At 48.5% G+C, this 72,089-nt stretch overlaps 1 protein-coding gene across 1 annotated transcript; it reads right to left on the reverse strand.

The window, feature by feature from the left end:
- Window positions 1–24,265: 24,265 nt before the first annotated feature.
- On the reverse strand, window positions 24,266–48,592 carry LOC147113275 (fibroblast growth factor 8-like). The gene is made up of 5 exons (XM_085994004.1): window positions 48,561–48,592; window positions 48,377–48,413; window positions 47,142–47,319; window positions 28,413–28,519; window positions 24,266–24,547 (listed from the first exon to the last, which is right to left on the reverse strand). Exons 1-5 carry the CDS (start codon window positions 48,590–48,592, stop codon window positions 24,266–24,268), a joined length of 636 nt encoding a protein of 211 aa, XP_085850130.1.
- Window positions 48,593–72,089: the final 23,497 nt, after the last annotated feature.

The following is a 72,089-nucleotide window of genomic DNA, read 5'->3' on the forward strand; positions in this document are numbered from 1 at the left end:
ATCCCCCGCTTGCTCCTCCTGTCGCTCTTTGCCTGGGATTATCCTGCCCATTGGCAGTCCATGTAAAACGGTTTTGGGTGCTCAGTATAACTCGGGAGAGCAGCGAGCGCACCAGAGCCTTGATGTGAGACACCTTCCGTCCCTCTGCCCAGTTCAGGGGGGCACGGGGCAGCAGTTTGAGTTCCCGAGGGGCTGCCTGCTGCTGTTGGGGTGCCAACCCGCAGATCCCACCGAGCCTGGGGCAACACCCAAGAAAGCCTGCCGCATTTGCGAAGGCCGATGGCGAGGGAGACCCCGGGCGCTGACAGTCCAGCAAATCTCCGTGGGTTGATGGTCAGTGGCACCAACACGGCTCGAAACCAATATAACAGGTGCTGGGACAGTGCAGTCCAAAGCCAGCCTGCACCTTCCCACTCTCAGCCCATCAATTCTCCAGCTTGTCTCTCCCCTTTTGCTTGATTATTTCGCTTTCTACTTTCCGTATTTGTCTTTTTCTCTCTATAAATGTATTTCTTTTCCTCTGGTTGTCTCTTCTCTATTCCTTTCTCTAACTATATTCCAGAGTTCTTTGCATTTTCTTTTTCGTTCTTTTATTCTCCGTTTCTCTCTTATTCCTTCCCTCTCTCTCATTCCTTCTCTCTCTCATTCCCTCTCTCATTCTCTCCCTCATTCCCTCTCTCGTTCTCTCTCCCTCATTCCCTCTCTCTCTCAATACTCTCTCTCTCCAGTATTATTTTCCTTTCTTTCATCTCTTTCCCCGACTCATCCTCCCACCCAGCCGCCCGTTCTTTCATGATGTGACAAGTTGCAGATCTCCCGTTTTTAATGCTCGCCGCGCTCTGTGTTATTGTCCCCAGGCACATTGTATAACACGGTTTATATTAGTGCTACAAAAGGAGCGTTTGATCACGCCGTATGCTGGCTGAATGGGGAGAAAATGCCGCTCGCTGGTGGCACGGATTGTCCTGGGAGCGAGGCTTTGACCTCACTCCATTCAGGAGAGCACTCAAAGTGGTCTCACTGACAACATGGTCACACCCTCTTCATAACTCACTGAGCACACACAGCTGCCCCGTGTGTCACTCACACACACACAGTTCAGGCCTGTTAAAAGGACATCTCTTCCCCCCTATCTCCTTTCATCTACTTTCCCAATCTCTACATCTCACTGCAGCACGGCAATATAAGAATATAAGAATTAGGAGCAGGAGTCGGCCATTCGGCCCCTCGAGCCTGCTCCGCCATTCAATAAGATCATGGCTGTTCATCTACCTCAATTCCACTTTCCTGCCCGATCCCCATATTCCTTGATTCCCCGAGAGTCCAAAAATCTATCGATCTCAGCCTTGAATATACTCAACGACTGAGCGTCCACAGCCCTCTGGGGCAGAGAATTCCAAAGATTCACCGCCCTCTGAGGCAACCTCATATTTAAGTGCCCCGCCCATGGGTGCAGCAGGGCACTGAACCTGGCAGACCTGGAAAGTCACGGGGTTTGTGGCCTGGTCTCTGCCCAGCGAGCTGATGCCAGCCAGGGCGGCTGTAAGGACACAATCATTGGCCTCAGCGCCCGCGGACTAAGGCGAGGAGGAAAAAGTCAGCTTGGGTTTCCCGCTATGTTCTATATGATTCTACTCTGTGGGGCTCTGGAGAAAGAGCAGGGGGAGTGGGACTAATTGGAGAGCCAGTACAGGCACAATGGACTGAATGGCCTCCTTCTGTGCTGTATCATTCTACGATACTGACCGCTATCCAGTGACCCCGGCCAGGAAGTGGGACCGGGACTGGCCAGTGGTCAGAAACATGACCCTCACACCCTCCCCACACCCGGCTGATGTTTCCTCGCCCTTACCCAGGGGAGGCTATTTGTCTTTCCCCTGTTGTGAGATCAGCTCACTTAACACAAAGCGGGGATCAGAATAACAGCCCGGATGGCTCCCCAGCACACCAGTGGAGCCTTCAGTTTTCAGACAGTTGCAGTGTAATTCCAGTAGTTTCCTCTTTTTATTTTAAAAGTTATCTGTTGGGAAATGGTAAGATGAGGATTTGACAATGTTCACTGCGCTCAATATCACCTTTCGTATTGGGATTATTCATCTAGCCTGGATCAGGAGTCCTATAGGATAGGAAATGTAAAGGCTCGGTACCTGAGAACCACATCAATAGATGGGAATTGCGTCCATCACCAGCGTCAGCTTGGCTCAGTAGATCCCCCGACACCTCCATCTCCCCTACCCAGAGAGAATCGCAGTACCCGGTAGGCATCTATCGACAGAAAACAAGATTAATTAAATAATCAATACATGGAGGGGGTCCAATGCCGAATAGCGCCGACCTGTATGGCTGCTGTTTTACGAGCTCCTCCCCAACTGGTATTTTAATGTTCTATTTAATGTATTTAATGTTGTATAATGAATAATTTATTATTATTTATTACTGTTGTTTTATTTATTATTACTGTACTTCTATTATTATTTTTATTGTTGTTATGCCATATTTATTCCAATGTTGGGAGGACTCGTAAAAATCAACATTTCATTGTGCAGTACACACATCTGCTGCATATATGACAAATAAAATTGAATTGAATTGAATTGAATGTAGGTAGCCCTCTTGCATTTGAGACAGAAGGTTGTGGGTTCAAAGCCCCAGTTCTGTCCTTGAGCCCATAATCTTGGCTGACACTCCAGTACAGTACTGAAGGAGCGCTGGATTGTCGGAGATGCCGTCCCTCAAATGAAAAGAAAAAGAAAGACTTGCCTTTATACAGCTCATCTTCGAAATAGTGCCATGGGATCTTTTACATCCACCTGAGAGGGCAGACGGGGCCTCGGTTTAACATCCCATCTGAAAGACGGCACCTCCGACAGTGCAGCACTCCCTCAGTACCGCACTGGGAGCGTCAGCCTGGATTTTGTGCTCAAGTCTCTGGAGTGGGACTTGAACCCACAACCTTCTGACTCAGAGGCGAGAGAGCTACTTGCTGAGCACGAGACATTAAACCGAGACCCCACCTGTTTGTTCTAGTGGTTCCAATGGGCATTGCAGATCCAATGGCTATTCAAAGAAGAGCAAGGGATTCTCCTGCTTTCCTGAGCATAATCCCTCCCTCAAACTCCACCACCTGTTGTGCATCTTATTGCTGTTTGAGGGATTTTGGTGTGTGCAAAATGGCCACGTCATTTGCCTACATAACAGCGCCAATACAGCTCAAAGTAATTCATTGTATATGAAGCGCTTTGAAACATTTCTGAGAGACATGAACAGGTGCTATATAAATGCAGGGCTTTCTTTCATACATCTTGTTTATCCAGATACAGGGAGCAACTGCATATTGTTAGCAGGCACATACTGGAGGTAAAAGCAAAAACGACTTGCCTTTCACCACCTCAGGACATCCCAAAGCACTTTACAGCCAATGAAATACTTCGTGAAGTGTAGTCACTGTTGTAGGAAACGTGGCAGCCAATTTGTGCACAGCAAGCTCCCACAGACAGCAACAGACCAGATCATATGTTTTAGGTGTTGGATGAGGGATAAATGTTCCAAAGCATTTACAACACAGAAGCAGGCCGTTCGGCCCAACTGGTGTTTATGCTCCACCCGAGCCTCCTCCCGTCCTACTTCATCTCACCCCATCACCATATCCTTCTATTCCTTTCTCCCTCATGTGTTTATCCAGCTTCCCCTTAAATACATCTATACTATTCGCCTCAACCACTCCCTGTGGTAGCGAGTTCCACATTCTCACCACTCTCTGGGTAAAGAAGTTTCTCCTGAATTCTCTATTGGATTTATTAGTGACTCTCTTATAATGATGGCCCCTAGTTCTGGTGTCACCATCAAACCCTTTCATAATCTTGAAGACTTCTATCAGGTCACCTCTCAGTCTTCTCTTTTCTACAGAAAAGAGCCCCAGCCTGTTCAATCTTTCCTGATAGGTATAACCTCTCAATTCTGGTATCATTCTAGTAAATCTTTTTTGCACCTTCACCGGTGCCTCTATTTCTTTTTTAGCCAGGACAATGGGGGAGAACTCCCTGCTCTTCTTTGAATAGCAGCGTAGGATCTTTTACATCCACCTGGGAGAGCAGATGGGGCCTTGGTTTAACATCTCATCCAAAGACGACACACTGCGACAGTGCGGCGCTCCCTCAGCACTGCACTGGGAGTGTCAGCCTGGATTTTGTGCTCAACTCTCTGGAGTGGGACTATGAACGCACAACTATCCTTGCCCACAGAGGCGAGAGCGCTGCCCACTGCGCCACCGCCGACAGTCTAACTAACACCAGGCAGCGAACCAGACTGCAGCTCACGAGCCTCACAAAAAACAGGAGTCAAGTGGTCAGGTCCTTTACTTCAATGATTCTGTTGACGACAGCCATGCTGTGTGCTTGATCTCCGCAGTACTCCCCCATTGTAAAAGTGTCTGTAGTGTACACTCAATCCACATCGGAGGTGCAATCAATTAAAGGCAACAGGAGCAAAGCTGGAATCCATGCTAAAAGTGGGAAGCTGAACATTAAGGCCACTAATTAAGGCCAGCGTGGCATTAACCGTGAAAATGATTTAGCAAATAAATCCTAAAGACGTGTCGTCCCACAAAGGGATTGTCATTAAACTTGTGACGAAGTTGTGATCTGGTTTGCTGATGAAAGGTTTTTTTTTCCGCTGATTTGTTTCACTTCCCTCCTGAAGACGCGAACTCACTCTGGGTCTGGATTCTGCGGCACAAGCTGACAGAGCTGGATAAGAATGCACCCGCACCTCGATCCATTAAAACACAAATGTGTATTAAAATGCATGAAGAAACAGGCCTGTAGAATGTTTACACACTGCATTCATAATAAAGCAAATCATATCACAATATATTGCGCTTAAATGAAACGGATCCCCCGACTGTCTGCCATTTTTCTGTGTTGTGGTGAATTTTACCAGGGATGGGGACGTTGTATTTGTCTGTGGCCCCTGGGCATGGGCCAAATACCCCCCACCCCACCCCCCACGTTGCTCCGTCACTGCCTGCTGCCTGAGGAGCTGTGTTTGAGTCCATACAGTGAGCTACTTGGCCACTGGAAGGATGTTCTTGCCATGGAGGGAGTGCAGTGAAGATTCACCAGGCTGATACCTGGGATGGCAGGAATGACGTATGAGGAGAGATTGGGTCGATTGGGCTTATACTTGCTGGAGTTTAGAAGAATGAGAGGGGATCTCATTGAAACTTATAAAATTCTAACAGGACTAGACAGACTAGACGCAGGAAGGATGTTCCCGATGGCGGGGGAGTCCAGAACCAGGGGGTCACAGTCTAAAGATAAGGGGTAAGCCATTTAGGACAGAGATGAGGAGGAATTTCTTCACCCAGAGAGTGGTGAACCTGTGGAATTCTCTACTGCAGAAGGCAGTTGAGGCCAATTTATTAAATATATTCAAGAAGGAGTTACATATATTTCTTAAGTATAAAGGGATCAAGGGATATGGGGAGAAGGCAGGGACAGGGTACTGAGTTTGGATGATCAGCTATGATCTCATTAATTGGTGGAGCAGGCTCGAGGGGCCGAATGGCCTACTCCTGCTCCTATCTTCTATGTATCTATGTATCTATGTACATCGTAGGTGAGCCTGATCCTGTCTGCACCCAAAGCTCCATGCAGGCACAGTTCAGCAAGAGGCACTGAATAACAATCAGGAGCCTTGACTGAGATTTCCCCGCCCCCTAGCGAAGAATCACTGAAATCCAAAGGTAGCCCCCTCCTCCCCCCGAAGTAGCCCCAGCTAAGAACAGGTAACTCAGCACAGAGCACGGATCGAATCTGGGATTTTCTGCCCCTGTGCCACACTCTTCGCAGGATATTTTAACATTGTCATGCTTGTTTTCAAACCCCTCCATGGCCTCACCCCTCCCTATCTCTGTAACCTCCTGCAGCCCTACAACCCTCTGAGATCTCTGCGCTCCTCCAACTCTGGCCTTTTGCACATCCCGATTTTAATCGCTCCACCATTGGCGGCCATGCCTTCAGCTGCCTGGGCCCTAAGTCTGGAATTCTCGCTACCTCTCTCTTTTCCTTTAAGACGCTCCTTAATACCTACCTCTTTGACCAAGCTTTTGGTCACCTTCCTTAGTATCTCCTTATGTGACTTGGTGTCAAATTTTGTCTGATAACGTTCCTGTGAAGTGCCTTGGTATGTAAAAGGTGCTATATAAATGTGGGTTGTTGTTATTGTAGTAATGCCACTGGCTCCTGATGCACGGGGACATGTGCAGCAGGCAGATATACCAGGAGGTCCTTTTCTTACTGGGTAATCCTCTCGGCGCTGGTCATCGAGGCAGCAGTAACAACCCAGATCCAGATCTGGTGAGCAGATCCGTAACATTATAACACATTGGCTACAGGCATGAAAGGAGAAAGAGCTTTACATTTATATAGCGTCTTTCGTGACTTCAGGATGTGCTAAAGCCCTTCACAGTCAATGAAGGACGTTTGAGGTGGAGTCACTGACTACACTTCCAAATGTACTTCATTGGCTGTAAAGCGCTTTGGTACGTCCGGTGGTTGTGAAAGGTGCTATATAAATGCAAGTTTTTCTTTATTTCTTAATGTAGAGTAAATATAAATGTAGGAGGAATTGCTGGGTGACTTGGCAGTCAGGCCATCACTTGTTGCTGACATCATGGCGCTGCTACTTCACATATGCCCCCTGGAGAAACAGTCCTAGTTGGGTCTGTGCGCGGACCAAATGCCAGGATTAAGTTCTCAGCCACATGTCTCTGTGGAGACTCGTTGCATTGTTTAGGCTTAAAAAGTAGCACACTTATGTCGCTTTTCCATTACATGAATGACAAAAGGTTAACTCATTTTACTTTGCAGCTTGTCTGAGGCCGTTGATGATGTGGAGTATATACCATTTACACGGGAGGGCAGGTTCTGGAGCACCGGAGGCAACTACATATGCACAGAATTTGAGCACATAATCTAGGCCAACACTCAGAGAGCAGAACTGAGGGAGTGCTGCTCTGTCGGAGCTGCCCTCTTTCAGATGAGACGTTAAACCGAGGCCTCATCTTTCTGTTCTGTTGATGTTACAGACCCCACAGCACTATTGTAAGAAGAGCAGAGGAGTTCTCCCAGTGTCCTGGCCAACATTCCTCCCTCAACCAACATCATCAAGAATGCCCAGTAACACGGTATGTTATTATATAATATATACAGGAGCGCTATACCCAGTAACGCACGGTGTGTTATTATATAATATATATACAGGAGCGCTTTACCCAGTAACGCACGGTGTGTTATTATATAATATATATACAGGAGCGCTATACCCAGTAACACACGGCATGTTATTATATAATATATATACAGGAGCGTTATACCCAGTAACGCACGGTGTGTTATTATATAATATATACAGGAGCGCTATACCCAGTAACGCACGGTGTGTTATTATATAATATATATACAGGAGCGTTATACCCAGTAACGCATGGTGTGTTATTATATAATATATATACAGGAGCATTATACCCAGTAACGCATGGTGTGTTATTATATAATATATATACAGGAGCGTTATACCCAGTAACGCGCGGTGTGTTATTATATAATATATACAGGAGCGCTATACCCAGTAACACGGTGTGTTATTATATAATATATATACAGGAGCGTTATACCCAGTAACGCACGGTGTGTTATTATATAATATATATACAGGAGCGTTATACCCAGTAACGCATGGTGTGTTATTATATAACATATATACAGGAGCGTTATACCCAGTAACACATGGTGTGTTATTATATAATATATATACAGGAGCGTTATACCCAGTAACAACCGCTCGGCCCGAGACACAGAGTGGGCGGGGCGCATCAGCGGCTGTCCATAAACTGCGCTACCCGCGGCGCGGCGGCCGGGCGCACCGGGTAATCAGCTGGGGTCCGTCTCGGCCCTAGAGCCCGGCCGGGCCTCAAGCGCTAGGCCCCGCACAGCCACTGCGGCCGGGCTCAATTTTGAAAGCCCTTCCCCGGGTCCCAAATTATCACAACGGCACCGGGCCTGAGGCGCTAGGGAGGGAGAGGGGAGGGAGGGACAGAGAGGAAAGCAGGGAGAGACAGGGGGAGGGAGAGAGAGAGGGGGAGGGAGGGGAGGGAGGGAGGGAGAGGAGAGGGGGAGAGGGAGAGAGAGAGGGGACAGACATGGGCAGGGAGGGGGAGAGAGAGAGAGGACAGAGAGAGGGGCAGGGAGAGAGAGGGGGAGGGAGAGAGAGAGGGTCAGGGAGGGAAAGAGTGACACAGAGCGCGGGAGCAGCAGCGCCCGGCCGTAAACCACGTGGCCCAAAAAAGCCCTGGCAATGCCGGGCCCCCCCAGCTAGTATAATATATACAGGAACGTTATACCCAGTAATGCGCGGTGTGTTATTATATAATATATACAGGAGCGTTATACCCAGTAACGCGCGGTGTGTTATTATATAATATATACAGGAGCGTTATACCCAGTAACGCGCGGTGTGTTATTATATAATATATACAGGAGCGTTATACCCAGTAACGCGCGGTGTGTTATTATATAATATATACAGGAGCGTTATACCCAGTAACGCGCGGTGTGTTATTATATAATATATACAGGAGCGTTATACCCAGTAACGCGCGGTGTGTTATTATATAATATATACAGGAGCGTTATACCCAGTAACGCGCGGTGTGTTATTATATAATATATACAGGAGCGTTATACCCAGTAACGCGCGGTGTGTTATTATATAATATATACAGGAGCGTTATACCCAGTAACGCGCGGTGTGTTATTATATAATATATACAGGAGCGTTATACCCAGTAACACACGGTGTGTTATTATATAATATATACAGGAGCGTTATACCCAGTAACACACTGTGTGTTATTATATAATATATACAAAAGTGATTGTGGGACATAGATGGTGCAGAATGGCTGCCAAGTTTAATTCATTACTTTAAGTACTGTGAGAAATGAGTGCAAGTATTATCATATTATTTTTGCAATATTTTTAACTTTATTTTCTGACTACTAGTGACAGTGGACAGGTGTACGAGGGCACCTCACCCAACACTGCTGCCTGTTGGGTGAGTTGAGCCATTCAGCCCGCCAGCATTCAGGAAAGGTGGGACCTCTGATTCCAGTGGAGACACTGGCAAATGCCCACCTCTGGGTGAGTTACGAAGCACATTTATATGAACTGCTGTTGTTTCAGGTCCCACGAATGCAACCCGCATGGGCTGCTCTCACCCATTTATCTATTGCTCTTAGCACCCTTGCCTTGTCGGGATGTCCTGAGATTGTGAAAGAAGCCATATAAATGCAAGTTCAAAAAAGGTGGTAGAGAAAAAGCGGGGAATTATAGACCGGTAAGCCTGACATCGGTAGTGGGGAAAATGCTAGAATCTATTATAAAAGATGTAATAGCGGAGCACTTGGTAAGCAGTGACAGGATCGGACAAAGTCAACATGGATTTACAAAAGGTAAATCATGCTTGACTAATCTACTGGAATTTTTTGAGGATGTAACTGGTAAAATAGATAAGGGAGAACCAGTGGATGTGGTGTATTTGGACTTTCAGAAGGCTTTCGATAAGGTCCCACATAAGAGATTAGCGTGCAAAATTAAGGCACATGGGATTGGGGGCAAGGTATTGACTTGGATAGAGAACTGGTTGGCGGACAGAAAGCAAAGAGTTGGAATAAACGGGTCGTTTTCCGAGTGGCAGGCAGTGACTAGTGGGGTGCCGCAAGGATCGGTCCTAGGACCCCAGCTGTTCACAATATATATTAATGATCTGGACGAGGGAATTGGATGTAATATCTCCAAATTTGCAGACGACACAAAGCTGGGTGGGAGGGTAAGCTGTGAGGAGGATGTCGTGAAACACCAGTACGATTTGGACAGGTTGGGTGATTGGGCAGAAACATGGCAAATGCACTATAATGTAGATTAATGTGAGGTTATCCACTTTGGTGGCAAAAACAGGAAGGCAGATTATTATTTGAATGGCAATAGATTGGGAGAAGGGGAAGTGCAAAGAGACCTGGGTGTTCTTGTGCACCAGTCGCTGAAGGTAAGCATGCAGGTGCAGCAGGCGGTTAAGAAGGCAAATGGTATGTTGGCCTTCATAGCGAGAGGATTCGAGTACAGGAGCAAGGATGTCTTGCTGCAGTTGTACAGGGCCTTGGTGAGACCACACCTTGAGTATTGTGTGCAGTTTTGGTCGCCTTATCTGAGGAAGGATGTTCTTGCCATGGAGGGAGTGCAGCGAAGATTCACCAGACTGATACCTGGGATGGCAGGAATGACGTATGAGGAGAGATTGTGTCGATTAGGCTTATATTCGTTAGAGTTTAGAAGAATGAGAGGGGATCTCATCGAAACCTATAAAATTCTGTCAGGCCTGGACAGACTAGATGCAGGAAGGATGTTTATGATGGCCGGGGAGTCCAGAACCAGGGGTCATAGTCTAAGGATAAGGGGTAAGCCATTTAGGACTGAAATGAGGAGGAATTTCTTCACCCAGAGAGTGGTGAACCTGTGGAATTCTCTGCCACAGAGGGCAGTGGAGGCCAGTTCATTAAATATATTCAAAAAAGAGTTGGATATATTTCTTAAGGCTAAAGGGATCAAGGGATATGGGGAGAAGGCAGGGACAGGGTACTGAATTTGGATGATCAGCCATGATCTCATTGAATGGCGGAGCAGGCTCGAAGGGTTGAATGGCCTACTCCTGCTCCTATCTTCTATGTTTCTATTTCTTTCTTTTTATTGTCAGGTCCTGGTCTCTATGCAATGGCTGGGTTGTGCCGTGGAATATAGAGATCTGATTGCCGAGGATCGCATCCACATGGAAAGAGCTCCCCTTTTTTAGCTTGCGCGTGATCCGATGGTAGATTCGTTTACCCATAATTTCTTGGGTCCACGGCACAGGTCAGATCATTTAAAGCATAGGTGCCAGCCATGGCTCAGCGGGTAGCACTTTGACTCTAAAGGTCTTTGATTCAAGCCCCGCTCTAGAGACCTGAGCACACAATCCAGCCTGACACACCCAGTGCAGTACTGAGGGAGCGCTGCATAGAAACATAGAAACATAGAAGATAGGAGCAGGAGTAGGCCATTCAGCCCCTCGAGCCTGCTCCGCCATTCAATGAGATCATGGCTGATCATCCAAATTCAGTACCCTGTCCCTGCCTTCTCCCCATATCCCTTGATCCCTTTAGCCTCAAGAAATATATCCAACTCCTTCTTGAATATATTTAATAAACTGGCCTCCACTGCCCTCTGTGGCAGAGAATTCCACAGGTTCACCACTCTCTGGGTGAAGAAATTCCTCCTCATCTCAGTCCTAAATGGCTTACCCCTTATCCTTAGACTATGACCCCTGGTTCTGGACTCCCCAGCCATCGGGAACATCCTTCCTGCATCTAGTCTGTCTAGTCCTGTTAGAATTTTATAGGTTTCGATGAGATCCCCTCTCAATCTTCTAAACTCCAGTGAGTATAAGCCCAATCGACACAATCTCTCCTCATATGTCATTCCTGCCATCCCAGGTATCAGCCTGGTGAATCTTCGCTGCACTCCTTCCATGGCAAGAACATCCTTCCTCAGATAAGACGACCAAAACTGCACACAATACTCAAGGTGTGGTCTCACCAAGGCCCTGTACAACTGCAGCAAGACATCCTTGTTCCTGTACTCAAACCCTCTCGCTACGAAGGCCAACATACCATTTGCCTTCTTAACTGCCTGCTGCACCTGCATGCTTACCTTCAGCGACTGGTGCACAAGGACAGCCAGGTCTCGTTGCACTTCCCTTCTCCCAATCTATTGCCATTCAGATAATAATCTGCACTGTCGGAGGTGCCGTCTTTCAGATGGGACATTAAACCAAGGCCCTGTCGGCCCCTTGGGTGGACGTAAAAGATCCCACGGCCACTATTTGAAGAATAGCAGAGGAGTTCTCCCGGTGTCCTGGCCAATGTTTATCCCTCAACCAACATTTAAAACAGATGATCTGGTCATTTGTTTCATTGCTGTTTTTGGGAGCTTGCTGTGCACAAATTGACTGCCATGATTCTTAGATTACAGCAGTGACTGTCTTCAAAAATTAATTCATTGGTTATAAAGCACTTTGGGATTTCCTGAGGTTGTGAAAGGAAAAATAAAGACTTGCACTTATCAAGTGTTATATCACATCTCGCAGAAACACAACAGACATTTTTGCACAGAGCAAGATCCCACAAATGGCAATCCAATGGATAACCAGTTAATCATTTCATGGAAATAACAGCAGAAAATGCTGGAAAAACTCAGCAGGCCAGGCAACATCCGTGGAGAGAAAATAGAGTCAACGTTTCAGGTGAACCCTTTGTCAAGACTGAAACGTTGACTCTATTTTCTCTCCACGGATGTTGCCTGGCCTGCTGAGTTTTTCCAGCATTTTCTGTTGTTATTTCGGATTTCCAGCATCCGCAGTATTTTGCTATCTTAATCATTTCATGGTGTAGTTTGAGGGAGGAATGTTGGCCAGGGCTCTGCTCTGCTTTGAATAGTACAATGGGATCTTCTACATCCACCTGAACAGATGGGACTTTGGTTTAACGCCACATCCAAAAGACGGTGCTTCCAACACTGCCAGCACTCCCTCAGTACTGCACCGGGGCTGTCAGCCCAAGCCAGTTTTATTACATTGTGCAGCGGTGGCATGACATAAAAAGAGGCTTTCGATTATAGGCTCAGCCCTGGTGTGGGGCTCAAACTGCAAACCTTCTCACTTAGAGGCGAGTGCTACCAACTTAGTTGATGAGGTGGAAACCATGCAGCGGCTGTTGTTTGACCTCTGACATGAAAGCACCTCGGGACCCTCTGGAAACAGCTGCCCCATCTCATTTACTTTACAACGCCAGTGAATCTGGGGTGGTTCCCATCATACCAACAGACCAGGAGAGCAACATCAGTGAGTCTTCAGCTATCCCCCTTCGTGACACTTTGGGATGATGGGACAATTGGGATGAATACACTCCCCCTATTTAGTTCTGATTGTTAGGCTTTTGCTGAAACATCTAATAGAAGTTAAACATTTGCAGGAATCCTGGCCAGAACTTTACACCGTTCTGCAGACCCCCCACTAGCCCCTCAGGTGCGAAGAGGCGCAGTTTACTGCAGCCCTACTGTTTGCTTCTCACCCCAGCCCCAAGCTCCTTGCAGTAAAAAGGCTAATTGTTCACTTCGTGAGCCGACACTTGCTGCTCACACTGTCCTGAGATGAATTGCACACAATCAAATTAGACTGCGGTGTTTAATAGCAAAGCGACAGCGTTTTAGAGGCAGATGAAAGGGTCGGTGGGGGTGCTGAGATGCGGGTTGGTATTTAACAGCCATCATTTACATGATAGGAGAAGCTGGTGAGCGGGTGCAAGCTGTAGGTGTGACATTTCCCACAGGTGTCTGATATCTCCCATCTCACAGCTCCAAAGGGATTTTTTTTTTAACTGGAATTAATTAAGGTTTAAGAGGAGTGCTTATTGTCGTCTGCAGTGCGCTGGAATATACAAAAATAGCATTGACTTGGAGGGTGCAGTTTTGAAAGTGCTTTTGTGCCGCGTCAGTGCTGCCAACATTCAGGTCTCGCCTGGTCAGCGCCAGTACCGAGATAACCATAGCCAGCTTCACAAACCCACCGGCTGCACAGATTTGAGATTTGAGATTTGAGCTCCCGTTCTCTGGATTATTAGTCCGGGCCTCAGTTACTGCACCCACATGCACCAGCGGTCTGAGAACAGTAGATAAGTTCCTCCTTTGATCCCCCCCGCGACACCAACCCTGGTCTTTCCTTCTCCCCTCTTTCTCACCTGCTCAGTGTCCATGCTGAGTTGTAGTTCCCCACACGAGGGACACTATAGAAAAATAAATGATTGTGTTCTGACGAGGGGTTTACACTTCAAACGTTAACTCATCTGATGTCTCCACAGATTCGGACTGAGCTTCGATTGTTTCCAGCATTTTCTGTTTCCATTTGCTCTACTCCAAGGACTGCACAGTAACTGTGGAGTTCATATTCAGCACTACTGCATGCTGATATCATGACCCCACTAATACTTCTCAAAACCCTCTGATTGAATTGGATTTAATGATCGAGTGTCAGCCTTGGCTAAATGCTAAAGCAAAGAAAGAACTTTCATTTAAGTAGCGCCTTTCATGACCTCAGGACGTCCCGAAGCGCTTTATAGCCAATAAAGTACTTTTGAACTGTAGTCACTGTTGTAGGAAACGGGCCACCAATTTGCACACAGCAAGGTCCTGTAAACAACAATACAATAATGAACAGATCGTCTGGTAAAGCTCCCTCTACAATGTCCCATCAAACACTCCCAAGGCAGGTACAACACGGGTTAGATACAGTGTAAAGCTCCCTCTACACTGTCCCCATCAAACACTCCCAGGGCAGGTACAGCACGGGTTAGATACAGAGTAAAGCTCCCTATACACTGTCCCATCAAACACTCCCAGGGCAGGTACAGCATGGGTTAGATACAGAGTAAAGCTCCTTCTACACTGTCCCATCAAACACTCCCAGGGCAGGTACAGCATGGGTTAGATACAGAGTAAAGCTCCCTCTGCACTGTCCCCATTAAACACTCCCAGGGCAGGTACAGCACGGGTTAGATACAGAGTAAAGCTCCCTCGACACTGTCCCCATCAAACACTCCCAGGGCAGGTACAACATGGGTTAGATACAGTATAAAGCTCCCTCTACATTGTCCCCATCAAACACTCCCAGGGCAGGTACAGCACGGGTTAGATACAGAGAAAAGCTCTCTCTACACTGTCCCATCAAACACTCCCAGGGCAGGTACAGCACGGGTTAGATACAGAGTAAAGCTCCCTCGACACTGTCCCCATCAAACACTCCCAGGGCAGGTACAACATGGGTTAGATACAGTATAAAGCTCCCTCTACATTGTCCCCATCAAACACTCCCAGGGCAGGTACAGCACGGGTTAGATACAGAGTAAAGCTCCCTCTACACTGTCCCATCAAACACTCCCAGGGCAGGTACAGCACGGGTTAGATACAGAGTAAAGCTCCCTCTACACTGTCCCATCAAACACTCCCAGGGCAGGTACAGCACGGGTTAGATACAGAGTAAAGCTCCCTCTACACTGTCCCATCAAACACTCCCAGGGCAGGTACAGCACGGGTTAGATACAGAGTAAAGCTCCCTCTACACTGTCCCATCAAACACTCCCAGGGCAGGTACAGCACGGGTTAGATACAGAGTAAAGCTCCCTCTACACTGTCCCATCAAACACTTCCAGGGCAGGTACAGCACCGGTTAGATACAGAGTAAAGCTCCCTCTACACTGTCCCATCAAACACCCCCAGGGCAGGTACAGCACGAGTTAGATACAGAGTAAATCTCCCTCTACACTGTCCCATCAAACACTCCCAGGGCAGGTACAGCACGGGTTAGATACAGAGTAAAGCTCCCTCTGCACTGTCCCATCAAACACTCCCAGGGCAGGTACAACACGGGTTAGATACAGAGTAAAGCTCCCTCTGCACTGTCCCATCAAACACTCCCAGGGCAGGTACAGCACGGGTTAGATACAGAGTAAAGCTCCCTCTACACTGTCCCATCAAACACTCCCAGGGCAGGTACAGCATGGGTTAGATACAGAGTAAAGCGCCCTCTACACCGTCCCATCAAACACTCCCAGGGCAGGTACAGCACGGGTTAGATACAGAGTAAAGCTCCCTCTACACTGTCCCATCAAACACTCCCAGGGCAGGTACAGCACGGGTTAGATACAGAGTAAAGCTCCCTCTACACTGTCCCATCAAACACTCCCAGGGCAGGTACAGCACGGGTTTTTAAAAATTTATTTCTGGGATGTGGGTGTCGCTGGCAAGGCCAGCATTTATTGCCCATCCCCAATTGCCATTCAGAAGGTGGTGGTGAGCCGACTTCTTGAACCGCTGCAGTCCGTGTGGTGAAGGTATTCCCACAGTGCTGTTAGGGAGGGAGTTCCAGGATTTTGACCCAGCGACGATGAAGGAATGGTGATATACTTCCAAGTCAGGCAGGTTTGAAACAGGGAGGGGAACTTGGAGGTGATGGTGTTCCCATGCACCTGCTACCCTTGTCCTTCTAGGTGGTAGAGGTCGCGGGTTTGGGAGGTGCTTTTGAAGAAGCCTTGGCGAGTTGCTGTAGTGCATCTTGTAGACGGTGCACACTGCAGCCATGGTGCACCAGTGGTGGAGGGAGTGAATGTTTAAGGTGATGGCTGGGGTACCGATCAAGTGGGCTGCTTTGTCCTGGATGGTTTAGAGCTTCTTGAGTGTTGTTGGAGCTGTGCTCATCCAGGCAAGTGGAGGGTATTCCATCACACTCCTGACTTGTGCCTTGTAGATGGTGGAAAGGCTTTGGGGAGTCAGGAGGCGAGACACTCGCCACAGAATACCCAGCCTCTGACCTGCTCTTGTAGTCACTGTATTTATGTGGCTCGTCCAGTTAAGTTTCTGGTCAATAGTGACCCCCCGGATGTTGATGGTGGTTAGACTCTCTCTTGTTGGAGATAGTCATTGCCTGGCACTTGTGTGGCGTGAATGTTACTTGCCGCCTATCAGCCCAAGCCTGGATGTTGTCCAGGTCTTGTTGCATGTGGGCATGGACTGCTTCATTATCTGGGGCGTTGCGAACTGAACTAAACACTGTGCAATCATCAGCGAACATCCTCACTTCTGACCTTATGTTGGAGGGAAGGTCATTGATAAAGCAGCTGAAGGTGGTTGGGCCTAGGACACTGCCCTGAGGAACTCCTGCAGCGATGTCCTGGGGCTGAGATGATTGACCTCCAACAACCGCAACCATCTTCCTTTGTGCCAGGCATGACTCCAACCAGTGGAGAGTTTTCCCTCTGATTTCCATTGACTTCAATTTTACTAGGACTCCTTGATGCCAGACTCGGTCCAATGCTGCCTTGATATCAAGGGCAGTCACTCTCACCTCACCTCTGGAATTCTGCTCTTTTGACCATGTTTGGACCAAGGCTGTAATGAGGCCTGGAGCCGAATGGTCCTGGTGGGTTAGATAGAGTAAATCTCCCTCTACAGTGTCCCACGGTGCACTCTATTGTCAGCTACACCCTGAGTTAGATGCAGTATAAAACTACCTCCAACAATGTCTCACAGCCACAGCCTCAGAAGATTACCCTTACTGTGCAAGTGTGACATTTCTATTTCATGCATGAGGCGCCCCTATGGTCTCCCAGAGTAACCCGGATAATCTATATTAAATGTTGGTCAGTTTCCACTTGCATTTACTGGTGCTGATGAACCCTGTGGGACAGTCTGACAGTGGCTGAAGGACAAAGAAGAAATGTCCATATTTCAAACAATGTTAATTTATTCACAGCAATGTTTCGGAGAGTTGACAGATGAAAAAAAAATTACATCTTCAGATGTAGCAGGCGACCAACCATAGTGATCCACCTAACTCAGCGTGGAGAGCATATTGATGGTCCAACAGCTGAGGTGCAGGATTTCCTGCTATTTCGGATCCAGTGCTGCTGTGCTTGATAATTGCAATCTTTATTGGCAGCCGTGCTTTCAGCTACCTAGGTCCTAAGCTCTGGAATTCCATCCCATAACCTCTCTGCCTCTCTACCTATCTCCTCTCTTAAGACGCTCTTTAAGACCTACCTTCTTGACCAAGCTTTTGGTCACCTGTCCTAATATCAATTTACATGGCTCAGTGTCAAATTTTGGCTGATATCGCTCCTGTGAAGCGCCTTGGGGCGTTTTACTACGTTAGAGGCGCTATATAAATGCAAGTTGCCGTTGTATTATGACCTGCATGCTTCGGTCTCCCAGTTCCCTATTGAGAACCGTAAACAGGGAGCTGTGTGTGTTAGCTTGGCTCAGCCGGTAGCTCCATATCCGATTCAGAAGCTTGTGAGTTTGAGCCATCAAGGCTTCAGCATGTAATCACAGCTCAGTACCGGGGGAGTGCAGCATTGTTGATGGTGCCGTCCTTTGGTTGCGATGATCAGGCTAGGCCCTGTCCGCCTATTGCAATGTTTAAGGTAGATGTTAAATATTACATTCCCCTATTTGAAGAAGAGCAGGGAATTCTTCTGGTGTTCTGTCCATCATTCTCCCTCAACCGACACAATCGAGAAACTGTGTAACTAGCCATTCAACTCATTGATGTGTATGAGACCCTAGCTGGAGCAGACTGGCCTTGTGATAACACACTTCTTAAGTGTAGGTATTTTTAAGATGAAATTACTGACCTATTGATAAGCACTAATTGGTCTAATTGCTAATGTAGGTGTCAGCCGTGGTTCAGTGGGTCGCACTCTCGCCTCTGAGTCACTACATTGTGGGTTTCAGCCCCACTACAGAGACTTGACCACATAATCCAGGCTGACACTCCCAGTGCAGTACTGAGGGAGCACTGTACTGTCAGAGGTGCCGTCTTTCAGATGAGATGATAAACCAAGGCCCCGTCTGTCCTCTCAGGTCAGCGTAAAAGACCCCACCAGACTATTTCGAAGAAGAGCAGGAGAGTTCTCCCCGGTGTCCTGGCCAACAGTTACCCCTCAATCAACATCACTAAAAAACATATGATCTGGTCATTGTCACATTGCTGTTTGTGGGACATTGCTGTTGGCAAATTGGCTGCCGCGTTTCCTTCATTACATAAGAATATAAGAACATAAGAATTAGGAGTCGGAGTCGGCCATACGGCCCTGTGAGCCTACTCCGCCATTCAATAAGATCATGGCTGATCTTCGACCTCAACTCCACTTTCCTGACCGATCACCGAGAGTCCAAAAACCTATCGATCTCAGCCTTGAAGATACTCAACAGCTCAGTATCCACAGCCATTTGGGGCAGAGAATTCCAAAGATTCGCAACCCCCTGAGTGAAGGAACTCCTTCCCTTCTCAGTCTTAAATGGCCGACCCCTTATCCTGAGACTATTGCAACAGTGACCACACTTCAAAAAGTATTTTTAAAAATTGGCTGTAAAGTGCTTTATTACATCTTGATGTCATGAAAGGCACTATATAAATGCAAGTTCTTTCTGTCTTTCTTTAAAAGCAGCTTTAGAAACAGTTAGTTAGTGTGATGGACTGTAATTTCTTTCTGGGTGGATGAACTAGGCTCGGACAAATGGCCTTCTTCACCTATCTTGTGAAACAGAATCTTAAGTAGGCTTCTTAGAACTTTGTTTGCTAAGATTCACAACATTATGCCTCTCAAACATTTCGAGGGACGTTTCCCTTTTGCCAGACTGGGTAAGGATGGCAGGTTTCCTTTTCTAAAGGCATGAGTGAACCAGTTGAGTTTTTATGACAATTCGACAGCTTCATGAGTGGACCAGACACTTTCCGCAAAATGCGTGTATGCATGCTGTGATGATGAGATGAGGAGATGCATTTTCCCTTTAATCGGTGTCCTTGAAGACTGGCTGTTTCCATCGTGGTAGGCTGTGTGAGTTGGCAGAATGGTTGTGAATAAAGAAGGTGTTTGTGTGAAGCAGAGGTTGCCCTTAGCAGAACTGAGTTCCCCTGACACCCAGATGCTGAGAGAGAAAGAGTATGAGAGGCAAAGAGGTGAATGAAGGCTGAGTGGTAGAGGCTGTGTTTTGGTAAGAGTGCCTAGACTTACTTTGGCTACCCTTGTGAGGTCATTAAAGTTCTTCCGACATTGTGTGGCAGTCCTTGGGGTGGTGGAGGTCACACTGACTGCCTCTGCATCACTCTCTCATGGGGCCTCCCGTCCTTAGTGCCCAACAATATTAATCTTCTGGTCCTGACTTCTGCCTTAACGACCTCCAGGATGCATCCTGGAATCTGGGAGCCCTAACACCTACTGACACCTACAAAGCTGCTGCTGCTCCTGCTGTTCTTGCAGAATAGTGATGTTGCCCTTTGCTGCAGCCTTTTAATATATACGTCAGAACTGCATTCCCCACCACCACCTCCCCTCCTCCCCCACAGTCATAAACCCACCAGGAGCAGTATTACTGCTCCAAACCTGCCCTGCATAGCAAATGAGGGCCCTGGGAGGAAATTTCAGTGGGTTAGCAGTGGATTTATATTGGCAGGCGGTATTCTTGGCCCCCTTGCTAACGGGAGGGAAGTCCAAGCTGGAGAGTCCGGACCAAGTGTAGTCTTTAGGTGAATCAGGGTTCGAGGGCAGGGGATAATTGCACCCAGATATAATTCAGTCCCCTTTTTAAAGTCATACATTATATCTTATTTTTATATTTCCATTATAAATTTCTGTGTTCACATTAATAATGGTGCCAGCCATGGCTCAGTGGGTCTCACTCTCGCCTCCGAGTCACAAGGTTGTGGGTTTAAGCCCCACTCCAGAGACTTGAGCACACAAATCCAGGCTGACACTCAGGTGTCCTGGGGCCAATATCTATCCCTCAACCAACATCACTAAAACAGATGATCTGGTCATGATCACATTGCTGTTGTGGGAGCTTGCTGTGCACAAATTGGCTGGCATGTTTCCTACATTATAACAGTGATTACACCTCAACAAGTACTTCATTGGCTGTAAGGCGCTTTGGGATATCCGTTGGTCACGAAAGGCGCCATATAAATGCAAATCTAAATTTATTATGGAATTGGCGTTGCAAATTTGTCCTGCTGTAATTACGGCCTCCTGTCAGTGGTGGCGCTGCAGCAGATCCAGGGGGCGGGTGTAATTACAGCGTGACATGTTTACATAGGCACTTTGCATTAACAATGTGCATTAGCTATATATATAGATTATTTTCACTACGTAGAAGAGATTTGCATATCAGCCTGGCTGTTGCAGATACAGTAAATATATCATAGGGCAGGTGATTTTTATATGGATGTGATTTATAATCCCTGTTTATGGTATTTCCTACCCATAAAAAATATCGATTTGCCCCAGGTTAGTGGAGAATTACCAAACGCAAATAAATATTTTTGGAACTACTTGCCTGTTACTATTTCACTGACAATCTTCGTGTTGTTAGAATTACACCACTGAGAATGCTGCAAAAATGTCAGTTCTACAATGTTGATTTATGTTCAAGTACCTCCTATAGATCAATGGATAAAACTCCGCTCCCGACGGCCCAGCTGATTTCTGGGCGTGGTTGCAGGGTCCAGGTTCTACTTGTGATCAGTGCGATGAAACAGTCCCACCCGGTAAGAGTTAGCTCCCAGACCCCGGGGTTCCGAAGGGAAGCATGAAGCAGGCTTCCCACTCCCGATGGCTATCCTGCAAGAAAGTGGGAATTGGGCGAGGATAAGAACAGGCATGCCCGTGCTGCCCACCCTGTTGGAATGCCTGCCGACACTCATTGTCTAGGCCAGCACAGAAAGAATGGTCACTTGGAGGAGGTACTGGAAGGCCGTGGACCACTGTGGAGTTGTACCTCAGACTAAATCAGCACTTTAAAATGTGGGGGCGGAGGAGGGTGGAAATGAAGAAATGGGGAGGGCACAACAGTCCAGGATGACCAGCAGTGTGTTCCCATGTATTGGATTGGGGTGAAACGGTGCTGTTCAAAGTTCAATGTCTCTGTTAAAATACCACGGGTTAGATACAGAGTAAAGCTCCCTCTACACTGTCCCATCAAACACTCCCAGGGCAGGTACAGCACAGGTTAGATACAGAGTAAAGCTCCCTCTACACTGTCCCATCAAACACTCCCAGGGCAGGTACAGCATGGGTTAGATACAGAGTAAAGCTCCCTCTACACTGTCCCATCAAACACTCCCAGGGCAGGTACAGCATGGGTTAGATACAGAGTAAAGCTCCCTCTACACTGTCCCATCAAACACTCCCGGGGCAGGTACAGCACGGGTTAGATACAGAGTAAAGCTCCCTCTACACTGTCCCATCAAACACTCCCAGGGCAGGTACAGCACGGGTTAGATACAGAGTAAAGCTCCCTCTACACTGTCCCATCAAACACTCCCAGGGCAGGTACAGCATGGGTTAGATACAGAGTAAAGCTCCCTCTACACTGCCCCATCAAACACTCCCAGGGCAGGTACAGCATGGGTTAGATACAGAGTAAAGCTCCCTCTACACTGTCCCATCAAACACTCCCAGGACAGGTACAGCACGGGTTAGATACAGAGTAAAGCTCCCTCTACACTGTCTCATCAAACACTTCCAGGGCAGGTACAGCATGGGTTAGATACAGAGTAAAGCTCCCTCTACACGGTCCCATCAAACACTCCCAGGGCAGTCACAGCACGGGTTAGATACAGAGTAAAGCTCTCTCTACACTGTCCCATGGGCACACAGGCTACATGCTAATAGTCCACACCGCAATTGTACTCCATACAAATTTTAAAGCTATTTACAGCCAAAGGTATTTGGTCTCATTGTGAATGTATGGACGCTTGCTGCTGTATGCAACATTTAATCCCTCGACTTTGTTGAAGGAAGTGTCTGATTTGGGTAATAACGCAAAGAAGTCAATCTCAAACAGTGTTGAAAAGTGTAGGATTTATAAACAGAGCCTCTCAGCAGGTAGCATTGACCAGCTATCTTGGTCAAAGTCACCAGTCTCTTCAAACTAATCGAGCTGGGTTTCTCGGAGTAACTGCGCCTGTCTGATTCTAGGCCTATTGATGTGTGCATCTATCTGGGGGAGGATTTCAACTCTTCATTAATATGTGGAATTGTAAATTCGAGTACAAAGAATATGTTCATGATTTTGTTAAAGACAAGAGAAGGAAACTTTCCCCAACTTATTATACTGGAAGATTTACATATTTATCTGTCTATTCATCTGTCTGTCCGTTTCTCTATCTATCTATCTCTATCTGTCTGTCTGTCTGTCTATTAAACTATCTATCTACCCACCCCAGTGTGATAGAAGTATTTAACTTTATATACATATATCTGCCTCTTTTTAATTGTAACGGTGTCCCCTTGTCACTCTTTTCTATATGTTCTTCTAAAAAGTGAATTTAGAATAGATATTATTAAGTGATAACTGGAATGATCCACCAAACAGGTAATAGAGGCGAAAGTATAGGAGGGTTGTTCAATATACAATAAGATTCCATGATGAGAGAGTTAGTGTACAGGTGGGACAGTACTTGATGGGCATCAATGGGCCGAATGGCCTTTCCCGTCCCTTAACCTCTTTCTCCCTTTCTATTTCTCTCATTCTCTTCAGTTTCTTTTTTCTCATTATTTTCTTTTTCTACTCGCTGCCCCTCTTTTTCTTTCTCTTTCTGCTTCCCTCTCTACCTGGGTTTTTTCCTCTCTGCTTTTTTCCTCGCTGCGCTCTCTTGGTTTCTCTTACTGCGGGTGTATTTTGTATCTCACACTGACAACAATCCCTGGCATCCAGTGCTTTCTTTGTTACAGTGACATCACACAGAAATTGCTTTCTGTATTCTAATACAAATTTAATACAGTTCTTAAATAAATATTTTCAGCATTAAAAATTATTTTACACAAATCTCCAAAAAAAATTGAATACAAAAAGAAGTTATGCCAGTCTCTTGGCAACGATACAGTGTTTTACTAAAATAGGTAATAAAGCAAATGAACAAAGTATTAAAAAGACAGTCAGAGGTGAGTTTATAATCCTTTGCTGTGTGTAGGTCTCTTCTGAGATTCAGTAAATACAGTTGGACAGTGAATGACTGATAATAACAACATCCAGGGAGAGAGTTGGAGGGCTAACCCCAGGTAGGGCAGATGTATTTTCGGTAAGTTCCTTGGCGAGTCACTCTCCTGGACATCACTCTCAAGTGAACACGTTCCAAAAGCAGCATTTGAAGAGGAAGATGGAAGAATAAAAGTGAAGAGTTCTCGCTTTTGTTCTTCCACTCCAATATCTAACTAACTCATTATATACATGATACCAGGCGCATGCCCCTCATCTCAACTCAGGGGTCGATCAGGTGAGCAGTGAGCAGCTTGGGCTGAGGGTTTGGAGTCGGAATGGTTTCCCTTTCTCTGTCACACATTCCCTGTGTGTCCTTGTCCTCTCTGGCGCCATCTCTGAAGAGTATTTTAACTCTACTTCTGGCTGCGGTTCTTTTGCCGAACGCCTGGTGGTATAGTCTCATTGGTTGGAGTTGAGTAGAAAAATAAAGCATCTCATTTATTTATTAAAAAAAAACTGGAGCCAGTTCATCGATGATTTGCTGTAATTGTTATTGGCCAGAGATGATGTTGGGTCGGTGGCTGTCTCTACCGAGGCCTGGAGTGTCTGGTGCGCTTAGTCCTGCTGGAGAAAGGGTAGTTGATGAACTCGAAGTGTCTGTGCGTGTCCAAGGAGGACAGGTGGCCCTTGGGCAACCTCTTCATGAAGTGTACCTCCCTCTGGTGCTGCCTGGTCTTGGAGCCTTTCCTGGGTCTCCCTTTCCGGGTGAAAGCCATGAACCAGCCCTCGTACTTGGCATTCTGCAAGGCGGTGTAGTTGTTCTCCAGGACAATCTCGGTGAAGACACAATCCTTGCTCTTCCCGCTTCGCTGCACAGAGAAACAGGACAATAAATACATGTTTGATTCAGGCTCACTTCCAATGAATAGCAAAATACTGCGGATGCTGGAAATCTGAAATAACAACAGAAAACGCTGGAAAAGCTCAGCAGGTCAGGCAGCATCTCTCTCCACAGATGTTGCCTGGCCTGCTAAGTTTTTCCAGCGTGTTCTGTTGTTATTTCACTTCCAACGAATGCGTGCTCAGATCAGTTCCAATGTCTTGTGTGCGTTGCTTTTTTTAAAGAAAAAATTGAAGATGAAAAGTATTTTTTTTAATAACTTAAAGACTTTGGTAGACCCCGATAGATTGCTATCGATTAGTATTGGCCAGGAATGGACAGAGGTGATCTCGCTATTGGCTCCAGGCTTGCGAAAAAAAACCTAACAATGACTGAATCAGAAAGAGTGAGAGAGAGAGCGGGTAGGATAGACAAAGAGACAGAAAGGGGGACATTAAAAGAGAGGGCTAGAGAAAGAAACAGAACGAAGGAGGGAGAAGGAATTAGAGTGAATTTCATTGCTAGGGGGATAGAATATAAAAATAGGGAGGTATTGCTTCAGTTGTACAAGGTAGTGGTGAGACCGCACCTGGAATACTGCATACAGTTTTGGTGTCCATACTTAAGAAAGGACATACTTGCTCTCGAGTCAGTACAAAGAAGGTTCACTCGGTTAATCCCGGGGATGAGGGGATGGACATATGAGGAGAGGTTGAGTAGATTGGGACTCTACTCATTGGAGTTCAGAAGAATGAGAGGCGATCTTATTGAAACATATAAGATTGTGAAGGGGTTGGATCGGGTGTATGTGGGGAGGATGTTCCCGATGATGGGTGAAACTAGAACTAGGGGGCATAGTCTTAGAATAAGGGGCTGCTCTTTCAAAACTGAGATGAGGAGGAACTACTTCACTCAGAGGGTGGTAGGTCCATGGAATATGCTGCCCCAAAAAGCTGTAGAAGCTACATCATTACATAAATTTAAAACAGAAATAGACAGTTTCCTAGAAGTAAAGGGAGTTAAGGGTTTCGGGGAGCGGGCAGGAATTTGGACATGAGTCTAGGTTCGGATCGGTCATGGCCCTGTGGGTAGCGGAGCGGGCCCAGGGGCTGTGTAGCCTGATCCTGCTCCTATTTCGTGTGTCTAATTCTGTTAGATTCAGGAGATGGTTCTGTGATAGTGGATTGGCGGTTAGGATCAGATCAGCCATGATCTTATTGAATGGCGGAGCAGGCTCGAAGGGCCGATTGGCCTACTCCTGCTCCTATTTCTTATGTTCTTATGTAAATACAGAGACAGAAAGGAGAGATGTAAAGAGAGTGAATTAAAAGAGATAGAGAAAGAGACAGAAAGGGAGATATATCGAGTGAATTGAGAGAGAGAGAGAGAAAAGAGAGAGAAAAGAAAAGTAAGATTTTTTTAAAGAACAGACAGAATTAGAGGACATGTGGCCCGTTGTGTTTGGGACTTGCTGTCTTGGTCCCTGAGAGGTTAATGAGTGAATGGCAGGGTAGGTGTGCGAAATGTACAAACATTCTTGACCCACGAAGTGTTGAACCAGCGGCCCCTCCGTGTATCAGATCCCCATCTGCGATGTAAGCACCCCCTCCCCAGCCTGTGTGCACGGCCCAGTCCTGGGCACTGTGAATTTACAAGTTGTCACAAGGAATAATATCACCTCCTCAACAGACAGATGGCGGAGCGAGCGGGGGGCGCGGGGCTCCCGCACATGTGTGCCTGCTATTGGTGGCGGTGGCGCTGCAAGGACCCGGCACTCAGCTCGTCGATGTGACACAGAATTAGACAAGTGGAAGGGGGAGAGCGGCAGGCCCTCACTCCAGCCCAACACAACCCTTCCAATCAACCTTCAGATCCCAGCACCAGACACAAAGTCAGCCCTGGAAATGCTGATGTCCCTTAATATTTAATGCACTATAGAAACAAACAGATGGGCAATAGAATTATATATAGCCACATATATTATATATAATTATTTTATTTATCGATCTATCCGGCTATCGTGGCTATGATCATTAATATAAAATGTTAATTATAATTATTTTATATATGTAATGTCATACACATATATTCCAAACCAGATTAACATTCTGAGTATTTATCTCCATATAAATCACTTTATATAATAAACAGCTGTTTGGAATAATCTATGTGTACAGAAGTCTAACCATCATACGGTCAGAATGAATTATTTTATTGATAACTCGAGTTTGAATCCCCTATACTGTTAATGGACGGGTGTTTCCTCTTGAACTGGAGGGTTGAGTCTGGGACCTCTGGGCAGTCGGGCAGTTTCCACTGTCTATCTGTGTCAGTATGGGGAGTTGGGGAATGTTTAAAACCCCCACCCCAGTCAGGGAGGAAGCGGGACCCTCCCCATCTCTGCGGGTCAGTCGCAGCTTTCAGTTTACAATTCAATTTTAATCCCGTGCATTAGTAAAGATCGAGGTTGGGCGAGAGGGCGAATAAAGGAACGTCAGTAAGTGGGGTTAAGATTCTCAATAAGTGGGGTTAAGATTCATGGGCATTAGGGCCACGGTTTTAACACAGACTGCAATATTCCTGTTGGGGGAAAGCGCCTGAATCTCAGGTGGGATCGACTAACCGTCTTTATGCAATCATTTAAAGTGCTAAAGATTGGGAGCCAGGGATGGGACGAGAAGAGGCGGCTGATTCTGCAGCCAGCTTTCTCGTCCCACTTCCTTAATCAATCACCTAACCTCAGCGGGAAAACCCTCTGCTGATGTGAGAGAGCCTGCGCCCTAATGCAAAGGTCTAATAACACAGTCTACAATAAAAAGGACAGATCAAAATCTGTGTGTTGGCAGCAGTGTGTCATTCCGGGCTCGGAGCACCCACAGTGCAGCATCCTTCCAGCCGACTCATTCAAACTTACCTTTACTCTTTTGTACCACTTTCTGCTACTTGTGTCTTACCCTCCCTTACCTTGACTTTTTTTGTGACTATTTTCTTCTTCCATTTCTGTCTCACTGTCTGTCTCTCTGTTAGGGGTTGGCCATTTAGGACTGAGATGAGGAGAAATTTCTTCACTCAGAGGGTGGTGAATCTTTGGAATTCTCTACCCCAGTCCCCTGTGGAGGCTCAGTCGTTGAGTATATTCAAGGCTGAGAGCGATAGATTTTTGGATATTAAGGGAATCAAGGGATATGGGGATGGGGCGGGAAAGTGGAGTTGAGGTCGAAGATCAGCCATGATCGTATTGAATGGGGGAGCAGGCTCGAGGGGCCGAATGGCCGACTCCTGCTCTTATTTCTTATGTTCTTACTGTTTCTCTCTCTCCTGCTTATCTCACTGTCTTTCTTTCTCTTACCTAAGTCTCTTTTGTTTTTCTCACTCTATTTCTCCCTCTCTCACTATCTGCCTCCCCTTCACTTCTCTTTCTTTCTTACTGTCTCATTAACTTTTCCTCCCCCTTACTCACGATTACATTTTCTCTCTGTTCCCATTTCGAACGATTACTATTTCTCTCAATTTATCTTTTTCTGTCCCTGCTTCGATCTATTTTGCTTCACTTTCTATTCCTTCCTTCACCTCTGTTTCTCTGTCTCCCAATTACCGTTCTCTGCGTCTGTCTCACTATCTTTCCTTCTGTACTCTCTATTCCTGTTTCTCTCTTGTCCTGAAATTGCATTGTGTAATCATAGAATCATAGAAATTTACGGCACAGAAGGAGGCCATTTGGCCCATCGTGTCTGTGCCGGCCGACAACGAGCTCTCCGGCCTAATCCCCACACCTAACCCCCACCCCGTTTCCAAATCTGGTACAGTGTTGTTTGGAGAGAAGGTTTCACCGCCACTCTCACATTAACCCTTACCTTTCCGATCAGTTTTCCTCGCTTGTTCATGCAGATGTAAAACCCAGACTCAGCTCCCTTGATGCGGACTCTGCTCCCGAAGGTGTCGGTCTCCACAATCAGTTTGGCTGCATTGGAAACAAAGGGATGGAGCAGTGAGTCTTTGATCAGCAAGCATTTTTTATTTTTACATTCATGGTGTAAGCAATCCCCTCTCATCCTGTTATAACACGGGTCCCAGATTGCTACACAACATGACTGTTAACAGACCCAGACTAAGTTTCACTGTTAGTTCAGTGCCAAGAGTCTTAGGAAGAAGAAAGTGGGCCGATTTCTGTACTCATCAAAGGTGAGGAATGTTAGTGCTGGAGAATGGAATACTTTTCCTCATTCACCTACCAAGCATCATCAAATGCTCCCAGGGCAGGTACAGCATGGGTTAGACACAGAGTAAAGATCCCTCTACACTATCCCATCAAACACTCCCAGGGCAGGTACAGCACGGGTTAGATACAGAGTAAAGCTCCCTCTACACTGTCCCATCAAACACTCCCAGGGCAGGTACAGCACGGGTTAGATACAGAGTAAAGCTCCCTCTACACTGTCCCATCAAACACTCCCAGGGCAGGTACAGCACAGGTTAGATACAGAGTAAAGCTCCCTCTACACTGTCCCATCAAACACTCCCAGGGCAGGTACAGCACAGGGTTAGATACAGAGTAAAGCTCCCTCTACACTGTCCCCTCAAACACTCCCAGGGCAGGTACAGCACGGGTGGGATGTACAATAAAGCTCCCTCGATACTGTCTCTAACAATGTGCAATGTGTTTCAACCCCAACCTCAGAACGCCACTCCTTATTGCACAGATGTGACATTTTCATTTCTCACATCAGTAATCTCTGTGGAGTCTCTGAGCATGTCTGACAATGGTAGTGGCAGATTAGTGGCCATTCTGTGCTATGACCCCAATGGCCAGAAGCACCAGGACTGAGACTTCCAAACCCCCCCCCCCAAATATAGGAAACTGAAATTGCTGGAAACACTCAGCAGGTCAGACATAACAAAAATTTAAAAGTAGCAATGCTAAGAATGAGAAGAGGTCTTTTCTTCCCATCAAGCTGCTCATATGAATGGATAAGGGCAATTCATTAAATATATTCAAGAAGGAGTTAGATATATTTCTTAAGGCTAAAGGGATCAAGGGATATGGGGAGAAAGCAGGGACAGGGTACTGAATTTGGATGATCAGCCATGATCTCATTGAATGGCGGAGCAGGCTCGAGGGGCCGAATGGCCTACTCCTGCTCCTAGCTTCGATGTTTCTATGTTTCTATAACAGAGTTAACATTTCAGGTGCGGACCCTTCATCTAAAGGTCTACATCTGAAAAGCTAACACATCCGTTCTCTCCACAGATGCTGCCTGACCTGCTGAGTGTTTCCAGCAATTTCTGTTTTGGTTTGGAGACTTCTTAAACTCATTTCATGCAGGGCCATTACAGGCAGATCTGAACCCAGGTCCCTGAGCTGAAAAGATGGTCTGACTGCACCGTCCAGTGTAGGTGGTGCAATCCAGGAACACACCAGGCTCTCTAAGTTCTCATCTTCATGGGCCACATAAATACATACCATGAGGCCTTGAGGCCACATATAAAGAGACATGGAACTTAATGAGAACACGGTACTAAGAGCACCAAAAAAAAATCCAACCCCTCAAATAGGAGAAGCAGCAAATAAGAAACAAGTTGTCTCCTCTTTGAGGGTCATAGTGCCAGGGCTCGGGTCCTACGACCATAGTTTGAATGCCCCTTCAGCAATACATCACAGGATTCAGGTGGTTTGTAAGCAGCATCACACACAGGCAGCAGTGTGTTACCCTGCAGTACAATATCAAGTTATTAAATATAAAGAAAAGAAATAACTTGTATTTATGTAGCACCTTTCACAACCTCAACAACAACAATAACTTGTATTTATATAGAGTCCTAGAGTCATATGGCACAGAAGGAGGCCAATCGGCCCATCGAGTCCGTGCCGGCTCTCTGTAGAGCAATCCAGTCAGTCCCATTCCCCCGCTCTATCCCCGTAGCCCTGCAAGTTTATTTCCCTCAAGTGCCTATCCAGTCTCCCCTTGAAAACATTGAGTGTCTCCGCTTCCACCACTTCCGTCGGCAGCGAATTTGACGTGGTAAAATGTCCCAAGGCGCTGCACAGGATGTCCCAAAGTGCTTTACAACCAATGACATACTTTTGAAGTGTTTTCAGTGTCCTAATGTAGGAAACACGGCAACCAATTTTGCGCATGGCCAGATCACACAAACTACAGTGAGATAATGACCAGATAACCTGTTTTAGTGATGTTGGTTGAGGGATAAATATTGGCCAAAAGACTTATGGGCAAAGCTTCAGCAATTTATCAATCTGAACCGTGTCCTTGAAATACGCTCCAGCCCATGTTAAGCTCCATATGTGAAGCTCACCAATGAACTGAGTTTCAGCTTTATTGCTACTGTGTTATTCCTTCCTCTGCTGAAGCAGTTGACTGTCTTGTTGGGACACCATGGGTGGCAGTCACTTAGTTACCTGGGTGTGATTTATGGCTGACTGCTTGACTGTGGAGGACACCAGAGCCAAGGCTGATACTGTCCTCACCTGATGTCCACACACATGCTCCATCTGCCACAACCAACACAGCACGCACTGGAGGTCCAACCTGTATGGCTCAGAGACAGTGTCTTTACTACAATGCCACTGGAGAAGCAGTGGGTTACTGGTCATGAAGGCAGTGATAGACAACAGGTTGTGTGGTTGCACTAGCTTGTTGTGTCAGACATTGCTTGGGTGTCAGCCTTGGCTCAGTGGGCAGTACTCTCGCCTCTGATCCATTAGATTGGGGGTTTACGTTCCTTTACAGAGATTGAGCATGCAGTTCTAGGCTGACACTCTCAGTGCAATACTGAAGGAGTGCTGCACTGTCAGAGGTGCAAGCTTTTGGATGAGACGTTAAACTGAGGCCCGGTCTGCCCTCTCAGGTAGATGTAAAAGTTCCCATGGCACTATTCGAAGAAGAGCAGGGGAGTTCTCCTTGGTGTCCAAGCCAATATTTAGTCTGTAACTGATATCACTAAAACAGATTATCTGATCTTTATCACATTACTGTTTGTGGGACCGTGATGTGAACAGATTGGCCACCATATTTCCTACATTACAACAGTGACTACACTTCAAAATTACTTCATTGGCTGTAAAGTGCTTTGGGAAATCAAGATAGGCCCGATATGAATGTAAGTTCTTTCTTCCAGGTGATTTCAGCCCCTGTGTATATTATAGAGAATAGCAGCCCCTGTGTATATTATAGAGAATAGCAGCCCCTGTGTATATTATAGAGAATAGCAGCCCCTGTGTATATTATAGAGAATAGCAGCCCCTGTGTATATTATAGAGAATAGCAGCCCCTGTGTATATTATAGAGAATAGCAGCCCCTGTGTCTATTATAGAGAATAGCAGCCCCTGTGTATATTATAGAGAATAGCAGCCCCTGTGTATATTATAGAGAATAGCAGCCCCTGTGTACATTACAGGGAATAGCAGCTCCTGTGTATATTATAGAGAATAGCAGCCACTGTGTATATTATAGGGAATAGCAGCCCCTGTGTATATTACAGAGAATAGCAGCTCCTGTGTATATTATAGAGAATAGCAGCCCTTGTGTATATTACAGGGAATAGCAGCCCCTGTGTATATTACAGGGAATAGCAGCTCCTGTGTATATTATAGAGAATAGCAGCCCCTGTGTATATTACAGGGAATAGCAGCCCCTGTGTATATTATAGAGAATAGCAGCCCCTGTGTATATTATAGAGAATAGCAGCCCCTGTGTATATTATAGAGAGTAGCAGCCCCTGTTTATATTATAGAGAATAGCAGCCCCTGTGTATATTATAGAGAATGGCAGCCCCTGTGTATATTATAGAGAATAGCAGCCCCTGTGTATATTATAGGGAATAGCAGCCCCTGTGTATATTATAGAGAATAGCAGCCCCTGTGTATATTATAGAGAATAGCAGCCCTTGTGTATATTATAGAGAATAGCAGCTCCTGTGTATATTATAGAGAATAGCAGCCCCTGTGTATATTATGGGGAATAGCAGCCCCTGTGTATATTACAGAGAATAGCAGCCCCTGTGTATATTATAAAGAATAGCAGCCCCTGTGTATATTATAGAGAATAGCAGCCCCTGTGTATATTATAGAGAATAGCAGCCCCTGTGTATATTATAGGGAATAGCAGCCCCTGTGTATATTATAGAGAATAGCAGCCCCTGTGTATATTATAGAGAATAGCAGCCCCTGTGTATATTATAGGGAATAGCAGCCCCTGTGTATATTATAGAGAATAGCAGCCCCTGTGTATATTATAGAGAATAGCAGCCCCTGTTTATATTATAGAGAATCGCAGCCCCTGTGTATATTATAGAGAATGGCAGCCCCTGTGTATATTATAGGGAATAGCAGCCCCTGTGTATATTATAGAGAATAGCAGCCCCTGTGTATATTATAGAGAATAGCAGCCCCTGTGTATATTATAGAGAATAGCAGCCCCTGTGTATAATATAGGGAATAGCAGCCCCTGTGTATATTATAGGGAATAGCAGCCCCTGTGTATATTATAGAGAATAGCAGCCCCTGTGTATATTATAGGGAATAGCAGCCCCTGTGTATATTATAGGGAATAGCAGCCCCTGTGTATATTATAGAGAATAGCAGCCCTGTGTATATTATAGGGAATAGCAGCCCCTGTGTATATTATAGAGAATAGCAGCACCTGTGTATATTATAGGGAATTGTGGCTTTTATGTATAGATTAAAGCTGTAATCCTTTCTAACAGTTCAGGTAAGGTTATAATTCAAGACAGCAAGGTACACGTGTGTGGACGTTGGATAAGGACAGGGTAGGACTCAACTGTGTTGCTCCAAATTCAAATAGCTTCTGATAATCACTATCTTGGTTTATGAAGAATTGGGATTCATCAACTGTGGTAGAGGAGGGGTAGAATTAAAAGAAAAATATAATTTAATGGATGACTTGTTTCTCCAGTTTCCTGTCTTCTCCCCGAAGACCCTGACTCTTTCTGAAGTGTGCATTCTTCAGGTACTTCACCCAAGTGGCCATTTTTCCTGTTTGATTGTGTTCAGTCTGAAGATATCATTATCAAGCCCAGTCCTATCATCTACTGACATCGGCACACACATACTTTGTGGCACGAAGCAGGTAATAGTGATTGGCAGTGGCAGTGTTCTAAGGAACACTAAGGACAACTGTTGGTCATCTAACGGTACCCCAGCTGAAGTCAGCTAATTGAACATAGAGCAGGAATCACACCTGTCACATTCCTGGTCTGTATGGCAGGCCAATTATCATAGAAATCATTCAGCACAGAAGGAGGCCATTCGGCCCATCGTGCCTGTGCCAGCTGTATGAAAGAGCGATCCCATTAGTCCCACTCCCCCCTGCTCTTTCACCACAGCCCTACAACTTCTTTCCTTTTCAATTAGCCAATATTTTTAAACATTCCTGTGTCTTCATTATCTTACTGCAGTGAAATAGGGATAACATGAATTTAAAAAGAAGCAATACTGGGAATGAGAAGTAATCATATCTTCCCATCCAGCTGCTTGTATGAATGCTCGGATGTTGCATTATCCCACTCAATGGTACAATATCCCACCCAATGATACAATATCCCACCCAATGATACAATATCCCACTCAATGGTACAATATCCCACCCAATGATACAATATCCCACCCAATGATACAATATCCCACCCAATGATACAATATCCCACTCAATGGTACAATATCCCACCCAATGATACAATATCCCGCCCAATGATACAATATCCCACCCAATGATACAATATCCCACCCAATGATACAATATCCCACTCAATGGTACAATATCCCACCCAATGATACAATATCCCACTCAATGGTACAATATCCCACCCAATGATACAATATCCCACCCAATGATACAATATCCCACCCAATGATACAATATCCCAACCAATGGTACAATATCCCACTCAATGTTACAATATCCCACTCAATGGTACAATATCCCACTCAATGGTAAATATCCCACCCAATGGAACAATATCCCACCCAATGATACAATATCCCACCCAATGGTACAATATCCCACCCAATGATACAATATCCCACCCAATGATACAATATCCCACCCAATGATACAATATCCCAACCAATGGTACAATATCCCACCCAATGGTAAAATATCCCACTCAATGTTACAATATCCCACTCAATGGTACAATATCCCACTCAATGGTAAATATCCCACCCAATGGAACAATATCCCACTCAATGATACAATATCCCACTCAATGGTACAATATCCCACCCAATGGTACAATATCCCACCCAATGGTACAATATCCCACCCAATGATAAAATATCCCACCCAATGGTACAATATCCCACCCAATGGTACAATATCCCACCCAATGATACAATATCCCACCCAATGGTACAATATCCCACCCAATGGTAAAATATCCCACTCAATGGTACAATATCCCACTCAATGGTACAACATCCCACTCAATGGTACAATATCCCACCCAATGGAACAATATCCCACTCAATGGTACAATATCCCACTCAATGGTACAATATCCCACCCAATGATACAATATCCCACCCAATGGTACAATATCCCACTCAATGGTACAATATCCCACCCAATGGAACAATATCCCACCCAATGATACAATATCCCACCCAATGATACAATATCCCACTCAATGGTACAATATCCCACCCAATGGTACAATATCCCACTCAATGGTACAATATCCCACCCAATGGAACAATATCCCACACAATGATACAATATCCCACCCAATGGAACAATATCCCACCCAATGATACAATATCCCACCCAATGATACAATATCCCACCCAATGGTACAATATCCCACACAATGATACAATATCCCACTCAATGATACAATATCCCACCCAATGATACAATATCCCACCTAATGATACAATATCCCACCCAATGGTACAATATCCCACGCAATGATACAATATCCCACCCAATGGTACAATATCCCACTCAATGGTACAATATCCCACCCAATGGAACAATATCCCACCCAATGGAACAATATCCCACTCAATGATACAATATCCCACTCAATGGTACAATATCCCACCCAATGGTACAATATCCCACCCAATGGAACAATATCCCACCCAATGGAACAATATCCCACTCAATGATACAATATCCCACCCAATGATACAATATCCCACCCAATGGTACAATATCCCACTCAAGGGAACAATATCCCACTCAATGGTACAATATCCCACCCAATGGAACAATATCCCACCCAATGGAACAATATCCCACTCAATGATACAATATCCCACCCAATGGTAGAATATCCCACTCAATGGTACAATATCCCACCCAATGGAACAATATCCCACCCAATGGAACAATATCCCACTCAATGATACAATATCCCACCCAATGATACAATATCCCACCCAATGGTACAATATCCCACTCAATGGAACAATATCCCACTCAATGGTACAATATCCCACCCAATGGAACAATATCCCACCCAATGGTACAATATCCCGCTCAATGGTACAATATCCCACCCAATGGTACAATATCCCACCCAATGGAACAATATCCCACTCAATGGTACAATATCCCACCCAATGGTACAATATCTCACCCAATGGTACAATATCCCACCCAATGGAACAATATCTCACCCAATGGTACAATATTCCACCCAATGGTACAATATCCCACCCAATGCTACAATATCTCACCCAATGGTACAATATCCCACCCAATGGAACAATATCCTACCCAATGGTACAATATCCCACCCAATGGTACAATATCTCACCCAATGATACAATATCTCACCCAATGGTACAATATCCCACCCAATGGAACAATATCCCACCCAATGGTACAATATCTCACCCAATGACACAATATCTCACCCAATGGTACAATATCCCACTCAATGATACAATATCCCACCCAATGGAACAATATCCCACCCAATAGTACAATATCCCACTCAATGGTACAATATCCCACCCAATGATACAATATCTCACCCAATGGTACAATATCTCACCCAATGGTACAATATCCCACCCAATGGTACAATATCCCACCCAATGATACAATATCTCACGCAATGGTACAATATCCCACCCAATGATACAATATCCCACCCAATGATACAATATCTCACCCAATGGTACAATATCTCACCCAATGGTACAATATTCCACTCAATGATAAAATATCCCACCCAATGATACAATATCCCATCCAAAGATATAATATCCCACCCAGTGATACAGTGGGCTGACTTTAACTACCGGTGGAGAACAGGTGGGCATTGGGCAGAACATGCCCACAGCCGGCCCATTCTTGCTGACAAGATGCCCAGGAAATATCTAATTGGCGCTGACATTTCATATAGGCAGGTTAATGTATCACACAGCATGATGTCAACCCATTAGTTCGTCATTCTGTCATCAATTTAAGCTTCTCTCCTGCAACTCAAACTTGCCTGACTCACTTTGATAATAATGTACAGATTCAGCCCTCCCTCAAACAGGTGGCAGTTTTTTTCTCCTGCACGTCACGACAGCCTTATCCTACCAGATATTCTTTTCTCCTCTAAAAGGTCAGCCTGTAATTGAACACAGACACTGGAAGGATTGGGTTGAGCTGTCATTGAAAACCTGGCTTCTGGGAATCACACAAGAGGGAATCAGGCTCCCATAGGATATCTAAACTCTTGTCTAAAAGGCTCAGCTGATCTAACTGTCCTCTGCCTCTGTATGAAATGTAAGGGCCTAATCTGAGTGAGATGCAAACACTGTCTTTTTTTTGGTATATTAAGGACAAAGCAAGAGGGCACAGCCTGGGCCAGCTGTAGCGAGGACCACCTCCAACTCCCCCAAGAGCACAGAAAGACTTGGAGAAATTATACTGGAATGTCAGGGGGTTGGGAACAGCTATCTCACAGCCTCATGAATGTTTCAGTAAACCTGCTCCAAAACCCGGTGCTTGAACCTCTGTGTCGAGGGGACAGAGCTCCAGGTAGCACTACAGCCTGGGAGAAAGGTTCACAGGCAGGAGGAGCTGGACATAAAGCTTCACCATAGGGTGGCCAACCCTCCAGGACTGTCCTGAGTCTCCAGGAATTAAAGCTTCATCTCCCAGACACTGCTGTGAGCAACACTCGGGAGCAAAATTGTGTTTTTATTTTCATTTTTTTAAAACTCTTTTGTTTATTAGTTACAAAATATATATTGGATATGGACAAAGAAGGCTGTCTTACTAGGTGGGGTGGTAGGAGGTAGGAGGTCGTATGATGAAACCCCCAGGAATACGCCCAACCAGAGTTTGTAACCCGACTTCACCACTAGCAATCTGCGCAGACCTTTTGGACTGATGTAGTGACAGCAATGACAAATCAGTGCAATAAATTATAAAAGAAAGTAAAATCTTGTAATTATACAGTTCCTTTCATGACCTCAGGACGTCCCAAATTGTGTCACAGCCAATGAAGTACTTTTTGAAATGTAGTCATTGTGGTAATGTAGGAAACGCGGCAGCCAATTTGCGCACAGCAAGCTCCCACAAAAAGCAATGAACAATTATGCAATTTTAGTGATGTTGGTTGAGGGATAAATATTGGCCCAGGATACCAGGGAGAACTCCCCCTGCTCTCCTTCAAAAAATTCCATGGGGTCTTTTACATTCACCTGAGAGGGCGGACAGGGCTTCAATTTATCGTCTCATCTGAAAGACGGCAGCTCCGACAGTACAGCATTCCCTCAGTACTGCACTGGCATGTCAACCAAGATTATGTGCTCAAGTCTCTGAAGTGGGACTCAAACTCACAACCTTCTGACTTAGTAAGTCAAGAGTGCTACTTACTGAGTCACAGCTGGCACTTCACATATAAGACACCCCTGACAGGCAACAGATACTATGGAGTATGATGTAAAGTGAAATCTCTACTGGAACTCTGCTTGACTAATGAACCAGTTCATTAATTATATCTATGTACAATATTATAAAAGGCTGGTCTAAACTGTCACGGTCAGAAGCTTTAGCCATCCCAATTCGCAAATTTTCAATCTTTTTTGTTTGTTAACATAGGCTGTGTGATTTCTCTTTTTCATAGAAATATTTAGCTTCCCAAACACAGATGTGTTCTCCAGCTCTGTTTTACAGAACTCTAACTGGGAATAGATGCATGCCTCTGTTTTAAGCAACGTTCTGAATCTGGAGCAGGTTGCTGGTGTAACATTCCATTGTGTGGAAGACCCACTTCAGCCTGGTTCATACAGAACCTAATAGGGCTAAAGTCACACATGCGCACACACATAAATATATGTATATATACACTCCACACACACTCAAATCTATGCACACATTGAACAGTATAGATAAAGAAAATCTCTATTTCAAGATAGGCCAAGGCACTAAGGGCGCACTCACATTATAACTGTTGTGTTAGTATGAAGTAGTATCACTTCACACTAATGCTGCAGTTATAGTGTAAATGCAGCTTGACCCCAGTGTCGGGGCCTGGCCTGTCACTGGAACCAAGTGGACCTGAGACTCCCTAAAGGCGGCAGTCTCATTCTACTTTACTTGGGAGTCTGGGCCTCTACACCCGATTTATGCTCTGCACTGCCGCTAAACGTCTCAAGTGTGAATGAACCAGAATAGGCTGATAGGCGGAAGAGGACTGATGTTGGGAAGAATTTTTTTATATGAAGAGAGATAAACACTTGGACTGGTTTTCCAAGTAAGTTAGGGGAAGTGAAAATCTTCAACTCATTGAAGAGGCAGCTAGACGAGGTGATGGGGAATGTAATTTTTTAAATTCTGTGTGGATGATCTAAGATGTGCCGATTGACTGCGTTATCTGAAATTACTTGCAATCTTGTGATATTCACACACACAGACACTTGCAACACATAAATATCCACTGGCACATATTCAGACACTCACACCAGTATACTCACACATACTCTTATATACATACTTAGGGTGCTGTTCTACTGCCCTTACTCATTACCCACTGTCTGTGGAGAGCTAAATACAGCTGGCAGGCTGGAGTTATACCCACACCCAGGTAAAGTAAACCATAAAAGAGCTCCATGGCTGTATTTGCCAAGTTCTGCTCGTGCGGTGTAAGCTTTTATTGTCAGGAGCATCTGTCTTTTAATAACATTAGAAAAATTCCACCACTTGTACAAAGTCTATTGCAGTGCTGTTCCTGGATATGTCACATCAGGCTGGAGCTATACTGCAGATAGTGCGAGTGCCATCTGATGGGAGACAGCCCCCGAGTGGGATCTCACGCCCTGTGGCTTTAGGTTGCATTTACACGACAACCGGAGCATTGGTGAGAAGCGGTTTGGCGGAGTGGCACTCCGCTTCACTCTGGGGTCCGGTTGGGCACTACATCTGGATCTACACTTCAGCAGCAGCGTCGGTGTGAATTGGTACCGCGCTACAGTTTTAGTGTAAATGCTGCCTTTGAGCGTTTCAGTCTGGGATGAGACACGGCCAATTTTGTGTCCATGCACACCTGAAATCATTCTATCTGAAAGTGGAAGTGCAGCATTAGCAATGGATTTGCTATCCTAGACCCGGAGACGATGAGTTCAAATCTCACTGGGGCAACTCAATAAATGTAACTTGCGGATTAGCACCAGGAAATAACCAGGAAAGTGGCTGAATTGTTGTCACAAACCCAACTAGTTCACTAATCGCCTTTATGGAAGGGAACCTATCACTCCTACCTGGTCTAACCCACAGGTGACTCCAGTCCCATCCGATGCCCTCTGAAGAAGACACAGTACTACCTACTCATGCCAACTAGGGATGGGCAATAAATGTAACTGTGCCAGTGTTGCCCATACCCAGAGAACAAGACAAAACCTGAAGCTTGGATATGTCTTCAGTTACCAAACTCATTTTTGTACAAAATAACTTCTGGGTTTGAAAAATGCTTAAAATAATAACGTATAAACTTCTATTTACATAAATACCCTTCTTCTCTGATTAAGAACAATCTGCATCCGCTCTGAGTTACACTTTGGCAGGTGTGTAGCTGGGACCTCTTCCTCGGAGCCCAGGACCCTAACCATTACAGCACCAGTCACTTAGCAGGAATCACCACAATCTTCAGCAAAACCATCACCAGGACCACTCATCACAATCAATCCTAGGTGGGAGAGTAAGCTGTGAGGAGGACGCAAAGAGCCTGTAAAGGGATATCGGCAGGTTAAGTGATTGGGCAAGAAGGTGGCAGATGGAGTATAATGTGGGTAAGTGTAAAATTATCCACGTTGGTAGGAAGAATGGAAAAGTAGAATATTTTTTAAAAGGTGAGAGACTAGTAAATGTTGGTATTCAGAGGGATTTGGGTTATTAGCCTGAATTGCAAGGGGGTTGGAGTATAAGAGTAAGGAAGCCTTGCTGAAATTATACAGGGCTTTGGTGAGACCACACCTGGAGTACTGGGCACAGTTTTGGTCTCCTTACCTAATGAAGGATATACTTGCCTTGGAGGCGGTGCAGCGAAGGTTGACTAGACTGATTCCTGGGATGAGAGGGTTGCCCTATGAGGAGAGATTGAGTAGATTGGGGCTATATTTTGTGGAGTTTAGAATAAGAAGTGATCTCATTAAACTATATAAAATTCTTAGAGGGCTTGACAGGGTAGATGCTGCGAGGTTGTTTCCCCCTGGCTGGAGAATCTAGAACCAGGGGTCTGTCTCAGGATAAGGGGTCGGCCATTTAGGACTGAGATGAGGAGAAATTTCTTCACTCAGAGGGTTGTGAATCTTTGGAATTCTCTGCCCCAGAGAATGCTGAGTCATTGAGTATATTCAAGGCTGAGGTCGATAGATTTTTTGGACTCTAGGGGCATCAAGGGATATGGGGATCGGTGGGAAAGTGGAGTTGAGGTAGAAGATCAGCCATGATCATATCGAATGGTGGAGCAGGCTCGAGGGGTCGAATGGCCTACTGCTGCTCCTAATTCTTATTTTATGTTCAATCACCACAGCCAAACATCTGCCAAACCCAAGCAAGTGATCATGGCAGCTATTCATCACAATCAATCACTGCAACTAATCACCACAACTGTACCCTAACTCGCACCAAGTCCCGTTCACCCATCACCCCCTGTGCTCGCTGACCAACATTGGCTCCCAGTTAAGCAACACCTCGATTAAAAAATTCTCACTTTGTTTTCAAATCCCTCCATGGCCTCGCATCCTCCCTAGCTCTGTAACCTCTGAGATCTCTGCGCTCCTCCAATTTTGGCCTCTTGCGCATCCCCGATTTTCATCGCTCCACCATTGGCGGCCGTGCCTTCAGCTGCCTGGGCCCTAAGCTCTGGAATTCCCTCCCTAAACCTCTCCATCTCTCTCCTGCTTTAAGACGCTCCTTAAGACCTACCTCTTTGACCAAGCTTTTGGTCACCTGCCCTAATATCTCTTTATGTGGCTGGGTGTCAAACTTTGTTTGATAATCGTTCCTGTGAATCGCCTTGGGACGTTTTACTATGTTTAAGGCGCTGTATAAATACAAGTTGTTGTTGTTGTACAACCGACCACAACTAATGACCACAACCATCTGCGGAAGCCATCGCCATAACCAGGACCCGAGATCGATGAAGGCCGCTGATTAAATGCCGTCAATGTTGTCTTGGGAAGGGAGCAGGCGGCAGGAGCGATTCCTTTTAATTAAATAAAGCCAGAAAGCGCCCATTAATTCGGGGGAGGGGCGGAATCAATCGATCGGTTCGGCAGTAAAGGGTTTGAGGATTGATTTAGTGGATTGCTCGCAGACACAGAGAGTGATCACAGGGGGAGAGAAATCAGCCGATGGAAAAACCCAGCGACAAGTTTCCCGACCAGTAAATTCAGGGGGGATTGCAGCTCTCTGAGCGAGGCCAGCCAGGAGGTTCGCTTCCCCCAGGGTGTAGGGGGACAGAAAAAACAAATGACATGAAACTCTTTCAGCGCGACTCACTCGCTCTCCTGTCCTTGAGCAACACATGAAACGGATTCGCTCCAGTTCACTGTGTGAATATCTCAACAGCGGCTCGGGTACAAGGAGAATGTGGAGATCAGAATTTAACATCAATGAGACACCAAACACAGAACACGGATGATTCCCCGTCTGACGGGGACACTCTCGCTGTTTGGAAGCGGTGTGATGTGGTTGTGAGACCAGGTTATTTATAGAAGCGGCCTCTGAGTCTCGGCGAGGGCAGGCGGGCCACCCGGTCGCCGTTTGATGCCTTCAGGTCTCGGGTGGGGTTGCGGGTTTTTAATCCCCCCTCCCGCCCAGTGCACTTACATCCCGAAATAACGAATGAACAGAAAATAGTTAAATATAAAAATAATCCTGGCTCAGTGCGGGAGAGCCGCTTCCAAATCACAGCTCCCAGCCAGTGTCCCTGGGTCAGATCCCGGCCAGTGTCTCTGGGTCAGATCACGGCCAGTGTCCCTGGGTCAGATCCCGGCCAGTGTCCCTGGGTCAGATCCCGGCCAGTGTCCCTGGGTCAGATCCCGGCCAGTGTCCCTGGGTCAGATCCCGGCCAGTGTCCCTGGGTCAGATCCCGGCCAGTGTCCCTGGGTCAGATCCCGGCCAGTGTCCCTGGGTCAGATCCCGGCCAGTGTCCCTGGGTCAGATCCCGGCCAGTGTCCCTGGGTCAGATCCCGGCCAGTGTCCCTGGGTCAGATCCCGGCCAGTGTCCCTGGGTCAGATCCCGGCCAGTGTCCCTGGGTCAGATCCCGGCCAGTGTCCCTGGGTCAGATCCCGGCCAGTGTCCCTGGGTCAGATCCCGGCCAGTGTCCCTGGGTCAGATCCCGGCCAGTGTCCCTGGGTCAGATCCCGGCCAGTGTCCCTGGGTCAGATCCCGGCCAGTGTCCCTGGGTAAGATCCCGGCCAGTGTCCCTGAGCCAGATCCCGGCCAGTGTCCCTGGGTCAGATCCCGGCCAGTGTCCCTGGGTCAGATCCCGGCCAGTGTCCCTGGGTCAGATCCCGGCCAGTGTCCCTGGGTCAGATCCCGGCCAGTGTCCCTGGGTCAGATCCCGGCCAGTGTCTCTGGGTCAGATCCCGGCCAGATCCCGGTCAGTTCCCGGCCAGTGTCCCTGGGTCAGATCCCGGCCAGTGTCCCTGGGTCAGATCCCGGCCAGTGTCCCTGGGCCAGATCTCGGCCAGTGTCCCTGAGCCAGATCCCGGCCAGTGTCCCTGGGTCAGATCCCGGCCAGTGTCCCTGGGTCAGATCCCGGCCAGTGTCCTTGGGTCAGATCCCGGCCAGTGTCCCTGGGTCAGATCCCGGCCAGTGTCCCTGAGCCAGATCCCGGCCAGTGTCCCTGGGTCAGATCCCGGCCAGTGTCTCTGGGTCAGTTCCGGCCAGTGTCTCTGGGTCAGATCCCAGCCAGTGTCCCTGGGTCAGATCCCGGCCAGTGTCCCTGAGCCAGTTCCCGGCCAGTGTCCCTGGGTCAGATCCCGGCCAGTGTCTCTGGGTCAGATCCCGGCCAGTGTCCCTGGGTCAGATCCCGGCCAGTGTCTCTGGGTCAGATCCCGGTCAGTGTCCCTGGGTCAGATCCCGGCCAGTGTCCCTGGGTCAGATCCCGGCCAGTGTCCCTGGGTCAGATCCCGGCCAGTGTGTCTGGGTCAGATCCCGGCCAGTGTCCCTGAGCCAGATCCCGGCCAGTGTCTCTGGGTCAGATCCCGGCCAGTGTCTCTGGGTCAGATCCCGGCCAGTGTCCCTGAGCCAGATCCCGGCCAGTGTCCCTGGGTCAGATCCCGGCCAATGTCTCTGGGTCAGATCCCGGCCAGTGTCCCTGAGCCAGATCCCGGCCAGTGTCCCTGGGTCAGATCCTGGCCAGTGTCCCTGGGTCAGATCCCGGCCAGTGTTCCTGGGTCAGATCCCGGCCAGTGTCTCTGTGTCAGATCCCGGCCAGTGTCTCTGGGTCAGATCCCGGCCAGTGTCCCTGGGTCAGATCCCGGCCTGTGTCACTGGGTCAGATCCCGGCCAGTGTCCCTGGGTCAGATCCTGGCCAGTGTCTCTGGGTCAGATCCCGGCCAGTGTCCCTGGGTCAGATCCCGGCCAGTGTCCCTGGGTCAGATCCCGGCCAGTGTCACTGGGTCAGATCCCGGCCAGTGTCCCTGGGTCAGATCCCGGCCAGTGTCTCTGTGTCAGATCCCGGCCAGTGTCCCTGGGTCAGATCCCGGCCAGTGTCCCTGGGTCAGATCCCGGCCAGTGTCCCTGGGTCAGATCCCGGCCAGTGTCCCTGGGTCAGATCCCAGCCAGTGTCTCTGGGTCAGATCCCGGCCAGTGTCCCTGGGTCAGATCCCGGCCAGTGTCCCTAGGTCAGATCCCGGCCAGTGTCCCTGGGTCAGATCCCGGCCAGTGTCCCTGGGCTAGATCCCGGCCAGTGTCCCTGGGCCAGATCCCGGCCAGTGTCCCTGGGCCAGATCCCGGCCAGTGTCCCTGGGTCAGATCCCGGCCAGTGTCCCTGGGTCAGATCCCGGCCAGTGTCCCTGGGTCAGATCCCGGCCAGTGTCACTGGGTCAGATCCCGGCCAGTGTCCCTGGGTCAGATCCCGGCCAGTGTCCCTGGGCCAGAGTTCCTGGGTCAGATCCCAACCTGGGTCAGATTCCGGCCAGAGTTTAACCCCGAGACTGACTGAGGTGACACTGAATTTGAGCATTTTTCTTTTACTGGTTCATTGCCATTCACCTCTCACTTGCGTTCCTCTCCAATCTCTCCTCACTCTCCATCTTTACACTTTCTGTTTTCCCATTTGTTTCTCTCGCTCTCGTTTCTCTGTCTTTCTTTAACTCCCCCGTTTCTTAAATTGCGCTCATTCGCGCTCTCTCGTCTATTTTCCAATCTCCGGTGTCTCTCCCTAGTCTTTCCAGTGTCTCTTCTAATCTCTCCAAATACTTTATCCAGGCTCTCTCTCTTAAGTCTCTCTCTTTCCCAGAGGCTCCCTCCTTTCCTCCAGTTTTTCTCCCTCTCCCCAGTGTCTCTCTCTCTCTCACACAACGTCTCTCTCTCCCCAGTGTCTCCCTCCCTCTCTCCAGTCTCTCTCTCTCTCTCTCCCCAGTGCCTCCCTCCCTCTCTCCAGTCTCTCTCTTTGCTCCCCCAGTGTCTCCCTCCCTCTCTCCAGTCTCTCTCTCTCTTTCTCCCGCAGTGTCTCCCTCCCTCTCTCCAGTCTCTCTCTCTCTCTCCCCAGTGTCTCCCTCCCTCTCTCCAGTCTCTCTCTCTCTCTCTCCCCAGTGTCTCCCTCCCTCTCTCCAGTCTCTCTCTCTCTTTCAATTCAATTCAATTCAATTCAAATCGCTTTATTGGCATGACAAGGTACATCTTATGTTGCCAAAGCATCAAAATACATTTATGGTTGAACACATAAACACAGATCTATTCATACAGTGTATAAACAGATATATCCCTGAGTGTATAAATATACATTCATATAATTTGTATGTACTCTTTTCTTATATTTAGTGGTTGTCCCTCTGTTTATGGCAAGCTGTAACATAGTGTGCCGCTAAGGTTACACAATTTCTCTCTTCCCCTAGTAGGTATGGGAGTTTTTGGTCGTCATTCAAATTTCTGAATTCCGGGCATATTTTTGTGAATTTTGGGTAGAAATTCTCCCTTATGCCCTGATATTTTCTACAAGCTGTGAGGAAGTGCATCTCTGTCTCCACTACTCCCTGACTGCAGTGAGAGCATATCCTGTCCTCTCTTGGTAGACTCCCCCAGTGTCTCCCTCCCTCTCTCCAGTCTCTCTCTCTCTCGCCCCCGTGTCTCCCTCCCTCTCTCCAGTCTCTCTCTCTCTCTCCCCAGTGTCTCCCTCCCTCTCCCCAGTCTCTCGCTCTCTCTCCCCAGTGTCTCCCTCCCTCTCTCCAGTCTCTCTCTCTCTCTCCGCAGTGTCTCTCTCTCTCTCTCCCCAGTGTCTCCCTCCCTCTCGCCAGTCTCTCTCTCTCTCTCCCCAGTGTCTCCCTCCCTCTCTCCAGTCTCTCTCTCTCTCTCCCCAGTGTCTCCCTCCCTCTCTCCAGTCTCTCTCTCTCTCTCCCCAGTGTCTCCCTCCCTCTCTCCAGTCTCTCTCTCTCTCTCCGCAGTGTCTCTCTCACTCTCTCCCCAGTGTCTCCCTCCCTCTCTCCAGTCTCTCTCTCTCTCTCTCTCCCCAGTGTCTCCCTCCCTCTCTCCAGTCTCTCTCTCTCTCTCCCCAGTGTCTCCCTCCCTCTCCAGTCTCTCTCTCTCTCTCTCCCCAGTCTCCCTCCCTCTCTCCAGTCTCTCTCTTTCTCCCCCAGTGTCTCCCTCCCTCTCTCCAGTCTCTCTCTCTCTCCCGTGTCTCCCTCCCTCTCTCCAGTCTCTCTCTCTCTCTCCCCAGTGTCTCCCTCCCTCTCTCCAGTCTCTCTCTCTCTCTCCCGTGTCTCCCTCCCTCTCTCCAGTCTCTCTCTCTCTCTCCCCAGTGTCTCCCTCCCTCTCTCCAGTCTCTCTCTCTCTCTCCCCAGTGTCTCCCTCCCTCTCTCCAGTCTCTCTCTCCCCCAGCATCTCTCTCTCTCTCTCTCTCGCTCTGCCAGGTTCTCTCTCTTACCGTACTTGTCCCCGTCCTCCGCCTTGGCGTTGATTTTCTTGCCCAGGACCTGCACATGTTTGCCGCTGGTGCGACTGTAGAGCTGGTAGGTGCGGATGAGCCTCCTGCTGAGCCGGTCCGTCTGCCTGGTCTGCTCCTTTACGTGCTGTGTAAAATTAGGCGGTGACTGATAGGTTACCTTTAAAGAAAATACAATATACAATACACGTGTACATTAAACCATCACAGATACAGACAGCCGCCTTCAGACCGAGGCACCGCCTGTACGGGAACTTCCCTCGGTCCAAGAATATTGCCTCCTCACTTCTATGCTTCTTTAAAATATATTTAAAAACTTTAATCAATTAACAGAAGGCTCAACCTAGGAATAGTTTCATTTCTCAGAGGACCCGGTTGTGCAAATCGTTTAATAAATTTAAAAAATGACTCGTGCCCTCCCGATGTCTCTCTCTCTGTCCTGTGGAATATTGTATTAATTGTTTATCAATGTATCTCAGTGGCTGTGTTCACTGGGCGGGTGCGCTCGGGCTGGAGGGTGTCTGGCCCCCCGGCCCGGGGCTCGGGGCAATCAGAGAGCCTGTTGCCGAGGGCGGTCTGACATCGCCATTCCTTCAGTTACACCGAGACTTCTCCCCGAGCCCGCACAATGCCGGCAATGTCTACCCGCCCGCTCAATGAGACAAACATGTGGAACAGACCGAGTCTGAAAGATGTGTCTTTCTGTGCGCCTGTCGGTCGCTCCGTACCTTCCCAATCGGTGCACTCTGCGCCCCCTCTCCCGCTCTTCCTGCAACTTTTAACCCCCACATCTACTCTCTCCGCCCTTTCACTCCATCTCTCCCTCTTTTATCCCTGTTTCTGTCCCTTCTTTCTATTTCTATTTTTCCCTCTCTTGTCTGTCTTTGTTTACTGCTCCGTGCAGTTTCTATCTTCCTCTCTCTCTCTCAGTTTCTCTTTCTCAGCCTCTCCTTCTCTTCCCCAGCCTTCCTCTCCGGGGCTCTCTCGGTGTTGGACTCCAGCCCAGCTATTCCCCCAGCCGCGTCTCCTCTCCCGGCCAAGTGTACACATCATTGTCTATTCTGACACTGAGAGCGACCCACATGCACTCAGCTTCCAGTTAAAAGCTCCCGCATCAATTTGTCACCGACCCTTTGAGAGACAAGCGATCAATATGTTCATTAAAAAAAAAATAAACACACAAATAACTGAAGGAGAAAGTAAACGAGGACACCAACCTGCGCTTGGAAGCAGAAGGCCAGGAACTGCAGGCACCTGTGAATGGACAGGGAGAGTTAGGGAGCTCTGACATTCACACTCAGGACACTCGCAAACTTTTGCAGACTTTAACAGTAACGGAATAATATTACGAATAACGAGATCTATGTTAGTAAACAATACCCGAGCCAGTCAGTAACTCACAGGTAGCTGAGGCGTGTGGAGAGAAGGCGCATCCTGGATTTTAGGTGAATCTTGTTTGTCGCAGTTTTTGTTTTACTGAATGCTTGAAGCGTCAATAACCAAAAAAAAAAATTACAGATGGTATTCCTCTAATCTGCAAAGGGGACTCCCTGGAGCCGGCTTAATCCAGAGGGTGATTCCTGACACAGGGACAGGAGGAGTGAGCGGCGGCGAGCCGGGATGGAGCCGCACCGAGGTCCCGCTGCCCTGATGTTCTCGGGGTGGGGGGGGGGGGGGGGGGGGGAGGCGGAGAATTCTGTGTGGAACCCAGTCAGAGAACTTGGAGTTGGGGGAAAAAATGGTATAAAGGGAAAGAGTCAGGTCACACAGAGAGAGAGAGAGAGAGGGACTGGTGCAGACTCGGGAGAGTGGAGGGAAGGGCAGCGGATTAATGTGGGAGCCCAGCACAGAGTGAGCACCGCATCCAGTCAATGCTGCCTCTCTCTCTCCTCTCTCTCCTCTCTCGGTTCTGTATTTTTTCTGGCAGGGATGAAGTCTCGGGGTTTTTTTTGTTGCAGACTGATCAACGCCGAGTCTCTCTCAGGGGGGAGCGGTGTCCGAGAGGTCGGCCCCCGGTATTCTGACAATGTTTCTCTGGCTCTCACAGTGTCACCGGTGGAGCCGCTTGAAGCTTCTCTTCCTGGAGGCTGTCACACCGAGTCTGTACTTGTTCCCCCTCCCCTCTTCAAATCGCCTTCTTTAAGCAGGCAGTTGATATGCAGCAAATCCGCTCTCAAGACTGTGAATTTCCCCCAAAATCTGGGCACTTTCGCCGCCCGATTCCTGGTGTTTCTGACTGCAGCTCTCGGCAAGCTCCTGCTCTTGATCCAGGTTTTCACCTTCAATGCAGTGATGAAATCTTCCTCTCACACATTCGTTGTGGGAGTAGAAATGTCCCAATCCTCTCTCTCTCTCTCTCCCCTCTCTCTCCCCTCCCTCTCTAGCCCGCACCAATGTCTAACCGCTTGTGAGCTTTCCGCGTTCGATCTCCCAGGCTAAACACGGGCGAGCGGACCTGCCCCCTCCGACCCAACAATGGTTTAAATAGAGCACGCACACCTGTCTGCCGGCCGGCCCTGCACCCGGGGCAGCGCTGGCTGCTCCTGGCAATGGCATTCCAAGAGAAAACATGAAGGGGGAAAGGGGGAAAGGGGGCAGTGCGGGGCGGGGCGGGGATTCCATCAGACCCAGCAACTACTGAAGTGTTCTGAATCATAAGGAGAAATGTTTCAGTACATTTAGAGGATGTGTGTCTTTAAAATGATAATTTATTGGAATTTCACTGGATCACTTACACTGTCACACACTCAGTCACACTAACAGATATTCACTCTCATATAGAGCTACATACTACACAGACACACTATACACGCATGTATACACTATATAAGATAGATAGAAAGATAGATAGAGAGACCGACAGACAGACAGATATATAGAGATAGATAGATATATAGATAGACAGATAGATAGTTAGAGATAGATAGATAGATAGATATAGATAGGTAGATAGAGAGATAGATAGATATAGATAGGTAGATAGAAACATAGATAGATAGCGAGGCCGATAGATAGAGAGATAGAGTTAGATAGATAGATAGAGAAGATAGATAGAGAGATAGATAGAGCTAGATAGATAGAGAGATAGATAGAGAGATAGAGATAGATAGATAGAGAGATAGAGATAGATAGATAGAGACCGACAGACAGATAGTTAGATAGACAGCTAAGTAGATAGAGATAGATAGATAGTAGATAGATAGATAGATAGATAGATACCGATAGGTAGATAGAAAGATAGATATAGATAGATATAGATAGATAGATACACGTGGTGTTACTATAAATGGATTTTAATTTATTGTGATGTCTAAGATCAGGCGCGTGTTATTGTCCTGAATCTAATTTTCATTTTCAACATTTGAAACTGGTATTTTAGGTGCCTGTGTGTCCGTGTGTCTGTGACGGGTGTATATGTGAGCAGCTGTGTGAATGGGTGTGTACCTCAGTGTTCACGTTATGTAAGTGTGTGTGTGTCACACGACCAGCATGTCTGTCTGAATGAGTGAATGAGGTAGAGTTTCTGCATCTGTGTGTGCGCGTGAATGTGTGTGTGTGAATTAGTTATGCGTGTGTGTAAGCGTGTATTTCTGAGTGTGTGAGTCTATGTGAGTGAGTGTGTATGTATGATTGTGTGAATGAATGTGTATGAGTTCATGTACGAGCGTGAATGCGTGTGTAAATGAGTGTATGTCTGCGAGTGTGAGTATATGTGTGTGAGTGTGGGAGTGTGTATGTAAGTGAGTGTGAGTGAGAGAGTGTGAGTGTGAGAGTGTGTATGTGAGTGAGTGTGAGTGAGAGAGTGTGTATGTAAGTGAGTGTGAGTGTGAGTGTGAGAGTGTGTATGTAAGTGAGTGTGAGTGTGAGAGTGTGTATGTAAGTGAGTGTGAGTGTGAGTGCGAGAGTGTGTATGTAAGTGAGTGTGAGTGTGAGAGTGTGTATGTAAGTGAGTGCGAGTGTGAGAGTGTGTATGTGAGTGAGTGTGAGAGTGTGTATGTGAGCGAGTGTGAGAGTGTGTATGTGAGCGAGTGTGAGAGTGTGTATGTGAGCGAGTGTGAGAGTGTGTATGTGAGTGAGTGTGAGAGTGTGTATGTGAGTGAGTGTGAGAGTGTGTATGTGAGTGAGTGTGAGAGTGTGTATGTGAGTGAGTGTGAGTGTGTACCCACCCTTCTTCAGGCGGGTCAGATACACCTTATCTCCCACCAGCCCCGCAACCTTTCTGTTTATCTCGGTTTAGAGCGCGCTAGCCGCAGAATCTGGTCCAGAGGGCAGCAGCAAGGCCTTTGTGTGCCAAGTATTAACATAATCGTTGCTTAAGAAAGAGGTTGTGATCAGCCCGAATTGTAATATTATTGACGAGATGTATGAAATGTATGAAATGAATTGTAAATAGGTCGGAAAACGAAAATACATGAATTAAACCAAACTAGGGACTATCTGTGTCTCCTGATCCCGACAGGACAGTGAGAGGCGATTGTTTTTTACAGAGAGAGGGAGAATCTACAGCACAGAAACAGGCCATTCGGCCCTACTGCTCTGTGCTGGTGTTTATGCTCCACACAAAACCCCCTCCCATTCTGCCCCCCACCCCTCAGGTATGACTTGAGATCCTGGGACTATTTCCACTGGAGCACAGAACGCGCTCAGAAGAGATTGGAAAGAGATTTTTTAAATTCTGAAAGGTTTTGATGGGTGAACAGGGAAAGGCTAACCTCCTCGGGTTGGGGAGTCAGTGAGGAGGGCTCATCAATTTAAAATTGTCACTGGGGGTGAGGGGAGAGGTTAGGAGACATTTCTTTAAAATTGAAAGATACTTTTCAGGGTCCAAGCACCTGGAGCGCCGTTTTTCAATTGAAACTGTTAGGTACACCCAAAAGGAGAACTAAAACACTTTAAAAGAGGTCTGACAGGGAGCTCACCGCCAATCCAGTCCAGACTCTCCCTGGTGTTAGACCATGAGTAACCGGGCATCACCCGAGTTTACATTAGACTCATGCGTTCCGCCTTCAGTGAGTGAGACCTGTACAGGTTGGAAAACCCACAGGCTTTGCCAATGCGGCCAGAGGAGGTAATTTCACGTTCATTTCATGGGGAGGTATATTACATAGGGGGAGAAATTCGGCATGTTAGCGCCTCCCGTTAGCGCCGTTAGTTCCAGCACTCTTCCAGCCACCACATCAAGCTGGAGGCTGGCTGGTCAGAGACAAGGGTTATCCGCTTTCCACCTGACTCATGACTCCCCTCCACAACCCCAACACTGCTGCCCAGCACTCGTACAATGAGAGCCATGCTGCCACCAGGATCATCATTGAGCAGATCATCGGAATGCTCAAGCAACGGTTCCGCTGCCATGACCGCTCGGGAGGAGCCCTCCAGCACTCGGCTGAGCGGGTGTCCCTTTATGTCGTGCTGTGCTGCATGCTGCACAATTTGGTCATCATGAGGGCCCAGCCACTGCCACCAGGCATAGCTGTACCACCTCAGGAGGAGGAAGAGGGAGAGAAGGAGGAGGAGGACTAGGAGGAACAGCAGTGAGGGAGGAGGCAGCTACCCCATCGGAAGGATGGTCCGTGACCACCTCATCAGACTGCGGCTCCAATAAACCCCACATCCCGGTTGATCACCACATCCCCATCATTCCATCCATTTCACATGTCATATCACAGTGCAAAGCTGAAATGAGAGACAGCACAAATTCTGCAAAATTCAATTAATAAGTTTATCAACATTCAGTAAACACATATATACAACAATATTGACTAATCACACTTGTTCAAACCCTTACTTCCCCTCTTTACAGTGCCTTTTCCTAATCTACTGCTCCTACGTAGTGTCTCCCCAATGGCTGCAGCAGGGCTGGTGGAAGGCTGCTGAGTGTCGGTGCCACAGGTTACAGATGGTCTTGCAGGACGCCCTCGACCAGCTCTGGGCCTGGAAGGCCTGGCTGTAGACTGCACCCCATCAGGCTGGGCAGCAGCAGTCTGGGCTGGCTGGATGACAGGCAGCGACAAGGGCAATGGCGAAGTGGCAGTGGTGGGAGCGGGAATACTGTCATCCTGAGAGAGGACAGCAGGTTCCTGCTCTACTGACCCACTGCCACTCCCCTGGGGCAGCACCAAAGCACCCCTACCAATTTGCTGGAGCACAGATTGCTGGGCTGCTGCGACACCATGAGATCCCCGGTGGACTGTGGTGGACCCAGTGATGATGGCAACAGTCAGAGCTTGTGTGGCATCAAGCTGAGACTGCATGAGAGGAGTCTGAGACTTGATGGCATCAGCCATTGACTGCATTACAGCACTAAGACGTTGTGCTGCAATGGAAGCTGCCACATCGCCCATGACACGCGGCATGAGGTCTGGGTCCCCACGGTCTCTCTGGGAGTCCACCATCCTTTGCAGATTGCCAAGGATGGGCTCCATGCTGTGCGCAGAGCTCTGTGCAATGTTGGAGGCGGACTCCTCCAGACTCCTTACCATTGCCGACAGGCTCTCGGGCACCCTTGTTGATGCAGCTATCATCTCGGTGTGCATGCCCATCGCCCTTCTTGTGAACTCCTCCCCATTGAGGTCCTCATCTGAGTCCTGTGCAGCAGGACTTGCGCGTGAACTCGCCCTCTGGGGAGCTGGCTCCTGAGCTACCCTTTCCCCCTGGCCTTGCTGCAGCCCGCTTGTCCCCGGTGCATCACCCAGTGCAGACCCCTCTACTAAACCTGCCCCTAAAGATCGCGTAGTGCCAGTATCAGAGGTGGTGCCTGCGGGTGAGAGATGCAGTGACGCGGTGCTTTGTTCCTCCTCCTCTCCTCCTTCCTCACTCTCAGTGGGAGGATCAGGGACAGGCTGGTCAGCTGGTTGCTGATTAACTGAAAGCATAAAGGCACAAGACTCGTGTTAAGGTGAGGGCAGGGGGGCAGAAAGGGAGCAAGGAATGCAGATACATCCTGGGCCACTTCCCTCTACATTGCCCTGAAGACCTGGGGCAATGGTCTCCTGCCAGTGGCCAGGAACAGCACTGCCCTTCTTCTTTCAACTGCCCCAACCAATGCCTCCAATGCCTGGTCGCTGAACTGGCGAGCTCTCTCCCCGGGACTGGGATCATCAATGAGGATAAGAGGTGTAGCTGTTGAGTTGTTTGGAGGTCGCCTTCAGGACCAGCAATGTGGAGAATGAGGTTGTGCAGAATGCTGCAACCTCCCCTTTAACAGCTGGAAGGAGCCAATGTGAATGATGAGTCTCGATTGCATTGCACCTGAAATTGGTTATCGCTCTGTGTGTAGCGCCCCGCTCTGTGTGTGTAGCACCCCGCTCTCTCTGTGTGTTTAGCGCCCCGCTCGCTCTCTGTGTGTAGCCCCACTCTCTGTGTGTGTGTAGCGCCCCGCTCTCTCTCTGTGTGTAGCCCCACTCTCTCTCTCCGTGTAGCCCCGCTCTCTCTGTGTGTAACGCCCCGCTCTGTGTGTAGCCCTGCTCTCTGTGTAGTGCCCCACGCTCTGTGTGTGTGTAGTGCCTCGCTCTCTGTGTGTAGTGTTCCACTCTCTGTGTGCAGTGCCCCGCTCTCTGTGTGTAGCGCCCCGCTCTGTGTGTGTAGCACCCCGCTCTCTCTGTGTGTTTAGCGCCCCGCTCGCTCTCTGTGTGTAGCCCCACTCTCTGTGTGTGTGTAGCGCCCCGCTCTCTCTCTGTGTGTAGCCCCACTCTCTCCATGTAGCCCCGCTCTCTCTGTGTGTAACGCCCCGCTCTGTGTGTAGCCCTGCTCTCTGTGTAGTGCCCCACGCTCTGTGTGTGTGTAGTGCCTCGCTCTCTGTGTGTAGTGTTCCACTCTCTGTGTGCAGTGCCCCGCTCTCTGTGTGTAGCGCCCCGCTCTGTGTGTGTAGCACCCCGCTCTCTCTGTGTGTTTAGCGCCCCGCTCGCTCTCTGTGTGTAGCCCCACTCTCTGTGTGTGTGTAGCGCCCCGCTCTCTCTCTGTGTGTAGCCCCACTCTCTCCATGTAGCCCCGCTCTCTCTGTGTGTAACGCCCCGCTCTGTGTGTAGCCCTGCTCTCTGTGTAGTGCCCCACGCTCTGTGTGTGTGTAGTGCCTCGCTCTCTGTGTGTAGTGTTCCACTCTCTGTGTGCAGTGCCCCGCTCTCTGTGTGTAGCCCCACTCTCTGTGTGTGTAGCGCTCACTCTCTCTGTGTGTGTAGCGTCCCGCTCTCTGTGTGTAGCGCCCCACTCTCACTGTGTGTGTAGCGTCCTGCTCTCTGTGTGTAGCGCCCCACTCTCTCTGTGTGTAGTGCCCCACTCTCACTGTGTGTGTAGCGTCCTGCTCTCTGTGTGTAGCGCCCCACTCTCACTGTGTGTGTAGCGCCCCGCTCTCTGTGTGTAGCGCCCCACTCTCACTGTGTGTAGCGTCCCGCTCTCTGTGTGTAGCGCCCCACTCTCTCTGTGTGTAGCGCCCCACTCTCACTGTGTGTGTAGCGCCCCACTCTCACTGTGTGTGTAGCGTCCCGCTCTCTGTGTGTAGCGCCCCACTCTCTCTGTGTGTGTAGCGCCCCACTCTCTCTGTGTGTGTAGCGTCCCGCTCTCTGTGTGTAGCGCCCCACTCTCTCTGTGTGTGTAGCGTCCCGCTCTCTGTGTGTAGCGCCCCACTCTCTCTGTGTGTGTAGCGTCCCGCTCTCTGTGTGTAGCGCCCCACTCTCACTGTGTGTGTAGCGTCCCGCTCTCTGTGTGTAGCGCCCCACTCTCTCTGTGTGTAGCGCCCCGCTCTCTGTGTGTAGCGCCCCACTCTCTCTGTGTGTGTAGCGTCCTGCTCTCTGTGTGTAGCGCCCCACTCTCTCTGTGTGTGTAGCGTCCCGCTCTCTGTGTGTAGCGCCCCACTCTCTCTGTGTGTGTAGCGTCCCGCTCTCTGTGTGTAGCGCCCCACTCTCTCTGTGTGTGTAGCGTCCCGCTCTCTGTGTGTAGCGCCCCACTCTCTCTGTGTATGTAGCGTCCTGCTCTCTGTGTGTAGCGCCCCACTCTCTCTGTGTATGTAGCGCCCCGCTCTCTGTGTGTAGTGCCCCACTCTCTCTGTGTATGTAGCGCCCCGCTCTCTGTGTGTAGTGCCCCACTCTCACTGTGTGTGTAGCGTCCTGCTCTCTGTGTGTAGCGCCCCACTCTCACTGTGTGTGTAGCGCCCCGCTCTCTGTGTGTAGCGCCCCACTCTCACTGTGTGTAGCATCCCGCTCTCTGTGTGTAGCGCCCCACTCTCTCTGTGTGTAGCGCCCCGCTCTCTGTGTGTGTAGTGCCCCACTCTCACTGTGTGTGTAGCGCCCCGCTCTCTGTGTGTGTAGCGCCCCACTCTCACTGTGTGTGTAGCGCCCCGCTCTCTGTGTGTAGCGCCCCACTCTCTCTGTGTGTAGCGCCCCGCTCTCTGTGTGTGTAGCGCCCCACTCTCACTGTGTGTGTAGCGTCCCGCTCTCTGTGTGTAGCGCCCCACTCTCTCTGTGTGTGTAGCGCCCCACTCTCACTGTGTGTGTAGCGCCCCACTCTCACTGTGTGTGTAGCGTCCCGCTCTCTGTGTGTAGCGCCCCACTCTCTCTGTGTGTGTAGCGCCCCACTCTCTCTGTGTGTGTAGCGTCCTGCTCTCTGTGTGTAGCGCCCCACTCTCACTGTGTGTGTAGCGTCCCGCTCTCTGTGTGTAGCGCCCCACTCTCTCTGTGTATGTAGCATCCCGCTCTCTGTGTGTAGCGCCCCACTCTCTCTGTGTATGTAGCGCCCCGCTCTCTGTGTGTAGCACCCCACTCTCTCTGTGTATGTAGCGCCCCGCTCTCTGTGTGTAGCGCCCCACTCTCTCTGTGTATGTAGCGCCCCGCTCTCTGTGTGTAGCGCCCCACTCTCTCTGTGTATGTAGCGCCCCACTCTCTGTGTATGTAGCGCTCACTCTCTCTGTGTATGTAGCGCCCCGCTCTCTGTGTATGTAGCGCTCACTCTCTCTGTGTGTGTAGCGTCCTGCTCTCTGTGTGTAGTGCCCCACTCTCACTGTGTGTAGCGTCCCGCTCTCTGTGTGTAGCGCCCCACTCTCTCTGTGTGTGTAGCGCCCCACTCTCACTGTGTGTAGCGCCCCACTCTCTCTGTGTGTAGCGCCCCACTCTCACTGTGTGTGTAGCGTCCTGCTCTCTGTGTGTAGCGCCCCACTCTCTCTGTGTATGTAGCGCCCCGCTCTCTGTGTGTAGTGCCCCACTCTCTCTGTGTGTGTAGCGTCCTGCTCTCTGTGTGTAGCGCCCCACTCTCTCTGTGTATGTAGCGCCCCGCTCTCTGTGTGTAGTGCCCCGCTCTCTCTGTGTGTGTAGCGTCCTGCTCTCTGTGTGTAGCGCCCCACTCTCTCTGTGTGTAGCGCCCCACTCTCTCTGTGTGTAGCGCCCCACTCTCTCTGTGTGTAGCGTCCTGCTCTCTGTGTGTAGCGCCCCACTCTCTCTGTGTGTAGCGCCCCGCTCTCTGTGTGTAGTGCCCCACTCTCTCTGTGTATGTAGTGCCCCGCTCTCTGTGTGTAGCGTCCTGCTCTCTGTGTGTAGTGCCCCACTCTCACTGTGTGTAGCGCCCCACTCTCACTGTGTGTGTAGCGCCCCGCTCTCTGTGTGTAGCGTCCTGCTCTCTGTGTGTAGTGCCCCACTCTCACTGTGTGTAGCGTCCCGCTCTCTGTGTGTGTAGCGCCCCACTCTCACTGTGTGTAGCGCCCCACTCTCTCTGTGTGTAGCGCCCCACTCTCTCTGTGTGTGTAGCGCCCCACTCTCTCTGTGTATGTAGCGCCCCGCTCTCTGTGTGTAGTGCCCCACTCTCTCTGTGTGTAGCGCCCCACTCTCACTGTGTATGTAGCGCCCCGCTCTCTGTGTGTAGCGCCCCACTCTCACTGTGTGTGTAGCGTCCCGCTCTCTGTGTGTAGCGCCCCACTCTCTCTGTGTATGTAGCGTCCCGCTCTCATAGAGTCATAGAGTCATAGAGTTATACAGCACAGAAAGAGGCCCTTCGGCCCATCGCGCCCGCACCGGCCATCAAGCCCTGTCTAATCTAATCCCATTTTCCAGCATTTGGTCCGTAGCCTTGTATGCTATGGCGTTTCAAGTGCTCATCTAAATGCTTCTTGAATGTTGTGAGGGTTCCTGCCTCCACCACCCTTTCAGGCAGTGAGTTCCAGATTCCAACCACCCTCTGGGTGAAAAAGTTTTTCCTCAAATCCCCTCTAAACCTCCTGCCCCTTACCATGAATCTATGCCCCCTTGTTATTGACCCCTCCACTAAGGGGAAAAGTTCCTTTCTATCTACCCTATCTATGCCCCTCATAATTTTGTACACCTCAATCAGGTCCCTCCTCAGCCTTCTCTGCTCCAAGGAAAACAACCCCAGCCTGTCCAGTCTTTCTTCATAGCTGAAGCGCTCCAGCCCAGGTAACATCCTGGTAAATCTCCTCTGCACCCTCTCCAAAGCAATCACATCCTTCCTATAGTGAGGCGACCAGAACTGCACACAGTACTCCAGCTGTGGCCTTACCAGCATTTTGTACAGCTCCATCATAACCTCCCTGCTCTTATATTCTATGCCTCGGCTAATGAAGGCAAGTATCCCATATGCCTTTTTAACCACCTTATCCACCTGTTCTGCTGCCTTCAGGGATTTATGTACATGCACACCAAGGTCCCTCTGATCCTCTGTCCTTCCTAGGGTCTTACCATTCATTGTGTATTCCCTTGCCTTGTTAGTCCCTCCAAAATGCATCACCTCACACTTTTCAGGGTTAAATTCCATTTGCCACTGTTCCGCCCATCTGACCAACCCATCTATATCGTCCTGTAGCCTGAGGCTTCCCTCCTCGCTATTTACCACCCCACCAATTTTCGTGTCATCTGCGAACTTACTGATCATACCTTTTACATTCACATCCAAATCATTAATGTAGACCACAAACAGCAAGGGACCCAGCACCGATCCCTGCCATACCCCACTGGATACAGGCTTCCAGTCACAAAAACAACCTTCGACCATCACCCTCTGCCTTCTACCACTAAGCCAGTTTTGGATCCAATGTGCCAAGGCACCCTGGATCCCATGGGCTCTTACCTTCCTGACCAGTCTCCTATGCGGGACTTTATCAAAAGCCTTACTGAAATCCATGTAAACCACATCCACTGCACTACCCTCATCCACACACCTAGTCAACCCCTCGAAAAATTCAATCAAATTGGTCAGACATGATCTTCCCTTGACAAAGCCATGCTGGCTATCCCTAATTAATCCTTGCCTCTCCAAGTGGAGACTAATTCTGTCCCTCAGAATTTTTTCCAATAATTTCCCTACCACTGATGTTAGGCTCACTGGCCTGTAATTCCCTGGTTTATCCCTACTACCCTTCTTGAATAATGGTACTACGTTAGCTGTTCTCCAGTCCTCTGGCACATCCCCTGTGGCCAGAGAGGTTCTGAAAATTTGTGTCAGAGCCCCTGCAATCTCCTCCTTTGCCTCACATAGCAGCCTGGGATACATCTCGTCCGGGCCTGGGGATTTATCCACTTTTAAGCCTGCTAAAACTGCTAGTACCTCCTCCCTCTCGATGCTAATATGTTCAAGTATATCACAGTCCCCCTGCCCGATTTCTATGTCCACATTGTCCTTGTACATAGTGAACACAGATGCAAAAAATTCATTTAAAACCCCACCTACATCTTCTGGCTCTACACACAGCTTGCCACTTTGGTCCCTAATGGGCCCTACTCTTTCCCTAGTTATCCTCTTGCCCTTAATATACTTATAAAACACCTTAGGATTTTCCTTTATTTTGCTCGCCAGTGTTATTTCATGGCTCCTCCTCACTCTCCTAATTTCTTTTTTAAGTATCCCCCTGAACTTTTTATACTCCTCTAGGGCTTCCTCTGTCTTTAGTCCTTTGTATCTGCCAAAAGCCCCCCTTTTTTCCTAATCCATTCTCGTATATCCCTTGACATCCAAGGTTCCCTGGGCTTGTTGGTCCCACCCTTGACCTTTACAGGAACATGTTGCCATTGTATTCTCTCAATTTCCTTTCTGAAAGACTCCCATTGCTCCGATGTGGATTTTCCTTCAAGTAGCTGATCCCAGTCCACATTGGCCAGATCCTGCCTTATCATATTAAAATCGGCCTTCCCCCAATTTAGAACCTTTATTTCCGGTCCATCCTTGTCCTTTTCCATGACTACCTTAAATCTCACCGAATTATGGTCACTGTCACCAAAGTGCTCACCTACTAACACTTCTACCACTTGCCCGGCCACATTCCCTAGAATTAGGTCCAGTACCGCCCCCTCTCTTGTAGGACTTTCTACATGCTGGCTCAAAAAGCTCTCCTGTCTGCACTTTAAGAATTCTGCACCCTTTAAGCCTTTCACACTCTGACTATCCCAGTTAATATTGGGGAAGTTGAAATCCCCCACTATTATTACCCTATTATTTGCACACTTCTCTGAGATTTGCCTACATATCTGTTCCTCTATCTCCCCCTGACTGTTTGGGGGCCTATAGTACACTCCCAGCAAAGTGCTTGCCCCCTTTTTGTTTTTAAGTTCAACCCATATGGCCTCATTAGAGGAACCTGTTAATATATCATCCCTCCTTACAGCAGTAACTGACTCCTTAATTAATATTGCGACACCTCCTCCTCTTTTATCCCCCCCCTCTGTCTCGCCTGACGATTCTATACCCTGGAATATTGAGCTGCCAGTCTTGCCCCTCCCTCAACCATGTCTCCGTGATAGCAACAATATCATACTCCCATGTGTTCATCAACAACTTCAGTTCATCCACCTTATTTGCAAGACTCCTTGCATTAAAATAAATGCCATTCAGCCTTGCCCTGCTCCCTTGTGCCGTTACATATTTGCTCTGCCTTCCAAGCTGACTTGTTTTTTCCTCTATATTTGGCTGTACATCACCCCCTATTATAGCTGCACTCTGTATCCCATCCCCCTGCCAAGTTAGTTTAAACACCCCCCAACAGTGCTAGCAAACCTCCCCGCAAGGATATTTGTCCTGTTCTGGTTCAGGTGCAACCCGTCCAACTTGTACAAGCCCCACCTTCCCCAGAAGCAGACCCAGTGATCCAGGAAACTAAAGCCCTCCCTCCTGCACCAACTCTTTAGCCACACATTCATCTGCTCTATCCTCCTATTTCTATACTCACTAGCACATGGCACCGGGAGTAATCCAGAGATTACAACCTTTGAGGTCCTGCCCTTTAATCTGCTACCTAGCTCCCTAAATTCTTGCTGCAGGACCTCATCCCTCTTCCTACTCATGTCGTTCCTCTCTTTGTGTAGCACCCCGCTCTCTCTGTGTGTAGCGCCCCGCTCTCTTTGTGTAGCGCCCCGCTCTCTTTGTGTAGCGCCCCGCTCTCTTTGTGTAGCGCCCCGCTCTCTCTGTATGTAACGTCCCACTCTCTGTGTGTAGCGCCCCGCTCTCTCTATGTGTAGCACCCCACTCTCTGTGTTTAGCGCCTTAAGTTAGGTGATTAGCACTTGATTTAGCGCTCCAGTTCTTTCTTGGGGTGCTAACAATCAATTTAGCGAGAGGTCAGAAGGATTAGCGCCTGACGCTAATTTTACAACTTTTGAAAATTTAGTGCCCGAACCAGGGCGATACCGAATTTCTAGCCCAAGATCTTGCGCCTCACCTCCAGAGCTGTGACCATTATGTCCAGATCACCCTCTGAGAAGCGCAGGGCACGCTGACGGGCCTTCTCTGGCGTTGCCATGACTCCCTGGGGCTGAGCAGCAGTGTTGAGGCCTCTTTGCAAGGCTGCAGTGTGCAGGGCGTGGCAGCAGACCAATTCGTCCCTTCCCCCTTTAAGAGCTGGTCGGCACCACGGGGTCTGCTGTCAGTGCAAAAATGACCGCACCCGTGCTGCGCCCCGCCTGGGCGCTATCCCTCTGGACCGCCGGCTTAGCGCCTAAAGGTAGGAGTGGAACGCCTCTTTTAGCGCTCCACCACTCTCTTAGGGCGAAGCCACTGAATTTCCGGCAACGGGGCGCTACTTTGGGGCGGGCGCTAACTTCGGGCGGGCGCTAAGGTTAGCGCCCCAAAACTGTCTATACTGAAAATCTAGCCCCTTGTTTCCAGAGAGTGGGAGGAATCCAACCCACCATGACTACACCAAAGCCTGGAAGCAGATCGCCCAGAGGGTGACGTTCACCGGCGAGGCCCCCAGGACCCACAAACAATGCCGTAAGAAATACAACGATCTGACCAGGATTGTGAAGGTGAGTAGCCTTTCCAGTCTCCTCCTCATTCTTGCATGTACACCTGACATGATGGGCAAAGGGACCTGAAAGTCCTATTGGCCAGCCCTCAGCCAGCAGCATTGGGACAGTCATGAGCATCAAATGGCCATTCGGCACTCTACACTTTGGCCAAGCTATTCCACCATGGGAGGCAGTGCACACTACATCAGGGCTTCACTCTGTCCAAGCTATTCCACCATGGGAGGCAGTGCACACTACATCAGGGCTTCACTCTGTCCAAGCTATTCCACCATGGGAGGCAGTGCACACTACATCAGGGCTTCACTCTGTCCAAGCTATTCCACCATGGGAGGCAGTGCACAGTACATCAGGGCTTCACTCTGTCCAAGCTATTCCACCATGGGAGGCAGTGCACACTACATCAGGGCTTCACTCTGTCCAAGCTATTCCACCATGGGAGGCAGTGCACACTACATCAGGGCTTCACTCTGTCCAAGCTATTCCACCATGGGAGGCAGTGCACACTACATCAGGGCTTCACTGCGCACTTACAGCCCGTCCTTTCTCTTGCAGGCTAAAGTAGCGTTTAATCGCCAGGCCCGTGGCAGGGGTGGCCGCGCCAAGCTGCAGAAGCTCACTCAGCTGGAGGAGCGCGTGTGTGTGCTCATGGGAGCCCGTGTGATTGTCCCCACAGCGTGCGGTGTATCCGACCCTCCACTGCCCGGCAATGGTAAGGACCTCGCCTTTTGGCCCTCTCGCGTCGCACTGGCCCATCCGAGCTACCTCCTTTGCCACTGTCCCACCAATGCGCTGAATCCCACCAGTCCTAACTCCCTCGCTGACGCCGTCTCCTCACTCTGAAGCTACTCTTGTGCATTCCTGCTTTCAGCTGGTGACGACCAGGACCCTGAAGCTGCCAGTGACAGCACCTCCGACCAGGAGGAGGAGGAGGAGCAAGCCGGACCTTCGGGGGAACAGTCACGTCCCGCAGGAGAGGAGGAAATGCTTGACACCTCCTCACTGGACGAGTGCCTGGAGGAACTGTCGCAGGGCAATGCAGCTTCTGGGACCAGTGGCGTCCAGCCACCCAGCAGCCGTGCGCGTGGCCCGCGGCCTTCCCCCCAAAGGGGGGAAGGATCAGAGGGGAGTGCTGCTGCTCGGCACACTCGCCGTCACCAACGCGGCAAGGGTCCCCTAGTTCGGCCCCCTCCTCCCCAGCGGGAGAGTCGCGACTCCAGTCCGGACACCTTCACTTCGGAGGAGGTGTGGAAGCTGGATAAGATGGCCGACGACTCGGACCGGCGCCACACGGAGTTCATGAGCGTGGTGGGGCGCATGCCTGAGGCCATCGAGTCGCTGGCGACCAGTGTGCGCGAGTTCGGGGCAGCAACTGCCGCGAGTGGCCGCATGCTGACTGATGCCGTCAAGACCCTGGTGGATGTGATGCGCGCGCACACCAGGACCACAGGGCCACTCACTGCTGCCACACGCGCTGTCTCAGGCAGGCATCGCCAGGGCAGGTGCCGCGCTGGACCATCCCAGCAAGCCGCCCGTCGGCTGATTGCTGCGGATCCTGCAGTGCGGGCCCGGCCGAGTGCCACCGCGCCACAGCACCAGCCAGCGCATCCCAGACGCCAGCTGGCCCACATTGCGCCATCCGTCGCCGCCATTCCCCCTCTGGGGCGTCAACGGCAAGCGGCTGCAGCTGATGGTGGCCAGGCTCAGGTGCGCCACTCAGCAGACGGCCCCTCGAGGCCCAAACGCCGTGTAGGCCGCCCCCCAGCGGCATCTGGCGGAAGGGCATCTGAGCCTCAGGCGCCTTCCCCCAGCCTCGCAGCAGCCACTGGGCAGAGCTTGCGAAGGAGCAGCAGGCAGGGCAGGGGAGGCAAAATGCTGGCCAAGGTCTCGCCCTCGCGGGCCACTCAGTAGAGGGTGTGGGCAGCTTTCCTTTAATATGGCGGTGGCCATCTTTATTTTGCCCATGGTTGTGCTTTTGGAGGGCTTATTTTTTGCGTTAGGCCGACGTTGAGGCCCGGTTTGAATAAAGGTGGAGTGGCTCCTCCCCAGTTTGTGGGAGTGAGTCCTTTGTTGGGCTTTTTGTGGGGCCCGTTTATTGTTTTTGGGGATTCATGTGGGAAGGGCTTTTCATTTTTGTGCAATAAAAAATTATCTTTATTCATGCAGTCTCCATGGTTGTTCTTCTTAGTGTTTGTTGGCTTCGCCGGCTGAGGGCTTGCGGAGCGGCGGCATTCATCTTCCCTCATGGCCCCTGGCCATTCCCTGACAGGGGGCTTAGAAGTACCGTGTAATAAGGTGGCGTCGTGCGGCCCTTGGCCCTGGTCGCTCCCTCCTGGGAACGTACTCCTGCTCCTCCTCCCCCTCCTCATGCTCCTCCTGCTCCTCCTCCTGAGGTGCTGGTCCAACGTCAGGTGGCAGTGCCTGAGTCCTGCGGATAGCCAGGTTGTGTAGCATGCAGCAAACTACCACAAATTGGGAGACCCGGTCCGGCGAATACTGGAGAGCTCCTCCGGAGCGATCAAGGCAGCGGAACCGCTGCTTGAGGACCCCAATAGTTAGCTCGATGATGTTGCGGGTGGTTTGATGGCTCTCGTTGTAGGCCTCTTCAGCAGCGGTCCTGGGCGCGCGGAGCGGGGTCATGTGCCAGGTGCACAAAGGATAGCCTTTGTCCCCGATGAGCCATCCTCTTGGGGAAGGCTGTGCCTGGAACATGTCATGCACAGTACTCTGCCGCAGGATAAAGGCATCATGGCTGCTGCCTGGGAAGCTGGCATTGACTGCCATGATGCGCTGCTTGTGGTCACATACCAGCTGCACATTCAGAGAATGGTAGCCCTTCCTGTTGCGATACTGCTCGCCATGCTCCAGAGGGGCCCGCAAAGCCACATGCGTACAGTCAATGGCGCCCTGCACCAAGGGAAATTCCCCGAGTCTGGCAAATCCCAATGCGCGCTGATGCTGGCTCTCGAGGGCCATGGGGAAGGAGATGAATTGGCTTCTCCTTCTGAACAGTGCTTCGGTCACGTGGCGGATGCAGCGATGCGCGCCATACTGGGAGATGTTTGCTATGTCCCCAGCAGCGTATTGGAAGGAGCCGGTGGCATAGAAGTTCAATGCCACCGTCACCTTCACTTCCACCGACAGAGACGTCCTGCACCTGAGCTTTGGCCGCAGATCTCGGCGAAGCAGGTGGCAGATCTCTGCAATCACCTCCTTTCGGAATCGGAGCCTTCTAACACATCGCGCGGCACTCATGTTTAGGTAGGAGCGCTGCTGGCGGTATAGCCTGACTGGGTAAGGCCTACGTGGCCGACGCCTGTAGCCCCCTCTGCCTCTAGCCAGGGCTGCCCCTCTCACAATGCGTCTGCGAGCCCTACGGACATGGCGCTGCAGCTGCGCGTTGGCACCCCATGCAGCCCCCATCAAATCCTGGCAAACAGTCTAATTTCCAAATGGCCACTTGCAGCGCTATTGCCTGAGTCCAAAAATACCTGGCTCTTGCTGCTTGAAACCAGTTAGCTATCCTCCTTGTTGTGTCTCCAGAAATGCGTTGCACAAGACTGTTTTCTGAAGAAAGGATGGCCTTTATACTGGAGAGGACGTTCCCTTTAATTAGCGCCCCCCGGGGCCCGCGCTGGTTGTGTTGCGTTCCTTTTTCCAAACGCTCCGGCCGCCCGCCGCACAATGGGGCGGTCCGACTGAAGTTTGCAAACGGGGCGGCCAAAGGGCGTTGCACGAGGATGTGACGTCATTTTCTGCGCGCGCATCCGGGCGGGCGCTAAACTTTGCGCCGGCGCTAACGGGCAACTTAATTTGGGGCGGGGCGCAAACTGCGCTGCGCCCGGGCGCTACACGCATAGCGCCCGGAAATCACTTCTCTTAAGGCGCTAACTGCTGGCGCAAGCGACTGAAAATCTAGCCCAGAGCCTTTCAGCAGCGGATGAGTTTAGGCAGAGGCGGAGTCGGGATTTGTTACGGAGGTGGAAGTAGCCATTCTTGGTGGTGGCACGGATATGTGACCGGAAGCTCATCTCAATGTTGAATACGACATCAAGGTTACAAACAGTGTGGTTCAGCCTCAGACCGTTGCCAGGGAGAGGGATCGAGTCAATAACTAGGGAACGGAGTTTGTGGTGGGGACCGAAGACAATGGCTTCGGTCTTCCCAATATTAAGTTGGAGGAAATTTTTGATTATCCAATACTGGATCTCAGACAAGCAATCTAACAATTTAGAGACAGTGGAGGGGTTGAGAGAAGTGGCGGTGAGGTAGAGCTGGGTGTTGTCAGTGTACATGTGGAAACTGATGTTGGCTAACAAGGGAAATTAGGGATAGCATAAGATCCAAGGAGAGGACATATAAATTGGCCAGAAAAAGCAGTAAACCTGAGGATTGGGAGCAGTTTAGGATTCAACAAAGGAGGACAAAGGGATTAATTAAGAAAGGGAAAATAGAATATGAGAGTAAGCTTGCAGGGAACATAAAAACTAACTGTAAAAGCTTTTATAGATATGTGAAGAGAAAAAGATTGGCGAAGTCAAGCGTAGGCCCCTTGCAGTCAGAATCAGGGGAATTTATAATGGGGAACAAAGAAATGGCAGACCAATTAAATACATATTTTGGTTCTGTCTTCACAAAGGAGGACACAAATAACCTCCCAGAGATGCCGGGGAACATAGGGTCTGATGAAAGGGAGGAACTGAAAGAAATCAGTATTTGTAGGGAAATGGTGTTAGGGAAATTGATGGGATTGAAGGCCGATAAATCCCCAGGGCCTGATAATCTACATCCTAGGGTACTTAAGGAAGTGGCCCTAGAAATAGTTGATGCTTTGCTGATCATCTTCCAGCATTCGATGGAACCTGGAACAGTACCCATGGATTGGAGGGTAGCTAATGTTACCCCACTATTCAAAAAAGGTGGTAGAGAGAAAACGGGGAATTACAGACCGGTAAGCCTGACATCGGTAGTGGGGAAAATGCTAGAGTCCATTATAAAAGATGTAATAGCAGAGCACTTGGAAAACAGTGACAGGATCGGACAAAGTCAACATGGATTTACAAAAGGTAAATCGTGCTTGACTAATCTACTGGAATTTTTTGAGGATGTAACTGGTAAAATAGATAAGGGAGAACCAGTGGATGTGGTGTATTTGGACTTTCAGAAGGCTTTTGATAAGGTCCCGCATAAGAGATTAGCATGTAAAGTTAAGGCACATGGGATTGGGGGCAAGGTATTGACTTGGATAGAGAACTGGTTGGCAGACAGAAAGCAAAGAGTTGGAATAAATGGGTCTTTTTCTGAGTGGCAAGCAGTGACTAGTGGGTACCACAGGGATCAGTGCTAGGACCCCAGCTATTCACAATATATATTAATGATCTAGACAAGGGAACTAGATGTAATATCTCCAAATTTGCAGACGACACAAAGCTGGGTGGGCGTGTGTGCTGTGAGGAGGATGCCGAGAAACTCCAGGATGATTTGAACAGGTTGGGCGATTGGGCAAAAGCATGGCAGATGCAATATAACGTGGACAAATGCGAGGTTATCCACTTTGGTGGCAAGAACAGGAAGGCAGATTATTATCTGAATGGCAATAGATTGGGAGAAGGGGAAGTGCAACGAGACCTGGGTGTCCTTGTGCACCAGTCGCTGAAGGTAAGCATGCAGGTGCAGCAGGTGGTTAAGAAGGCGAATGGCATGTTGGCCTTCCTAGCGAGAGGGTTTGAGTACAGGAACAAGGATGTCTTGCTGCAGTTGTACAGGGCCTTGGTGAGACCACATCTTGAGTATTGTGTGCAGCTTTGGTCGCCTTATCTGAGGAAGGATGTTCTTGCCATGGAAGGAGTTCAGCGAAGATTCACCAGGCTGATACCTGGGATGGCAGGAATGACGTATGAGGAGAGATTGGGTCGATTGGGCTTGTACTCGCTGGAGTTTAGAAGAATGAGAGAGGATCTCATTGAAACTCATAAAATTCTGACAATACTGGACAGACTAGATGCAGGAAGGATGTTCCCGATGGTCGGGGAGTCCAGAACCAGGGGTCACAGTCTAAGGATAAGGGGTAGGCCATTTAGGACAGAAATGAGGAGGAATTTCTTCACCCAGAGAGTGGTGAACCTGTGGCATTCTCTACCACAGAAGGCAGTAGAGGCCAATGCGTTAAATATATTCAAGAAGGAGTTGGATATATTTCTTAAGGCTAAAGGGATCAAGGGGTATGGGAAGAAAGCCGAGACCGGGTACTGAATTTGGATGATAAGCCATGATCGCATTGAATGGCAGAGCAGGCTCGAGGGGCCGAATGGCCTACTCCTGCTCCTATCTTCTATGTTTCTATGTTTTCAGATTATGTCGTCGAGGGGCAGCATGTAAATGAGAAATAGAAAGGGGTCAAGGGTAGATCTTTGGGGGACACCAGTGATAACAGTGGAGGACCGGGAAGGGAAGCCATTGCAGGTGATTCTCTGGCTATGACTGGTTAGATAAGAATGGAACCAGGTGATTGCAGTCCAACCCAGCTGGACAACTGAGGAGAGGCGTTGGCGGAGGATGGTGTGGTCAACTGTTTCAAAGGCTGCAGACAGGTCAAGAAGGACGAGGAGGGATCGTTTACCACGGTCACAGTCACAAAGAATGTTATTTGCGACTTTGATAAGAGCAATTTCAGTACTGTGGCAAGGGTCGGAAACCTGATTGGATTGATTCAAACATGGATTTCCGGAAAAGATAGGCATGGATTTGAGAGGCGACAACACGTTCAAGGATGGAATTCATTCCGGAGAAGTGTGAGGTAATGCATTTGGGGAGGGCTAACAAGGAAAGGGAATACACATTAAATGGTAGGACACTGAAGTGTAGAGGAACAAAGGGACCTTGGAGTGCATGTCCACAGATCCCTGAAGGTAGCGGGACAGGTAGATAAGATGTTTAAGAAGGCATACGGATACTTGCCTTTATTAGCCGAGGCACAGAATATAAGAGCAGGGAGGTTATGCTTGAACTGTATAAAACACTAGTTAGGCCTCAGCTAGAATACTGCGTGCAGTTCTGGTCACCACATTACAGGAAAGATGTGATTGCACTAGAGAGGGTACAGAGGAGATTTACGAGGATGTTGCCAGGACTAGAGAATTTTAGCTATGAGGAAAGATTGGATCGGCTGGGGTTGTTTTCTTTGGAAATGAGGTGGCTGAGGGGAGACTTGATTGAGGTGTATAAAATTATGAGGGGCCTAGACAGAGTGGATAGGAAGGACCTATTTCCCTTAGCAGAGAGGTCAGTAACCAGGGGGCAGAGATTGAAAGTAATTGGGAGAAGGATTAGAGGGGAGTTGAGGAGAACTTTTTTCACCCAGAGGGTGGTGGGGGTCTGGAACTCACTGCCTGAAAGGGTGGTAGAGGCAGAAACCCTCATCACATTTAAAAAGTACTTGGATATGCACTTGAAGAGCTGGAAAGTGGGATTAGTTTGGATAGCTCTTTTTTGGCCAACACAGACACGATGGGCCAAATGAACTCCTTCTGTGCCATAAATGTCTATGATCCTATGGTCAGCTGTTTGGAGGGAATATGGTCGAGGGAGCAGGAGGTGGGTCTCATGGATAACATGAGCTCGGAGAGGGCATGAGGGGAGCTAGGAGAGAAACTAGAGAAAGATGCGAGTTTTGGGCTAGGGCAGGGGGAAACCTTCGAGGAAGTTTGGCCTGGTGGGCTAGAGGAAGGGAAGGAAGAGGCAGAGGCAGCTGAATGGATGGCCTCAACCTTAGAGACGAAGAAGGCCATGAGCTCCTTGCACTTATTGTTGGAGGTGAGGATGGAGGAGACAGGAGAGAGGGGTTTAAGAAGACCGTTTGTCGTGGAGAAAAGAACTACTCCCTGTGGTAGCAAGTTCCACATTCTAACCACTCTCTGGGTAAAGAAGTTTCTCCTGAATTCCCTTTTAGATTTATTGGTGACTGTCTTATATTTATGGCCCCTAGTTCTGGTCTCCCTTACAAGTCGAAACTACTTCTCTACATCTACCCTATCAAAGCCTTTCACAATCTTAAAGACCTCTATCAGGTCACCCCTCAATCTTCCCTTTTCTGGAGAAATGGCCCCCAGCCTGTTCAATCTTTCCTGATAGGTATCTCCAGTGCCTCTATGTCCTTTTTATAATATGGAGACCAGAACTGTGTAGAGTGCTCTAAGTGTGGTCTAACCAAGGTTCAATACAAGTTTAACATCACTTCTCTGCTTTTCAAATTGATTCCTCTAGAAATGAACCACAGTGCTTGGTTTGCTTTTTTAATGTCCTTATTAACCTGCATCACTATACATTTCACAGGGGTTTATTCACGGAACATTTCATGGGAAGGTTTATTCACAGAACATTTCATGGGAAGGTTTATTCACTGTACATTTCATGGGAAGGTTTATTCACTGTACATTTCATGGGAGTATATTCGTTATATATTTCATGGGAGATTTATTCACTGTACATTTCATGGAAGGTTTATTCACTGTACATTTCACAGGAGGTATATTCACTGTACATTTCACAGGGGTGTATTCACTACATTTCATGGGGGATTTATTCACTGTACATTTCAAGTGGTGTATATTCACAGTACATTTCATGGGGAGGTTTATTCACTGTACATTTCACGGTGGGTATATTCACTGTACATTTCACAGGGGTGTATTCACTGTACATTTCAAGGGAAGTTTATTCATTGTACATTTCATGGGACGTTTATTCACTGTACATTTCACGGGGTTTATTCACTGTACATTTCACGGGAGTTTTATTCACTGTAAATTTCACGGGACGTATATTCACTGTACATTTCACAGGGGTGTATTCACTGTACATTTCATGGGAGATTTATTCACTGTACATTTCATGGGAGTTTTATTCACTGTACATTTCACGTGGGGTAAATTCACTGTACATTTCACAGGAAGGTTTAATCACTGTATATTTCATGGGAAGGTTTATTCGCTGTACGTTTCACGGGTGGTTTATTCACTGTACATTTCACGGGGAGGTTTATTCATTGTACCTTTCACAGGAAGGTTTATTCACTGTATATTTCATGGGAAGATTTATTCACTGTACATTTCACGGGAGGTATATTCACTGTAGATATCACGGGGGCTATATTCACTGTACATTTCACAGGGAGTATATTCACTGTACATTTCAAGGGAGGTTTATTCATTGTACATTTCACAGGGAGTATATTCACTGTACATTTCACGGGGAGTATATTCACTGTACATTTCACAGGGGTATATTCACTGTACATTTCACAGATGGTATATTCACTGTACATTTCACGAGGGTGTATTCACTGAACATTTCATGCGAGGTTTATTCACTATATATTTCAAGGGAGGTTTATTCATTGTACATTTCATGGGAGGTTTATTCACTGTACATTTCACGGGGTTTATTCACTATATATTTCAAGGAAGGTTTATTCATTGTACATTTCACGGGTGGTTCATTTACTGTACATTTCAAGGGTGGTTTATTCACTGTACATTTCATGGGGAGTATATTCACTGTACATTTCACAGGAGGTATATTCACTGTACATATCATGAGGTGTATATTCACTGTACATTTCATAGGAGGTATATTCACTGTACATTTCACGAGGGTGTATTTACTGTACATTTCATGGGAGGGTTATTCATTGTACATTTCATGT

The sequence above is a fragment of the Somniosus microcephalus genome, chromosome 8 (assembly GCF_052327205.1).
Source record: "Somniosus microcephalus isolate GS21.2 chromosome 8, FLI_Smic_1.0, whole genome shotgun sequence".
Lineage (NCBI taxonomy): Eukaryota > Metazoa > Chordata > Chondrichthyes > Squaliformes > Somniosidae > Somniosus > Somniosus microcephalus.

Bases quoted from the DNA above. Each gene is read 5' to 3' on its own strand.
- LOC147113275 (XM_085994004.1), bottom strand. From the start codon at position 48,592: ATGCGCCTTCTCTCCACACGCCTCAGCTACCT. The intron at 48,414-48,560 runs GTGAGTTACTGA...GTCCATTCACAG, and splicing joins TCCACACGCCTCAGCTACCT to GTGCCTGCAGTTCCTGGCCT. The intron at 24,548-28,412 runs GTAAGGGTTAAT...TTCTCTGTGCAG, and splicing joins GAGGAAAACTGATCGGAAAG to CGAAGCGGGAAGAGCAAGGA.